The 72,089-nt window shown below is 38.5% G+C and overlaps 1 protein-coding gene and 1 pseudogene across 1 annotated transcript; both read left to right on the top strand.

Annotated features, from left to right (window-relative positions):
* The first annotated feature begins 36,502 nt into the window (after positions 1 to 36,502).
* On the top strand, positions 36,503 to 39,954 carry LOC128511931 (GTPase IMAP family member 9-like; annotated as a pseudogene).
* An 11,054-nt stretch (positions 39,955 to 51,008) lies between these two features.
* On the top strand, positions 51,009 to 52,290 carry LOC128511930 (uncharacterized). The gene is made up of 5 exons (XM_053484978.1): positions 51,009 to 51,059; positions 51,166 to 51,288; positions 51,397 to 51,541; positions 51,756 to 51,791; positions 52,025 to 52,290. Exons 1-5 carry the CDS (start codon positions 51,009 to 51,011, stop codon positions 52,288 to 52,290), a joined length of 621 nt encoding a protein of 206 aa, XP_053340953.1.
* Positions 52,291 to 72,089: the final 19,799 nt, after the last annotated feature.

The following is a 72,089-nucleotide window of genomic DNA, read 5'->3' as shown; positions in this document are numbered from 1 at the left end:
CAGTCCGCCCCTGCACTGGACCATTAAAGTGGAGATTCATTTTTAAAAACACTAAATACTACATTTACATTAAATTTAGGCATTTGGCAGACGCTCTTATCCAGAGCGACTTACATTTTTTTTTTTTTATCTCATTACACATCTGAGCAGTTGAGGGCCTTGCTCAAGGGCCCAACAGTGGCAACTTGGTGGTTGTGGGTTTGAATCTGGGATCTTCCGAACCATAGTCCAATGCCTTAACCACTGAGCTACCCCTGAGCTACTGAGCTACTAGTATAAAAATATAACACAAACAAAAACGTAAATAAAAAAGTGAACTAAACATATATTGGGTCATATTTGTAAAACAAAGAAACAAGAAACAGTGTAAAGTTAGTATGATTCTGAAACTGTGCTATAACTCCACCTGGCACAGTTTCATCCCAGTGGAACAATCTGACTACATGTGCAGTGCCATGGAAAAGTATTTGCCCCTTTCTGATTTTTTTTCTTTGCATATTTGTCACACTTGTACAGTATGGGTGGAATTTCACCTAAACACTTTATGAGGAAAAGACAAATAAATTGGCCTTTTTGTTTGTGAGATATCATGAACATTTCACAGGGGTATCATCATGATGCAGTGTAAGATACACCACTCATCAGTGTATAAGATACACCACTCATCAGTGTAAGCTGTAAGTGCAGCGGGTCAGTGATGATGAACCAGTGCCTGCTGATGATGACCAACACCAACCCCCTGATCTACCAGAGCCAAGTAAATAGAATCACAATCAAACTGAGCAGGTAAACTGGAATAAAATCAGTAGCAGCATTAACTCGTACTAGTAATTATTATAATAGTCAATATTAATTCAAAATAATGTTTCTCACTTTAATTTCAAATTAATATTGACTACCATAATAATTAAAATAAGTAACTAGTTTACTAGCGTGAGCTAATGCTGCTATTGATTTTATTTCAGCTTACCAGTTCAGTTTTATTGCCATTCCTTTTAAAATATTGTCTTTATAGATTTATATGTTGTTTGTCTTGATGTTCTTTCCCTTGTTTTTCTTTGTTTTACTAATATGACCCAATATATGTTCAGTGATACTTCAAATAATATGTTTATAATAAAGCATTGATTTCTGTATTGTGTTATATTTTTATACTAGTTACTGGTGTTAAAAATCTATCTCTACATTAATGAGCCAATGTATTATGGTGTGGGCTGCTGTGGGCCAGGAAGTCCAGGGACACTTTTTGGTCCCAGTCCGCCCCTGTTTCTACCACAAAGTAAAATTAGTTCATGTAAGAATAACTAATACTGACAGATACGGGTGTTATGGAAGCCGAACCATCGGGATTCCGTGGACAATTAAATTTTTATTATATTTTATTTTATTTTACTACCCGCTAATGTATCGGAGTGGCTGTCTGATGCGACGTCTTCGTATCAGTGTTCATGATTTCCTTATATTGATATGTGAGAGATTCCTGATACTCCCAGAAAATATTAATAATAGTGTTTTAAGCTTTTACACGCTCTTCTCAATGTGCAACAGAAGCGAAACTCACTGAAGCCTATATTCAGCATGATTTTTCTGGTATTACATGTGTAAAAAAAAAAAAAATTTGAATAAATGGAATATATTTTAAATATATATTTTTAAAAATGTATCATACTGAATAAACAAAGAGGAATGGTTGCAGTTGGTAGCAATAATACACTGGACTATAAATGCAATTTGTTTTACGTGTGTAACTTCTATAGCAAAAAAGTTATTGAATTTTGTTTATTTTATTGTTATTCTTTAGTACACAAAATTAACTGTTTCAAAGTGTAATTGTCTTCATACATAACTTTATAATTAAAATCATTTGTTAAATGATTTTAAAAAATTTAATAACAAAAAACTGACTCTTATTTATCAAATTATCCGTGTTTTATTGGCACAACAAGTGTCAATGTGTAATCATTTATATGAAAATGTATATTAAAATAATAATGAAGCAATTAAACAAACAAATTATCCAAACTATAGCCTCACATTGCAATATGTTTAATATGCTGCGAGGTATTCTTCTGTAACTTTGGTTGAATCTTACTCTGTTGTCTTGGTCAAGCACTTTTTAGATGGTCCCTTAGTGACTCATTCGCTATAAAGCGCATTTATTAATCCTTTTTTTTTTTTTTTTTTTTTCTTATGTCAAATTTCTATTGTCCCTTAGACATCAATAGCGAGAATAGCAACTGAATAGGAAACCGTAATAGAGATCATCAAGCAAATTTAATATCACACACAGATACCCCGAGTAAATACAAAATGCACTTTTTCAATGATGATTTCATTTATTAAGATAGAGATTTAACCCTAAACATGTTCATACTGTAGCGTTTTTACGCCGGAAGGAATGCTGGAGAGACGAGTGAGCTTATTTGCTACCCAATGCAATGGCTGAGAGTACTTTATTTAGCACACAGCATGTAAGGCATGAGCAGCACCTTCACTCAGGAGCCTATATCCAATTCAGCACTAGCTTAAACTGGAGCACATTTCACACGTCACACACCTCCTCACACACAACAGGGCCGAAGCCACTGACCAAAACACCTTTCCCCATCATGGTGAATACACCCACATTCCCGCAAGGCATGCTGGTCGTCAGCCGCCGCCCCGCCCACGCCACACTGCCCCCACCCGAGCTGTGACCGTCCCTGGTCACCATGACGAACTTTGTATTGGAGGCGTGGAGGCGGTCGGCGCTGGCGGTGGGAACGCCGGCGTCCTTTGGCAGGTGAGGGATGAACGCGAACGTAGTCCTGAGGCGGTCCGGCCTTCACAGAGTTCGATGTCTCCCCGGCGTGCGGCTGAGGCGCAAGACGGTCCCGGTGGGGCAAAACTCGTGCCCGCCCTGCCAACCGCACCCGGTAGATGACATCGGAGAGCCGAGCTGGCTGTGAGTGTCCACGCCCATTCGCCCCATAGGTGCCCCCACTCAAAAGTCTTGCAGCGGTGCCCGCGAGCGCTGGGTGGGGCCCTTCTGCCTGGCGATGAGCGGTTCACAGTTCCACAACCCGTGGGAAACAGTGGAGCCGGTGTCCACGAGCGCCCGCAGTAAGACGCCGTCCAGCACACAGTCGATGTAAAGCCCCGCGGGGCTCCCCAACCGTCCACCCGGCGCTAGTTTAGCGGCTGCTAAACCTCAGGCCTGAGAACGTTGAAGCGGTAGTCCGGCTGTCCCTCAGGCCTGAGAAGGTTGCAGTGGTAGTCCGGCGGTCCCTGGCCTCGGCGTCGTCGCGGAATCTCGGAAGCGGTGTCGAGGCCTAGCCGCGACGGGTAGCCCTGTCCCCGGTGGTCACCTACCAAGCGCCACTGAGCTGCGGGCGGTCGCTCGGCTCTTTCGCCGTGATGTGCCGCCATTATGGGCTCAGCGCGCTCGACCTCGCGCAGCGCCTCCTTACAGTCACCCGCGCCGTCGCCTCGCCGCGAAACGTCGGAGAGCTGCTCGTTGCCTAGGTGCGACGGGTAGCCCTGTCCCCGGCTAGGTTCACGAACCGAGCGCCACTGAGCTGCGGGCGGTCGCTCGGCTCTTCCGCCGCGATGTGCCGCCGATATGGGCTCAGCGCGCTCGGCCTCGCGCAGCGGCAGGTCGCTTTGCCGGCTAGCGGCGCACGGAGCTGTATCTTGCTCCGGCGCAGCGCCAGCCTCCGCCCCGAGATCCAGCGCCAGCCTCCGCCCCGAGATCCAGCGCCGGGATTTTCTGCTTCCCACTCCGCGTTGGTGGACGTGGTGTGCTCGCGCTAGCTCCGCCAGGAAAGCGCTTCTTCTGCGCGAGTAGTCGCTCCGCTACTCGGCGGCCCGCTTGGATTTTTAGAAGGTCCTCCTTTGTGTGCTCGAACCCGTTATTCTCCATCCCACTTCTGACACCAATGTAGCGTTTTTACACCCCCTCAAACACAACAGGGCCGAAGTCACTAACCCAAACACCTTTCCCCATCATGGTGAATACACCGACATCCCCGCAAGGCATGCTGGTCGTCAGCCGCCGCCCCGCCCACGCCACAATACGTTCAAATTCAAATTAAATTCAAATTTCAAATTCAAATCAAATTCAAATTTTATTTGTCACGTACACAGTCATACACGTTCATGTTCTACTTAGAACATGAATATATAAACATACACTCAGCAAAAAAAGAAACGTCCTCTGACTTTCAACTGTTTTTACTTTCAGTAAACTGAATGTGTAAATATTTGTATGAACACTAAAAGAGTCAACACCATAAGACATAAACTAAAAATGTTTCCCAATGTGTCCCTGAATGAAGGGAGGCTCAAAATCAAAAGTACCAGTCAGTATCTGGTGTGGCCACCAGCTGCTTGAAGTACTGCAGTGCATCTCCTCCTCATGGACTGCCTATTGGGGACAGTCTGAGCACTGATGGAGGGATTGTGTGTTCCTGGTGTGACTCGGGCAGTTGTTGTGGCCATCCTGTACCTGTCACGCAGGTGTGATATTCGGATGTACCGATCCTGTGCAGGTGTTGTTACACGTGGTCTTCCACTGCGAGGATGTTCAGCTGTCCTTTCTGTCTCCCTGCAGCATGCCTAATGCACGTTCACACAGATGAGCAGGGACAGCGTTTCTTTTTTTTACTGAGTATATATCTATGTATTTAAAGAAGCAAGTGTTTAAATACACAAGCGCCATCTAGTGGAAATTAAATAAATCTTTGTGTCAGCAAACACAAGTCTGATACCTGAGGGAAGTTATTCACATCATAACAGAAGCAGGGTGGAAACACTATCAGACGAGGACAATTCTATCCATCTGGATGTGTTTCCCTTCAAATGATGAACATAATTAAAAGGATAAAACTGAGCTAATTCACTTGTGGTGTGAAAACAAATCAGTAGCAACAATCTGATAGGTGTGGAAACCTCTTTACTTAGAGAATATAAGAAAAACAGTATCGGACAGTATCTAAATAAAAAAAAACATATGTGCCATAATAGAGACTCATCAGATACAGTTCCTACAATAATAATAATAATAATAATAATAATAATTATAATAATAATGCGAGATAGTTTGCATTTAATGCCATGATATCAGCTCGCTAGGTTACAAAATCACATCTGAATAAACCCAAACTGAGCATAAAATTAATCAATATACAATTAAAATATCCTATGGAAAAGTACCAAAGAAAACGATTCTATTTGTAAAATATATATATATAATGTGTAGAATGTGGAAGCTCAGTGGTACGCGCATAACCTCTGTCGGGCAAGCCTTGCTCTGAATGCGCGCGCACTGCGCCGTTTTACCAGGGGTGGGGAAACTCATCTCAATGGGGGAACCAACTTCGACACAACACCTGCAAGCAGGGTTTCTGAAGAATTTAGCTCCAGCAGGATTTAATGGGAGAAGATCTAAAATAGATTAATTTGTAATCGGTTCTCTGTGTTTTTTTGTATGTTTATTTCTTGATGAACAGAAGATAGAATCTCGAATCTTTGGCGAATGATAAAAGGATAAAAGGAAGCGCCTGTCTGTTCCTCATCGGCGGCGGAGTCAGGTAGGCACGCGCTGCTCGCGGTTTTCATGTTTCTTAAAAAAAAAAAAAAAAATACGATCGCGTTTAAATTAAAACCTTAAATGTACAAAATTTACAACCGTCCCGTAATTTGAAACTAAACCCAAGTAAAAAGAAGTATGCTAAGTATATTAAGCCAAAGTATACTAAAGTGTATAAGTGTACTTGCTCCAGACTTGCTATTTTGGAACAACTAATTTTGGACTAAGTGCATTCAATTAGTTATAATCAAATTGTACAAAAGCACAATTTTAAGTGTATTAGGTTTATGGCACTTTATGCCATTTATACACTTAAAACATAAGGGCTGTGCGTGTACTAACGTACATACCTGACAGTAATTACTAAAATGAAAGTATATATTTAATGTATTATAAGTACATTACAGCTATTTTTACTGTGTTACAAATACATGATTAATATACTATGAGTATATTCTTGTTGCAGCAGTAGCATGCTGTTATACTTTTGGTAAATTCCAAATACTAACAAAAGTACACTTTGTGGTTAATACAAGTATTCCTAACAGGTGTTCCGGGAAATTCAGTTTCCCTACGTTTCCCCGGTCGCGCGCATTGCGTGCGCAAATTCGAATCATGACGTCACTCGCTACCAAACGCTGAGAAGGTGAACGAGGATTTTAACAGTTTTTCTCTCGTTTTAAAGTGTTTTTACGAACTTTGTGAATTAAACAGATAACCTATACAAAATAATGGAGTGTCTTTTCGCTATTTTTTATATTTGAAGATAATTCAGACGTTTTAAGCCGCTGCAAAAGGCTGGTTTGCTGGACCAGTACTGACGACACGACTACTTTTATTACACGTACATTAGCTGTGTGATGATAGATGTGATACTGATTTATTCTAAATATATTTAAGGTTATACTTTGTAATTTATTATACTCGAGGGTAGCGTGTCTACTCGTGATAACCACCATACTCATTTTTTACCCACTCAAACATCCAGTTCTATGGTGTACAAGCACACAGGTACAGCAATTATAGGACACCAAACTCATAGTTAATTATCCTATTCACATCTATTCATCCTATTCCCTGGGCATCAGAAAAAATCGGTTTCCCTCCTCCTACTGGCTGTGGAAGTATCAGGGATGCCTGAAATTGCCTCAGAGACATGTATACATGGGGCAGAGGAAACACAATGCACAGAATGTTTTTTTTAAACACTGTCTTTTCAATTAAAGTATGGGTAACATTTTTTCCTGGCCATCAGGAAAATCGGTTTCCCTCCTCCTACTGGCTGAAGAAGTATCATGGATGTCTGAAATTGCCTCAAAGACATGTATACATGGGGCACAGGTAAGACAATGCACAAAATATAAAAAAAAAAACACTGTCTTTCAATTGAAGTATGGGAAACACTTTTTTTTCCTGATCATCAGGAAAATCGGTTTTCCCCTCCCTACTAGCTGTGGAAGTATCAGGGATGTCTGAAATTGCCTCAAAGACATGTATACATGGGCCACAGGTAAGACAATATGCACAAAATGTTTAAAAAACACTGTCTTTCAATTTAGGTATGGGAAACATATTTTTTTGGGCATCAGAAAAATCGGTTTCCCTCCTCCTACTGGCTGTGGAAGTATCAGGGATGTCTGAAATTGCCTTAGAGACATGTGTGCTTAGGTAATACAGTGAGATGATGTTTTTTAAACGGGCGGGCAGGCAGGCAGGCAGGCAGGCAGGTAGGTAGGTAGGTAGTAGGTGTGAATAAGATGAATAACTATGAGTGTGGTGTCCTATAATTGCTGTACCTGTGTGTTTGATATGTACACCATAGAACTGGATGTTTGAGTGGGTAAAAAATGAGTATGGTGGTTATCACAAGTAGACACGCTACCCTTGAGTATAATAAATTACAAAGTATAACCTTTAATATATTTAGAATAAATCAGTATCACATCTATCATCACACAGCTAATGTACTAAAAGTAGTCGTGATGTCAGTACTTGCCCAGCAAACCAGTCTTTTGCAGCGGCTTAAAACGTCTGAATTATCTTCAAATATACAAAAAAATAGCGAAAAGACACTCGATTATTTTGTGTAGGTTATCTGTTTAATTCACAAAGCTCGTAAAAAAACACTTTAAAACGAGAGAAAAACTGTTAAAATCCTCGTTCGCCTTCTCAGGGTTTGGTAGCGATTGACGTCATGATTCGAATCTGCGCGCGACCGGGGAAACGTAGGGAAACTGAATTTCCCGGAACACCCGGAGCAGCCGAAAGACATACATACAAACAACATAATATAGTACACACAATCTTCTATAATACTGTATTGCAAATTTGTTACCAGTACACTAAAGGTGTTTAGAATCATTTATGCTGAATGCATTTTCTACACTATGTTTTTGAAACACATTACATCAGTTATTATGAGGCAGATAAATACAAATGAATAGGTATATTTAAATTTAAATGAAAATATACTGAGACTACCTTATATAAAAAAAATTGTATTTTAATATATACTTTCTGTATATTGTTATAATGATTTTTGAGCATTTTTTTTTTAATATGCCAAAAATTGAAAAACAAAGTTTAAATAAGTGTGCTTTAAAAAACTACACTCATCTTTTAGTTAAAGTATGTTTTCCTATAAAATATGTTTTGGAAAGTGTACAGTACTATAATATTTTTTTCTTTTGAAGTATGTTTAAAGTTTAAAAAGCATGATGTTCGTATACCTTTTATATGTTATCTGATGGTACAACTTTTTTGTTAGTATATTTGCAATGTACAATCAAAGGTTTGAATATATTTTTTTCACTAAGGCGTCCATCACTTCCTTGCATGCTGCTTTCTCTTTCTTTGACGCAGGCTTACTGTATGTTGGCGTTTCGTTGTCTCCGCCTTTGTCTTTTCTTCTTGAGCTTGTCTTTGGCCCTAATACCAGAGCGACTTTCTATCTACCTTGTGCAACCTAATTAAGTCACATGCCGGTTTTTTGACGTTACACTCTGTCCACAGGTCAAAGGGATGCTTCTCTGATTTATGCTGGTTTAGCCTGCCATATAGCATTCCTCTGTATTGTGTTATGTTATGTAACACAATGCATCATTTCATTGCATGCTGCTTTCTTTTTCCTTGACGCAGGCTTATGTTGACATTTTTTTGTCTTTGCCTTTTCTCCTTGAGCTTGGCTTTGGCCCTAATACCAGAGCGACTTTCTATCTACCTGGTGCTACCTAATGAAATCACATGCCGGTTTCCCTGCGTTACACTCTGTCCCCAGGTCATAGGGAGACTGTTCTGATTCATCCAGCATATGTCTGTTTTGTGTTTTAGCCCACTATACAGTATAGCATTTCTCTGTATTGTGTTATGTTATATAATTAAATTTTAATTCAAATTTAATTTGTCACATACACAGTCATACACAGTACGTATGCAGTGAAATATGCAGTGAAATGCTTAGATGACTGCCCGTGACCTTAAAATAAAAGAATAGAAAAATAGAAAGTAAATTTAACTAAGAAGGAATAAAATATCTGTATAGTACAAAATATACAATATAAGAAAAATATATGAAATATATAAGAAAAATAAGAGAGACAGCTGTACAATATAGAAAATATATAATTTATGGAATTTTTTGTGTGGGAATGAAGTTGAATTTAAATAGAAATGCCCAGGGGGTGTGCAAATATGCCTGAAAGTATTATAATTCACATATTTAAAGTGACTATGTGCATCAGGGAAACAGAATGTTCAGGGGGTGTGCAAATATGCCTGAAAAATACATATTTAAAGTCATTTATAAGCGTAAGTAACTAATGTTTACGAATGTGCAGTGCCCACTAGTGTCAATGAATGTCCAGAGTGAGTGCAAGAAACATATGTGTGGATGTGCAAAAGGGATCAGTACTGTGTGGTGTACTGATTAAGAGACCGTATCGCCTGCGGGAAGAAGTCTCTCTGTGTTGGTCTTCAGGAAGCGGAATCGCTTTCCTGACCTCAACAGAGAGAACAGTTCATTGCTGGGATGGCTGTCTGTAGTCTGTCAAGCGTCTGAGGTGAAAGAGACGCTGCGGGGCCTTTTCCACCACGGTGTCGATGTGACAGAACTATGTCAGGTCCTGCATGATGTGGACACAGAGGTATCTGAAGCTGTCCACTCTCTCCACTGGGCTTTTGTTGAAGACGGGAGTCTGGTAGTTCGTCTCCTGCTTTGTACTAAAGTCCACTATCAACTCCTTTGTCTTGCTGACGTTTAGAAGAAGGCTGTTCCTCTGGCACCAGTTCTCCAGATTTTCAATCTCCTCCAGGTAGACCGTCTCATCGTTGTCAGTGATCAGGCCCACCACGACGGTTTCATCAGCAAACTTGATGATGGTGTGAAGTTGGTAGAGGCTACGCAGTTGTCCGTGTACAATGAGTACAGCAGGGGGCTAAGAACACAACCCTGGGGGCTCTAGTGTTAAGAGTGAGGGAGGCTGAGACATGTCCGCCCATCTTTACTGCCTGTGGTCTACCAGTCAGGAAATTAAAGATCCACTGACGCAGAGATGAGCTGAGTCCTAGGTGCTCCAGCTTGGTGGTGAGTGTGGAGGGAATTATGGTAATTTAAAAAAAACATTTTAACATGATTCCCCCTTCTAGTGTCCAGGTGAGTGAGCAATGTATAGAGGATATGAGAGATAGCGTCATCTGTAGAGCGGTTTGAATGGTAAGCAAACTGTAATGGGTCCAGTGTGTCAGGTAGTGAGGAGATGATGAAGTCGCTGAGCAGCCGTTCAAAGCACTTCATCACTACTGAGGTGAGGGCTACAGGACGATAGTCATTGAGAGAAGCAGGATGGGGTTTTTTTGGAACAGGAACAATGATAGAACAAGACTTTTTGAAGCATGTGGGTATCATCAACTGAGATAGGTAACCTTGTAGAGGTTAAAAATCTCTGTAAACACAGGTGCTAGCTGGTCTGCTCAGACTCTGAGGACTCGCGTTTCCGGTGCTGGCAGTGTTTTCCTGTCTCCAGCTGTTAACGCCGCTAGCATTAGCATTACTAGCATCTTTAGCGGAAGCCTCGAAGCGAGCATAGAAGGTGTTCAGCTTATCTGCCAGAGTCACGTCTGCGTTCGTCATACCAGATGTTGGTGCTTTATAGTCTGTTATTGTCCTTATTCCTTGCCACAGGCTCTTAGAGTCACTCTGTTGGAGCTGTGACTCTAGTTTCCTCCTGAAGCGCTGCTTCGCCTCCTTCACCGCTTTCTGCACGTTGTATGACGCAGCCTTGTACAAGTCCATGTCACTTGACGTAAGTCCCGCGTTATAGGCAGCGGTGCGACATCTCAAAGAGTCTTGGATGGTTTTATGAACGCACAGCTTCTGTTTGGGAAACGTTTTGATGGGCGAAGCTTACCAGTATCGGGTCCTTCCATTTGGTCTAGCTCACCCCGCACATTAGACGACTGGCTGATTCTGGCTTAGTCTCAGGAACTAGCACTTCGACATTGGGATGTCGTCCTAGCTCATCTCCGTTCCTTAGGATTGAGATTCAACGCCATAAAAGCTTTCTCTTTTCTGCTCAGAACCGCCAGGGCAGACTGTGCATGCGGCGCTTGAATAAGCTAGCGCACAGGACGAGTTCCTGTCCCTCAAGGCGATTTACATTCCACGATTTACAAGGCACATGGGCTTATGCCCTCAAGGTAAGGGTATTTGAACTTATGCCCTCAACGTAAGGGTATTTGAAAGTTGTGTATGGCGAAACATGTAGACCCAGTTCACTGCCGAATTGTTTCAGTACTGGAGCTCTGCAAGAAGAGCCAGGCTTATGCCCTAGTACCCTCAGAATGTACGTAGCCGCTAGTTTGGCTTGTCATGTTCTGACTGATGGGGTCTGAGTGATACCTTCCAAACCACTAGAGTCAGTGCCTGTCTGGCTTCTGACCCTCAAGATGTTTTTTCTTCTAGTTACTTCTTTTAACACTAGAAGTGCTGAGCACCGGTCATTTTGACCGCAATGGGGGAAAAAAAAATACTTCACACTCAATCAAAATCCAGAACCCTTCTTTCATGACTTTTCCTACATCTGTGAGCTTAATCACCCTGCATGCTTACATTTTTAAAATCGCACTAGTAAAAGCCAGTATAAAGCCATTTTGCTTTTATTTACGTGAAATTGCTGACAGCTGCGCGGCGGTCATGCCGTTTTCTGCTTTTTCCAACCTGCGATTCTCATTTCTCTCAGCAGATGGCGCAAGGGATCGCACATACTATCTATGCGTCATTCAGTGTGTATATGTAACTATCCCAGGTTTCATTCTATATATACAGTTATGTATATATATTCCCCTGTGAATAATTCATTCGCCATTCATTCCCGCATTGATAATCAGCGATATTTTATAAGGAGATTTAGGGATTTAGCTACACTTAATTTTATAACGTTTTGGGAAAATTCATTAGTTCATTCATTCTCTTGCGTTTGAATAAATCAGATCAGATCTACCACAGCAGATAATAAACTATGCTATGTCATAACCGAAGCAAACACAATGATTATGCCTCGTTTCGTTCGGTGTTGCTATTAGTTTTATTGAAACAAAAACTAATACCATTATAAAATATATATTGTATTGATACGTTTATAAATTATCGAAAATGATTTGATTCATTTACAAGATGTACGGAGATTTATTTTATTTATTTTTTTATTTTTTTTTACAGATTAAAAGCCTATATAATACTAAGGGTTTCTAAATTAAGTTGAAATGTAAATTATTGTGTCCTATTTATATGATGTCCTCGAAATGATCATAATAAATATATAAATACATTTTCAAGTTCACTGTTTTCACACTCCAGACTGATTATTTTTCATTCCCTTTTCCGCTAAAGTGAAGATCTGTTGTTCACTAGTTCCCTACAGCGCTACAGTTTGCTACTCTGTGCAGTTGTGTGTGCACGGAGAGTTTGTGTATGTACGCGAGTCTCATAGGTGTGTACGGAGAGTTTGTGTATGTATGTGTGCACATCTCATAGGTATGTAGTTTATTTACAGTAATTCATAAAAAAAAAATGTCTACTTTATAAACAGCTTAGTATACTGTGCCCCTGCTGCCTTTTCCGTTTTCTGCTGCGCACATAGCTTCTTTACCTCCTTCTTATTGTCACATTCATGCACTGTTTATATAGAATATGTGCATTAATTGCCGCCAGGTCTAGGAGGTTGTAAAACACAGCCACAGGCCAGCGCCGAGTGCCTCTCTTTACTCTCTTTACTGAATACAGCCGCGCCATTTCATCCATAACATCAACGCCAACTTTAGTGCTGTTGTAGTAGGAAATTGTTTTAGGCCATTTGTTTCTTTTCGCCATTATCAGTTGCAACTGCCTTGTGTATTGTGCTCAGAACGCATACCTTTTTCTTTCGTTTTGCCTGGTAAATCGTGAGCCTTATATTTTTTCCTTTCCCCAGGAAAGGCTCTACAATACGCATTACAACAGTGTCTGATAACCGCTGACCAGCCGCCCTACTGTCGTCTTTCCCTAAATAGGAAATTGCGTTCAACATGTATTTTGTTTCAACATCAGCAGCCACCCAGAACTTGATACCAAACTTATTTGGTTTATTGGCCATGTACTGCGTGAAATGGCAGCGCGTTTTAGTAGGGAACCACCAACCGCACCCCCGCGCTTAGCACTCTGTTCACATGCAAGGTTTCGGTCAACAACTGGCACTTCCAGCAGACCTCATTGTCCTGTTGTCTAGAGAATGAAGCCTATTGAACTTGGTCATTTTTAAACGCTTTTACTGTATGTAAATAAATAAATAGCTTGAATGGAGACACAAAATTCCTTAACGACCATAATTGTAACATATATGTACATATCAGAAATAAAAATACTTATGTTTTAATTTAATCCAATGAACACAAAAATATGACAAAATAGTTAAATTCAATTCAATTTTATTTGTATAGCGCTTTTAGCAATTTTCATTGCCGCAAAGCAGCTTTACATAGTCAAAAATAGTCATCTTTAAGCTTTTATATTTTATTGATCAGATGATTTGTTTTCTTTTTGGGGCATTAGATTTCAGTGTGTCCACGCTGTAAGGTGTAAATGTGTAAATTTAACTAAGGTAAATGAAGCATGTCTTAAAACATAATGCAATAATGCAGATCAAACATAATACACCTGTTCATAAATAAAAAGGAACATTTAGACCTTAATGCAAAGTATATTTCACTTAAATACACAGATTAAAACGAGGAAAGAATGGTGATGTGGACAAATGGAAGCAGGAAGAAAACAGAGACATCAGTTTGGGTTATTTTACAAAATCTGAATATATTCAGTAAATGTATCAATTATGCTCAAAGTATCAAATCCAACCATGAAGCCTGATCTAATTGGTACCATCTAACATTTTATTTTCTATTTATTTTATGTTTTGCTGGCGAAATACATTTTATGCAGAGACGTCAGCTTGGTCTTTGTTATTTTGTTTCAAAACCCCCAATACAGCCAATTACCCCATCAGCGAAACCGTTTTTTATAACTTCACATCTGTTGTGAATGAAAGGTGAGAAGAGGGGTTACAGTAACTGGGGGTCTGCGGGTGTTCGACTTGGAGTGCGCTGTTGCGTTGTATTCAGCGAATAGACTATATATTTGTGTGTTGCATTTCAGGGGGACTGTGTCTGCAGTTTTATCGATAAATCTGCTCATATCTGCTCGCGCGTTTATTAGCCTTTTAATCAACAGCACTCACTTTTACTTTGCAAAAGGCAGTGTTTATTGTTTACTGTATATTTAAAGTGCATACACAAACTCATCATGAAAGATCTTTTTTTTTTTTACCTGAAAAACAAACTACTCATGCACACACACATAAAACACTTGCATACACATAGCCTATATGAAACAGTCACACATACATATATACTACTAACTGCTCAAACAACTACATATAAAATGCGCAGTAAACACAAACTCTCCGTACACACATACCTATGAGACCCGCACACATACACACCCACCAGTGGCGGCCGGCCCATAGGGGCGCTGGAGCACCGCAGAAAATACCGCGAGATTTACGTTTTTTTTTTTTTGAGGCGCAAGTCAATCAGAGGTCAATCAGAGTAATGATGGCGAACTTAACGAGCAAAGAGCAGTTTCCACCAAATTCGGTGAGATCCTTATTAATATACCCGTTTTAGACTGTTGTGTTAAATTGCATTTTTAAAACTGTTTTTCTTTGTGTGAACCACTTTGAGATGCAACTTTGCTTGAAAGGTGATCCAGCTGATCATACCCTTTGATGTTGATTATTGTATTTGATACTCTCTTAAGCATGCATGGCGTATTATACAATGGAAATTTGTTCATTTACTTTATCTGTGAAACTGGTGATTTTGAGGAGGAGATTAAATCATTACTGTTAATTGTAATCATCGTCTGACTGTTGATTTTAATTCTTATATTGGACTAAGCAAAGAAATATTTTGTCACATCAGCCCCACCAGGAAAAATTTTCACCAGTCGCCACTGACACGCACCTCTCCGTGCACACACAACTGCACAGAGTAGCGACCTGTAAATAAATAAAACAAAATAAAATATTCTTAATCCAGATTTTATCAATCAACAACATACGTTTAACCTAAAGTAAGACTTGTCACACTGTAACTAGAATATCTACAAAACTGAGGTTCTATAGGCTTCTACTATAGTGGATTCTAAGAAATTGAAAAATATTATATATATATATATATATATATATACAGTGGTGTGAAAAACTATTTGCCCCCTTCCTGATTTCTTATTCTTTTGCATGTTTGTCACACAAAATGTTTCTGATTATCAAACACATTTAACTATTAGTCAAAGATAACACAAGTAAACACAAAATGCAGTTTTTAAATGATGGTTTTTATTATTTAGGGAGCAAAAACAATCCAAACCTACATGGCCCTGTGTGAAAAAGTAATTGCCCCCTGAACCTAATAACTGGTTGGGCCACCCTTAGCAGCAATAACTGCAATCAAGCGTTTGCGATAACTTGCAACAAGTCTTTTACAGCGCTCTGGAGGAATTTTGGCCCACTCATCTTTGCAGAATTGTTGTAATTCAGCTTTATTTGAGGGTTTTCTAGCATGAACCGCCTTTTTAAGGTCATGCCACAACATCTCAATAGGATTTAGATCAGGACTTTGACTGGGCCACTCCAAAGTCTTCATTTTGTTTTTCTTTAGCCATTCAGAGGTGGATTTGCTGGTGTATTTTGGGTTATTGTCCTGCTGCAGCACCCAAGACGAACAGATGGACGGAAATTCTCTTTCAGAATTTTTTGGTAGACAGTAGAATTCATGGTTCCATCTATCACAGCAAGCCTTCCAGGTCCTGAAGCAGCAAAACAACCCCAGACCATCACACTACCACCACCATATTTTACTGTTGGTATGATGTTCTTTTTCTGAAATGCTGTGTTACTTTTACGCCAGATGTAACGGGACACGCACCTTCCAAAAATTTCAACTTTTGTCTTGTCGGTCCACAAGGTATTTTCCCAAAAGACTTGGCAATCATTGAGATGTTTTTTAGCAAAATTGAGACGAACCTTAATGTTCTTTTTGCTTAAAAGTGGTTTGCGCCTTGGAAATCTGCCATGCAGGCTGCTTTTGCGGAGTCGTGAACACTGACCTTAATTGGGGCAAGTGAGGCCTGCAGTTCTGTAGATGTGGGGGTGTCTTTTGTGATGGGGTCTTTTGTGGTCTCTCGGATGAGTTGTCTCTGCGCTCTTGGGGTAATTTTGGTCGGCCGGCCACTCCTGGGAAGGTTCACCACTGTTCCATGTTTTTGCCATTTGTGGATAATGGCTCTCACTGTGGTTCGCTGGAGTCCCAAAGCTTTAGAAATGGCTTTATAACCTTTACCAGACTGATAGATCTCAATTACTTTTATTCTCATTTGTTCCTGAATTTCTGGTCTACTTCTCTGTGTCAGGTAGCTCCTTGTAGCAAGTCATTTCTTGATTGAAACAGGTGTGGCAGGAATCAGGCCTGGGGGTGACTACAGAAATTAAACTCAGGTGTGATAAACCACAGTTAAGTTATTTTTTAACAAGGGGGGCAATCACTTTTTCACACAGGGCCATGTAGATTTGGAGTTTTTTTTTCTCCCTTAATAACGTAAACCTTCATTTAAAAACTGCATTTTGTCTTCAATTATGTTATCTTTGACTAATAGTTAACAGTTTTTGATGATCAGAAACATTTAAGTGTGACATGCAAAAGAATAAGAAATCAGGAAGGGGGCAAATAGTTTTTCACACCACTGTATGTATATATATATATATATATATATATATATATATATATATATATATATAGTTTGTGAGTATATTAACATGTGCAGACATTTATTTGAGGAGGTGCTGCATATTTATACATTTGGAATCTGCATCTACATTTTCTGTTGCATGTATAGAATTAGTTTCAGCTGAAACTCATGATCAATGGTGTTAGGGTACTTATGTAGTGATAATTAGTTTTAGCCAAATCACTAAAAATAACAATGGACTATGGAAGGTGTTACTCATTTATTTATCACTAACTGCACGGACGTGGACTCATCACTGTGCTTGTTGTAACTGAAAAAAAAAAAAAACGCTGTAACTGCTTCAAAGTCTTTCCACTCCGTGACCGCTGAAATTCGACACCACACTACGTTAGGCTACGTCTTGACTCATTTGCATACCGACGATGATTGGATGTTTACCGAGAGATCAGGGGAGGTGTGTGTGTGTGTGTGTGTGTGTGTGTGTGTGTGTGCGCGCATACTTCTTGTACTGTTATAAAAATTCTAAATGTAAACAAACAAAATACAGCTTTTTTCTTAGAGGTAAACGGAAAATTGAAGTTGTTCAGCTGTTTAGTGTCACTATGCAGATGTTACACTCAGTGTAGTTACTGAAATCACTTCCACATTTCCCTCGCTTTTATTACATGATTCTTATGTGAGCATAAACAGTGAAACACTTCGCAGGTTTATAATACACCGCGGCCAAGTGAACCACGTTCCCGCCGATTAGGCGCATGGTCCGTTGCCTAGCAACACTGAACGAAACGAGGCATAATTATGGTGTTTGCTTCGGTTATGACATAGCATAGTTTATTATCTGCTGTGGTAGATCTGATTTATTTAAATTCAATATTGATTTAGCGATAATTTCACGGAAGCAATTTCAGAACTAAATCGCTGCTCCTGCTCCATCCGAGAAATTCAGAAGCTTCAAATAGAATGACCAACTAATAAAAATGTTTTGTTTTAAACCATTCCATTGTTGCCCTGACTTTATGTTTAGGGTCGTTGTCCTGCTGGAAGGTGAACCTCCACCCCAGTCTCAAGTCTTTTACAGACTCCAAGAGGTTTTCTTCCAAGATTGCCCTGTATTTGGCTCCATCCATCTTCCCATCAACTCTGACCAGCTTCCCTGTCCCTGCTGAAGAGAAGCACCCCCAGAGCATGATGCTGCCACCACCATATTTGACAGTGGGGATGGTGTGTTCAGAGTGATGTGCAGTGTTAGTTTTCCGCCACACATAGCGTTTTGCATTTTGGCCAAAAAGTTTCATTTTGGTCTCATCTGACCAGAGGACCTTTCTCCACATGTTTGCTGTGTCCCCCACATGGCTTGTGGCAAACTGCAAATGGGACTTCTTATGGTTTTCTGTTAACAATGGCTTTCTTCTTGCCACTCTTCCATAAAAGCCAACTTTGTGCAGTGCACGACTAATAGTTGTCCTATAGACAGATTCCCTTACCTGGGCTGTAGATCTCTGCAGCTCGTCCAGAGTCACCATGGGCCTCTTGGCTGCATTTCTGATCAGCGCTCTCCTTGTTCGGCCTGTGAGTTTAGGTGAACGGCCTTGTCTTGGTAGGTTTACAGTTGTGCCATTCTCCTTTCATTTCTGAATGATTGCTTGAACAGTGCTCCGTGGGATGTTCAAGGCTTTAGAAATCTTTTTGTAGCCTAAGCCTGCTTTAAATTTCTTAATAACTTTATCCCTGACCTGTCTGGTGTGTTCTTTGGACTTCATGGTGTTGTTGCTTCCAATATTCTCTTAGACAACCTCTGAGGCCGTCACAGAGCAGTTGTATTTGTACTGACATTAGATTACACACAGGTGCACTCTATTTAGTCATTAGGACTCATCAGGCAATGTCTATGGGCAACTGACTGCACTCAGACCAAAGGGGGCTAAATAATTACGCACACCCCACTTTTCAGTTATTTATTTGTAAAAAATGTTTGGAATCATGTATGATTTTTGTTCCACTTCTCACGTGTACACCACTTTGCATTGGTCTTACATGTGAAATTCCAATAAAATTGATTCATGTTTGTGGCTGTAATGTGACAAAATGTGGAAAAGTTCAAGGGGCCGAATACTTTTGCAAGCCACTGTAAGTAGGTGACACTGGCGCAGCGCTTTTAGTGTTAAGAGAATTGGAGACCTGCAGGCTTCCCATCCTGCCTAGACTTTTCCCCTCAGAGCTATTCTGCATCCTCACCCAGTTTTTCTCAAAGCCTTTTGTCCTCCGCCTTTTACAGCTCCTGAGCAGGAAAGGTTTCCCTTACAGATGTGGCCATTAAGAATGCGCGTGTTTTTCCGCGAGATGCCGCAATTTGGTGCGCGGCATGCCGCGACTTGCCGCAAGCAACATTCGGGAATTTAAATAAATGTTTGTGTTTCACTGAATATCCGCCAAATGGCGCATGGAAGGACTTTATCTAAAAGCTGGACCAAGTACAGCAAAGCATTGTGTATAATTGCAATATATAACAATATTGTTTCCAATGCTGAAGCAAACATGAATTTTATTTTGTTTTACAATAGACCTTTCATAATGAACGTGTGTATATGTGCTTCATATTATTTTTATAATGATAAAATGAGATGCCCAAATTCGTGCTTTAAATGTTTCTTATATAGTTTTTGTAATGTCTTAACAGGGACAAAACAATGAAAGACATGGCAATGCCTCGGTTTAAAAGGTATTGAAATTAATTTAATTTCCTGATAGTAGGCTATCTGATGGTGTTAACTATGCGAATGTCATGATTCGTGAATACGCCAACATATCTTATTTAAAACGTAAGAATGTGTCGACATCATCAGAAGACATGAATGAATAATATATATATATATATATATATATATATATATATATATATATACACACTCAGCAAAAAAAGAAGAAATGTCCCTTTTTTAGGACTGTGTTTTTCAACAATAATGTAAAAATCCAAATAACTTTACAGATCTTCATTGTAAAGGGTTTAAACAATGTTTTCCATGCATGGTTAATTAACCATAATCAATTAATTAACATGCACCTGTGGAATGGTCATTAAGACCTTAAGAGCTTACAGAAAGTAGGCATTTAAGGTCACAGTTCTAAAAACGCAGAACACTAAAGAGACTTGTCTACAGACTGTAAAAAACACCCAAAGAAAGATGCCCAGGGTCCCTGCTCATCTGCGTGAACGTGCATTAGGCATGCTGCAGGGAGGCATGAGGACCGCTGATGTGGCTAGGGCAATACATCGCCATGTCCGCACCGTGAGACGCCTAAAACGGCGCTACAGGGAGACAGGAAGGACAGCTGATCATCCTCGCAGTGGAAGACCACGTGTAACAACACCTGAACAGGATGGGTACATCCGAATATCACACCTGCGTGACAGGTACAGGATGGCCACAACAACTGCCCGAGTCACACCAGGAACACACAATCCCTCCATCAGTGCTCAGACTGTCCGCAATAGGCAGTCCATGAGGAGGAGATGCACTGCAGTACTTCAAGCAGCTGGTGGCCACACCAGATACTGACTGGTACAGATCTGGCCTTTAAAAACGCACGTTTTCGGAAAAGGGATCCCACGACTTGCTGCGGCTGCGCACGGCAAGCTGTGAAAATGCCCTTCAATACCTGTAGGGGGCAGTCGTGTTTCAGTCTAAAGTATTGTGTGTCTACTGAAGCCGAAAAATGTTATGTCTCTTAGGCGCCCATTGACAGCAAGCGACAGAGCTCATAAACGTGTCGAGCTTGAACTGATATGTATTTATTCTTCATTTTCATTCAGAATTATTATTATTAGTAGTAGTAGTTCTCCGAATTTTTAATTATTATTATTATTATTGTATGTGTGTGCAAAAGGACTACAAAGATGTATAATATGTTAGCCCATAACAGTATTGTTTTACTGTTTTTTTGCGCTTAAAACGTAGATGGGCAGTGGTGGCTCAGTGGTAGGCCTGTGTTCGATTCCCAGCCAGTGCTCAAAATGCCGGTGTTATGCGCTAAAATACCACGATATAGCCATTACATTATCAAGTTATGCTTCAGTACTAAATGCATGTTAGCAATTGAGAATTTTTTTTCTTAAGCTATGAAACACATTAGCACTTTCCTCACAGTTGCTGTAATTTAATGATTATCATTAGCAAAAAGTATAAAACAAAGGATTCACATTTATTACATTTTCACCCAGAGCGGGATTCGAACCAGGGTCTGGACGATTTTATAGGATATACGGATATTATACGGATATTATTTAAGCAAAGCCACACCACGTGGAAAGCGGCAAAAATGCTTCAATTTCATTGGCTGTCACTGAGTGTCAGCTATTCACGACTGGCCCCCGCGGAACACAGAATTCCCGGGCTTTGACTGCGCTTTCTCCATTCGTTATTACAGGGGCGGACTGGGACCAAAAAGTGGCCCTGGACTTCCTGGCCCACAGCAGCCCACACCATAATACATTGGCTCATTAATGTAGAGATACATTTTTAACACCAGTTACTAGTATAAAAATATAACACAATACAGAAATCAATGCTATTTAAACATGTTATTTGAAGTATCACTGAACATATATTGGGTCAAAGAAACGAAAAAAAAGAACATCAAGTCAAACAACATATAAATCTATAGAGACAATATTTTGAAAGGAATGGCAATAAAACTGAACAGGTAAGCTGAAATAAAATCAGTAGCAGCAGTAGCTCACACTAGTAAACTAGTTACTTATTTTAATTATTATGGTAGTCAATATTAATACGAAATAATGCTGAGAAACATTATTTCAATTAATATTGACCACCATAATAATTACTATCACAAGTTAATGCTGCTACTAATTTTATTCTGTTTGATTGCCATTCTTTTTACTTGGCTCTGGTAGATGAGGGGAGACGTGTTGGTCATCATCAGCATGTATTATGATGTGGGATGTGGTGCGCTGCTGGATCCAGCCTCACTGTCCCTGATATACCTGTTATAGGCAGAATCTGTTCATTTGAAGCATTTCACAGCATTTACCTCTAAAGCTTTTTTTTATTTTCGCGTAACCTTTTCTTCTTCCTCCTTTTCATTCATGGAAATTATTATTAATTTTCTCAGAAAATTCGCTGCATCGAGAAAGGATCAATATCTAAAAATTGCCTACGTGTGTGGACAAAGAATACAAAAGTGTATAATCTTTAATAAAGTTAATCTATTACAATGTTGTTTTCAATGCTGAAGCAAACATGATTACTAGTGTATAATCTTTAATAAAGTTAATCTATTACAATGTTGTTTTCAATGCTGAAGCAAACATGATTTTGTTTTAGTCTATTCATTGAATACCACGCGATAGCGCGCTCCGAGGTGAAGCGCACCCACAGTAACTGTAATCCCCATCTCACCTTTACAACAGGTGTAAAGTCATCAAACTGGTTTCGCTGTTTGGGGAATTTACAGAATTGGGGGTTTTAAAACAAATTAACAAGACCGAACAGACTTCAGACAAGGGGTTTGGTTGGTTAGAAGTGGCGCTGACGGGGGGGCGGGAGGGAGTTTCGCCCTATAGCAATTCAGTGTAGAACCGCCACTGCCTATTTTCCACCCCATCACGTACTTCCCTGATCTCGGACTAAACTCCGTGCTTTGCTTTTATAATGTGGAGCAAGCCCGAGATCATATTAACGTACATTCATCATTCAAAGTTATTTATATCAGTGTATAGTAAGTGTGATTTGAAAAGTGCTATAACTCCACCTGCTACAGTTTCAGCCCAGTGGAACAATCTGACTACATGTGAAGTGCCATGAAAAAGTATTTGCCCCTTCCTATTTTTTTTCTTCGCATATTTGTCACACTTGTATAGGTGGAATTTCACCTAAACACTTTAGGTGAGAACGTATAGGTTAATATGTATAGGTGAGAACAGCTGATTCACACTTGGGGAGAGTTCATAATTTGCATTTGAATGTTGTCTGGCATTGTAAGCACACGCAGTGACACTTAAAGAACAATAGTAAAAACAGTAGTAAAATTTACTGTAAACCAACAAACCCCGAGTATTTTATAGCGCGGATTGGAAGCCTTTAGCAAGGAGAGCTCTCCTTCACTATTCGTGCTTAATTCCGCAGCCCCGCTTCTTCGCATATCTGAGGGAGAGGCCGCCTAACTAGTGAGCAAGGAGCGATATTGATTTGGGCGCATGCCGTGACAGGCTGAAAAAAAACTATTGTCCTCAAAAATGTAACAGATGAGCTAAAACTATATAATAAAACTATATAAGACTACATGGCCTTTATAAGACTTAACTTTTATTTAAGCGCACTCACAATAACGAAAAAACGTTGTGATTTTGTAAATGTTTGAAAGCAAATAAGGTGCGCTGTTCTGTATTGTTTTTGGTGAACTTGAGCGCGTCAGAAAATGAACGCAAACGTTTTTTTAAATGGTCAGAGTCAGTCTGCTTGCTGTTTTTCCGCCGCGTTCATAATCATTAGTCTACTTCTGCCGGTGCGCTCTGGAAAACTTCATGCATGCGGCTGAGCGCTGATTAAAACTATGGAGTAAATGAAAGAGGAGAATCACGATGCCGAATCGAAGTCCTGAGCCCAAACCTCATTTAAATTAAATTAACAAATATTACAAGTAAAAAAACAAAAGCCCACGTTTAGAAACCGTTTATAAATTCTTTCCGACATGAGTTGGCCCGGTGTTATGCGCAGAGCGCCGGGAGATTTCCTGAAGCTCCTAAATCACTGGGGTATTTTTTCTAAATAGATGCTATCTTTAATAACTGATGGGGGTTTTGAGCTGTATACACACGCAGTTTTGAGGGGTTTAAAACGAATTAAAAAGCCCGAGCAGACCTACATGAAAGGTGAGAAGTGAGTAACTGAGCGCGCTGTCGCGGTGTATATACTGTACAACACGCGTTTATCAACCTTTTGATAAAAACGCTGCCTTTTGTAAAGTGAAAGTACTTTACAAAAGACAAAGTCGCGGCACGCCGCGCGCTAAATTGCGGAATCTCGTGGGAAAACACGAGCAGTCTTAATGGCCACATCTGTACTTTTGATTTTGAGCCTCCCTTCATTGTGAAACATTTTTAGTTTATGTCTTATGGTGTTGACTCTTTTAGTGTTCATACAAATATTTACACATTAAGTTTACTGAAAGTAAAAACAGTTGAAAGTCAGAGGACGTTTCTTTTTTTGCTGAGTATATATATATATATATATATATATATATATATATATCATTTTATCATAATAAGTAAATATTCTGCTGTTTGTGTCCAGCATTAAATATTAATTTTATCCATTATTTGACCACGCCTGGAATTTGATTGTGAATTTATGACTGAAATAAAGCTGTTCGTCGCCGTGCTGCTAGTACTCTTACTTTACAAAACTCAGCGTTTTGATCAAAAGGCTGATAAACACGTGTTGTAAAGTATATACAACGCGACAGCGTGCTCAGTTACTGTAATCCCTCTTCTCACCTTTGATGTAAGTATGAAGTTATCAAACCGGTTTCGCGGATGGGGGAATTGGCAGAATGAAGTGGTTTAAAACAATTTAACAAGACAGAGCAGATGTCTCTGCCTAAAATGTATTTCGCCAGCTATAGAATAAGTAGAAATACAATGTTTATTGGTACCAATCAAATCAGACTTCATAATTATTTTGAGTGTAATTTACTGAATATATTATGTTTTTATGTGTATACAGTATGTGTTTGTATGCGAATATATTATATAAATATGTTTGTGCGCCTGGTGTTTGTTAAAGTATTTGTGGTTATGTATGTAACGATGCGCTCATGCGAGGGGCAGAGCCGCACATAAACTGTTCTGAACAGGCCAAGTCAGAATACCGCGACACTACATGTGATCATTCGGTCACACCGGTAAAAAGTGTCAGGGCCAAAGACAACGCGCGCTAAAGAATACACAGGCAAAGCCCAAGCCTCTGTCTGTCTAAGACACGGACGAGAAACAGAGGGAGAGCGACACGCATCAGTTTAGTGCGCGCTCTCGGGTTAAAGTGCACAAAGCAGGTCAGGACGCTGGGTTGCCGCATGATGATTGGAGGGGCTGTTTAAAGGGCGGAACCCCTTTTTTGATTGACAGGATGTCTTAAGTATACATGATTCCTCTGAGGACTTGACAGTTCGATAGTTCAGGACTGGAACTTTATACAAGTCTACCTGAGTTTTCAATAACTAACTGGACTCCATATTAACATCAATTAACATCAACTGTTGAACTGCCTGCCAACTAACACACAGTATGAATGCAGATCAATTCCTGCTCTCTGTTTTACCCAGATGAGGATGGGTTCCCTGTTGAGTCTGGTTCCTCTCAAGGTTTCTTCCTATTACCATCTCAGGGAGTTTTTTCTTGCCACTGTCGCCCTCAGCTTGCTCACCAGGGACTATCTGACCATTTTGATTCATACACATTCAAATTCCATACAAACTTAAATAATTCTTTTGATTGTATAAAGCTGCTTTGGGACAATGGCAATTGTTAAAAGCGCTATACAAATAAAATTGAGTTGAATTGAATAGAACTGCTGCACTCTGTATTGTTAGCTGGTGATATAAACCATTTTTGTTTGTACAAATCATTCTTTAAATAATAAAAAAAACATATTATAGCGTTCTTGACTTTGCTCCTTGTTTCAGCATTGTAAAGTTAGTTCGTTCATATAATTAAAGTAGCTTGTGAAAGGGTAAACTAGCCAGCTAGCAAGCTGTGCATAATGGCAGACACAGACGGTGCTTTTGGCAAAACCATTTAGTAGTCTTCCTTACGAGGAGAGACTTAGAATTAAACGGCAGGGCAGACCAATGCCCAAGATTGATAACAGGTCTTTTCAGCTCTCCTGGTACGACAGGGTCACAGACCACTTTCTGAAAAAGGAACGGCTCTTATCATCAGTAAAGCATCTCGTGGTGCGGATCTCCACACCGCACTCCGTAACAATATAATTAGGAGAAAAATGTAAATTAAGGATGTCTTGAAACATATTGCAGTAACTCTTTATTCATTGGAACATGGTAAAGGTGGTAATGTTTTGTACATTCCTTTATTCGTCCTTTCTGTTTGTGTTTAGGTTTCACTGTTTTCCATATACATACAACTTTGGACAACAATGTTCTGGAAGCGATATTAAATAAGGAAAATACACAATTTTGTTTCAATACAGTTTTATTGAATATAGAATATTTTTATGTTTTGCTGGCGAAATACATTTTAGGCAGGGACGTCTGCTCGGTCTTGTTGTTCTGTGAATTCCCCTATCAGTGAAACCAGTTTGATAACTTCACACCTATCATGAATGAAAGGTGAGAAGAGGCATTACAGTAACTGGTTTCTGTGTGTGCGCTTGATCACCTCGGAGTGCACTGTCGCGTTGTATTCAGAGAATAGACTAAAAAAAATCATGTTTGCTTCAGCATTGGAAACAACATTGTATTAGAATAACTTTATTAAAGATTATTCACTTTTGTATTCTTTGTATTCGTCTTTTAGCACACACGCGCGGGCATCTTTAAATTTGAACAGAAAATAATAGTGGGCTGGTAGAAACGTTATTTTTCCTATAACTTAAACGGCTGAATGAAGTTAAATATACACAATAAATTAATAATTGCGTTTGCTTTACATTTGAGCACTCATTGACCTTTTCCATTTATATACTACCATATCATATATTTGTGTCTAATACTGTTTTATTTATATTTTACAACATTAAATGCAGTTTGTAATTTACCTGCAATTGTACTTTTAAAATGTAACATGTATCTACAGTTGTCACAACCCGCCAAACAATGCCTACACCACAGACAAGCCTGGCTCCTTACCGTCCATACTCCAGTCCGCGTCTTACCTTTCGCTGATCTCAGTCAGCGCTCCGAGCACACCTGTTGCTCGTTTACTCTGATCTGTTTCTTTATTTTAGTCACTCGGAAAGTTCGGCTCGCTGCCAGATTATTGTGCCATCCTTGCCAATATTCCCGCGTTTATTTTGCCAAGTGTTTTCCGTGCTATCGACCTCGTCTTGCTCAGCGATTTAGATTATCTGCATGTGTTATACCGGTTTCTGACTACCGCATTGTTTATCGACCACGAGAACGGCTCAGCGATTTGGATTATCTGTGTGTGTGTGTGTTATACCGGCTTCTGACTTTTGCATTGTTCATCGACCACGAAAACTGCTCAGCGCTTTGGATTATCGTGTGTGTGTGGATCTATTACACGTTTTTGGATTACGGTATTTGGAATCTGTTGCACATTCCGGATCACGGTGCTTGTGGATCTACTGCACACTTTGGACTGCAAACCTTCATCCTCTGCATCATCTGGAACTCCTCTCCTTCCCAACAAGAACTGTAAGTGCACACTATTATTGTTCTCTGCTCTTGGGTCCTTCCTTTCTCTTTCTGCCGCTATACCACGGCGCGTGACAGTATAATCTGGCCAACTATGGATCCAGCAGAGCTTGCTCACCTAAGATCTGCATTAGAAAACCAGGGAGCTCTTCGTGGCACGCATCAGCAAGATATTAAGCACGTCACTGAAACCCTCAGAACCGTCACTGATACTCTCGCCTCATTAATGGTCCAGATTCAGCAGAAGCAAGCCTTACAAACCCCAGTTCCAGTCGTCCCTGCTCCCATTGCTACTCCAATCTCACTCCATGAACCACGCCTTCCTGCCCCACCTACTTATGATGGTGGCCCTAACACCTGCCGCTCTTTCTTAGCTCAGTGTTCTCTCGTTCTCAAATTACAAGCCTCTTCATTTGCCACCGAATGGTCCAAGGTGGCATACATCATAACGCTCCTTTCTGGAAAAGCGAGAGAATGGGCGACGGCAGTATGGGATGCACAAGACGCCTGCTGTTTGAACTTCAGGTTGTTTACTAAAGAAATGAAGAAGGTCTTTGATCGCTCTTCTACTGGACACCAGGCAGCAGGCCAGATTCTAAATCTCCGCCAAGGATCTTGTTCTGTTTTTAATTATGCCATTGAGTTTCGCACCCTGGCAGCCTTATGCGGCTGGGATGATCAAGCCTTGTTCGATGCCTTTCTTCATGGACTCTTGGATCCAATAAAGGATGAGCTATCCGCACTTGCTTCTACTGCGGTCAGTCTGGTCACCTATTACGGACCTGTCCGCTAAAAGGCAAGGCCCCTCATTGATGCTGGGAGCAAGGGGGGGCCCAAGCCATGTGAGATTCCCAGATCGCCGTTCTTGCTTCCCGGTATCCCTAATTCATGATAAGCAGCTCCACGCCACCCATGCCCTCATAGATTCCGGAGCAGACCAGAACCTGATCTGTCTATCCATGGTCGACCTTCTTAAGATTCCATCTTGACCCTTGGGCCGCCCATTTTCTGTTCAAGCCCTGGATGGAAGCAACCTAGCTCCAATAACCCATCAAACCGCTCCAATCATTCTCCAGTTTTCTGGGAACCATTCCGAAACAATCTCGTTCTTCATTGTCAAGCACTCTCATGCATCTGTCGTTCTGGGCCTACCCAGGCTAGCTCTACATAACCCACATATTAACTGGGCCAGGAGAAGAGACTTGGACTGGAGCACATCATGCCTGTCGTCCTGCCTCCGTGCAGCTCCTGTGAAGACCCCGGCCACCCTTTCTAAGGAAGAGTTTCCCAACCTGTCTAATGTCCCAGCTATCGTTGAGCATGACCTCAAGCTAGTCTTTAGCAAGTCGCATGCAACCTCGCTTCCTCCTCACCGACCATATGACTGCGCAATCAATCTTGTTCCTGGCTCCACCCCACCCAAGGGACGACTCTATTCCCTCTGCTGCCCTGAGAGAGAAGCCATGGATCAGTATATCTCCGAGTCTCTCTCTGCTGGGATAATCCGCCCCTCCTCCTCTCCTGCGGGCGCCGGTTTCTTCTTTGTGGAGAAGAAGGACAAGTCCCTCAGACCCTGTATAGATTATAGGGGACTGAATGACATCACAATCAAGAATCACTACCCTCTGCCTCTTATGACCTCTGCCTTCGAATTGCTGCAAGATGCCCGATTCTTTACAAAGCTGGACCTAAGAAATGCCTATCACCTGGTCAGGATCAGTGAAGGGGACGAGTGGAAAACGGCCTTCAACACTCCAACCGGCTATTATGAGTACCTCGTGGTCCCATTTGGATTAACCAACACGCCCGCCGTCTTTCAGGCATTAGTTAATGATGTCTTGAGGGATTTTCTGAATGCCTTTGTTTTTGTTTATCTTGATGACATCCTCATTTTCTCTCGTTCCCTTAGAGAACACAAGTTTTATGTATGTCAGGTGCTGCAAAGACTCCTGGAGAACAAACTTTACGTCAAGGCGGAAAAATGTGAATTTCACCGTGATTCCACATCTTTCCTGGGGTTCGTGATCTCTCCTTCAGGCGTCCAAATGGACCCATCCAAACTCGAGGCAGTCATAAATTGGCCAGTACCCTCCTCAAGACCGGCGCTTCAGAACCCCCAGGCTGACAAAGCCTTTTTTGATCTCAAGCGCCGTTTCACTTCGGCCCCCATCCTTGCATTCCCTGACCCCTCCCTCCAATTTGTGGTGGAGGTCGATGCATCAGAGACTGGGGTTGGGGCTGTCCTTTCGCAAAGGTCCCACAAGGACAATAAACTCCATCCTTGCTCCTTCTTCTCTCGTCGACTCTCTCAGACTGAACGCAACTATGGCGTTGGAGACCGTGAATTGCTGGCTGTGAAACTTGCCCTGGAGGAATGGCGGCACTGGTTGGAGGGATCTAAACACCCTTTCCTTGTCTGGACTGATCATAGGAACCTCGAGTACTTGAGGTCAGCCAAGAGACTCAATTCACGTCAGGCTCGCTGGTTCAACTTCACGCTCTCGTACCGCCCAGGGTCCAAGAATGCCAAGCTGCCTTGTGGCTACGGCTCGTCTTGAGGTGAAGAATCAGGTACTACAAACCCTTGAGCATGAACCTGGCCCCAGCAATGTCCCACAGGATAGACTTTTTGTCCCTGCTACCACACGCTCCTCTGTGCTAGAATGGGGCCACAGCTCCAGACTGGCATGTCACCCGGGGACCACTCGAACCTTGTCTCTTATACATCAACGCTTCTGGTGGCCAACCATCAAGGATGATGTTAAAAGGTTCGTAGCATCTTGCGACACATGCGCCCAGAATAAGACCACCAATCCCCCCGAGGGGTTTTTGAGACCCCTTCCATTTCCACGCCGGCCTTGGTCACACATCTCGCTCGATTTTGTCACTGTACTTCCCCCGTCAGAAGGAAACACATGTATTCTAACAGTGGGCGATCGCTTCTCCAAGTCTGCACACTTTATCCCGCTGGCCAAGCTCCCGTCTGCCAAGCAAACAGCAGAACTTTTAACCCTTAGGAGTCTGAGGGTGTTTTGGAGCTCTGAAGAGATTCTGACGTGTCCTAACATTTGTGTATTTTTCAGTTACTTATAAACATATAAATGTCTAAAGTCTGATATCATTTTATTTAGCACAAACTGAGCAACAATAATATATGAGCAGCATGTATGTACAAGTTTGTATATTGGAGAAAAAAAATGTTATGCGTGATTTTTGAAAACAACAAAAAAACAACTCACTGAAATAAGACCACAAAACACATTCATGACATTTGTGCACAAGACTTTTGTGACCTGGATCTTATAATGTAGAGGTTTTACTTCAAAATGATGTGACAATCACCTTCCTTACTCATTTACAGAAAACAATACATTCATTTAAATTTTCTAAGACACTATTTGTTTAGAAAGGCAGTATGCGAGGAGGCGTGAATGATCATGAATAATGCTGTAATTCACACCAGAGAAGACAAAGAACCGCATAATGAGCTGTATAATTACCCCTTTCAGTCAGGTATGTGAAAAGTGTTACACAGAGGAAAGTGTTACAAGAAAATAATTAGACAGAAACATATTACTTTGTTTGTGGTTTATTTAGAATAACTTAAGATTCACTTGCAAAAATTCCATAAACAGTTCAAAATAAATAAAAAGTGCAAACAACATTCATGGTAAAATGGTGCAAACCTGATGTGGTGTCCTGATGTGAGGTGCTGGTGAAGGCAAGGGTGATGCAGACACATTCCTAAAAATAAATAAAATAAAAAAGTTAGCCTATACTGTTCATAGTAAATGGATGTGCAATTAATAGGTATGGACGCTTAATAGGTATGAAGTGTATACATTTTGTGCCCCTCTGTGTCTGTTGATGGACAATAGACTAGACAAGTCTAGTGCATCTCAAACATTTACACCTGAGACATTAGCAAACACCATCCACCTGACATGCTTTACACACATATTTAACACATTCTAAACAGGTATTTGTAAATACAAGCTTAACAAAAGGCATAATGAACATTTACACCACAGAAATATTCATAAACATTCATAAATTCATTATGTCTCTTAGCTACATAAGGCAGTATTTTAGCCAACTGGAACTAGCTTGTTTGTGCTAAATAACATTACCGATAGCAGTGTTATAAGCTAACCAAAACGGATACAAATATATATTAGCAACCATAATCTAAAGCTATCCAAAACGAGGTGAAATACATTAGAACATTTATAAACATCTGTAAACTCCATAAGACATTAGCTTAGCCACCGGGAAATAACATGTTTGCTCCATAAGGCAGCCTGTTAGCAGTGTTATCTACATGCTACACTGAACTATATAAATGGTATTAAGAGCCAATGTGTCACACAAGCTGACAAGAGCTAGCTGAAGTGAGGGAAATATTTACTAATATTAGTTTAATATTATCAGAATAGGAGTTATATAAAACTTAATAACTTACCCAGTGTCATAGCAGCTTGCTTCAATGTCCTCTGCTGGATCTGTTCTCTCCTCAAAATGCCCCCGTTCGCCACCACACAGTCTTCTCCTGAGGTAAATGTAAACTCCTCCTCACTGCCCAAAATCATCTGAAGAGCTTCCTTGGCTGTACAGCGCGTGCCATCTTTCAAACGTGCAGAAAACTCACTGAATCTGTGTGTTTTCAAGCCGGTCTGTGTGTGTTTTCGTGCCGTTGCTCGGGGGGCGTGGCCTCGTATGTAGATTACCCTGTGACTGTTTTCCGTGTGAATGGCGTGTGGGCGTGTCCTGCCGCGGGTCATTAGCAGATAATGAAGTGCGACAGAAATTCAGTGGCTCTCCATAGTTTTATACGGATTACATAAACTGAGAATATTTGTTTTCAATGTAAATTGCATCATTTAAAAGTAGACCCTTTCCCGGGGCTTTCTATAGATATATTTCTCATGTCTGTGTGTGCAGTATTCGCGGAGTTTCAGTTCATTTTAGTGACGTGTTTCAAAAAGATTTTCGCGGAGACTGAGACGGCTGAAAGCGCACCCTGTTTATTTTCTTTATTTTACAAAAGCACATTGTTTTGTGGATATTGTGAGTATACATGAAAAAAAGTAGACCCTTTACAGATTCAAATGATGTACTACACTAATGTGTATGATTAATCATGATGGAGCATTTTAAACTCTTTTCACGGTTACCAGAAAAAAATGCACTTTTTTCGCCGGCGGCAAGTCAGACTCCTAAGGGTTAATACTTCATGTATTCCGACTTCATGGCCTCCCAGTGGACATAGTGTCTGACCGGGGTCCCCAGTGACAACAGTATAAGCAAATTTAACTACTTCAGCAGTGAATAAGAAATTTGGTCGGTCTGGCTTTTAGATAAAGTTCTTATTTTATATAATTTTATTATTTAATCAATTATCTTATTATAAATATGATTCTTATCCTCTATATTCTTGTCGAAATATAGTCCTTCAGAGCAAGCACTGTGTCAGGATTCTGCGAAATCTCTTCTCACTTTCATTCACGATAGGTGTGAATTTATCAAACTGTGTGCGCTGTTGGCAAATACTGTAGGGGGTTTTAGATGAATTAAGAAGAGAGCGGACGTCTCTACCTAAACTAGATAAAAAAAAACAAAAATAAATATGGTTAATGATAGCAATTCAATCAGACTTAATAGTTGGATTTTATACCTTTCTTTTTATTGATTGTATGGACAGTCGTGCTATGCTTTCTCTGTTATTTATCTCTGTATATTTTGAAATTATGACTTTAATAAATCGGCTTATATCGGAGCGCGCTGGCGTGTTGGAAAAGCCAGCGTTTATCTAGCGAATAGCATATATATTTGTGTTTCTTGTTTTTCTGGGGGGGAGGGGGGGGGGTAGTCTGCATTTTTATCGATAAATCACCTTTTGATCAAAACGCTGCATTTTGTTAAGTAAGAGTGCGAGCCGCGGGTTTATGCACATGTGCGCGTCTCATACTGTACTGTAGGTGTGTATGCACAGAGAGTTTGTGTTTGTGTTTGTGATGTTATCTTCTCCTTCAAACATGCTTCCAACCAACCAACCCTGGGCTCCAAACTCCGAAGTCCATGTGTCATAGCCGATAACTGCTCCTTTGATCTGCTGGTGCGAGTTGAGGCCCATGCACCAATCACTAACCATTAAAATGTTGGATTTTAATTAAAATGGCACTTAATATATAATATATATATATATATATATATATATTCTTGTTTGATTAAATTCTTAATTTAATTATTAAAATCATTGTGTTCGCCCATGGGTTTACTGCATAAACAGCAGAACAAAAGGTAGGAAACTGAAACATTTCTTTTTCCGTCTTTTGCATTGAGTTTTATCATGCAGCACTTTTAGTATTTATAGCAAAAGCAACTTAACAGTGTGATTAAAGTACCCGACATAACACAGAATTTTGACCCTGCATAAACAACCCAACGATGTCTTTTACAGAAACCCAGCATTTTTACTACGACTAACAAATGGAGTAAGTGCAGTCAAAGCCCGGGGATTCTGCGTGCTGTCGTGTTGTATTTAGCGAGTAGCCCATATATTTTTGTGTTTGTTTCATTTCATGTCTGTAGTTTTATCGATAAATCTGCTCATATCTGCCTTTTGCTCAAAAAGCCGCACGTGCAACTCACTTTCACTTTGTACAAAGCAGTGTTTATTGTTTAGTGTATATTCAAAGCGCATAAACACAATAAAACAATATTGTTTTAGGCTAACATATCATACATCTTTGTATTATTAGTTGTACTTCATCTTTTTGCACACGCGTGGGTGCATTACAATAACAATAAGAATAATAACAATAATAATAAATTCGGAGCAATACTACTACTACTAATAATAACAATGAATGGAGAAAGCGTAGTTAAAGAAGTATCATCATTGAAGGAGAAGAAAATAAAGAATAAAAACATTAGTATTTACAGTTTAACCTCGACACGTTTATGAGCTCTGTTGCTTGCTGTCAATGGCCGCCTAAGAGAAAGAACACATTTTCGGATTCAGTAGACACAGAATACTTCAGACTGAAACACGACTGCCCCCTACAGGTAAGGAAGGGCATTTTTACAGCTTGCCGCGGGATCCGTTTTCTCTAAACGTGCGTTTTTAATGGCCAGATCTGTACTCCCTGGAAGCAGTGTTCCTCTGCAGCAAGTGTGTGATGCGGCAGGTTGGTCCTCTCCACACACATTTGTGAGATTATATAGTCTGCATGTTCATGCTACTCCGGGCTTACGGGTCCTCGAGTCAGCCTTCCAGAGCTAGCTCTAAGACCTCCTTGGCCTTTGTGCGTACACGCTACATTGTGTACAGGCGGCATTGGTATTCTCGTTCTCATAGCGTTTTCACGCAGCATCGAGTGTAGCTTTTGAAAGGGATTGTCTCAGGTTACTTTGCTGTAACCCTGTTCTCTGAAAAAGCGGGAACGAGATGCTGCGCTCCAATGCCGCACTGCTTGCGTGACTGGACATCCTTTTAGACAAAATTGATCTGAGGAATGTTTCCGGTTCACGACGTCACCTGGGTTATATATGCCAAGATTTGGCGTGTTTGATACACACATGCTTTACACATGCTATAGATGTTCCTATAGTGTTTCACGCAACATCTCGTTCCCGCTTTTTCAGGGAACAGGGTTACAGCAAAGTAACTGGAGTTGACTGGACGTTGGCGTGCTGGATGATAGGCAGAGATGTGCGGTTTGCACGGGTGTGCACGGGCGTCACAGTGTGCACGGGCTCTCAGCCTGTTCCTGATGCTGACTCGTTTTCCTCAGGGGCCGCTGCTTTCCGTTGCGTCCTTTGTTTTCCCTCAGGATCTCACTTGGCCAGCTTGGATTCGGAGTTAAAACTCCGAATTATGAGTACATTGTAAGCCAATAGAAATAAGAGTATCTCTATCGCATTTAATGCACTCAGTGCTGATTAATTAGCTGGTTTAAAGTTACTGAAAGTTAACTTTAAAGACAAAAACAAAGTAAAATAGTTTGGAGTTTGTGACGGCAGCTGACCTCACCGGCGCCATCTTGGAGACATATAACATAACATGACACAACATGACATAACATATAACATAACATGACATAACATATGACATGACATGACAACAACATATAACATAACATATATCAATGTTACATGTTTGTTTTACCACTAAATATTTTCAGTATATACAGTGGTCAAAGTCAAATGTTTGTTAGTTTTATTACAGATGTTAAAGAGACAGAGAAGTAGTCAAAGATGGCCTGCAGTTAAATTTCTGGTACGTTTTTGGATTGTAATTGGGCATATAATTTATTTATTTATTTTTGCCATTTTTTTTTTTTTTTTTTTTTTACAAATTTAAGGGGTGCTGATTGATAAGTTGACAGGCTGAGCATAGCGGTAGTATGTTATACTCAGTGGCAGAGTTTAAAGGCTGCCGAAGATCAGAAACCACTGCAGTAGTCAACCGAAGTAATCTACAGCAAGGAAGGTCAAACATATATCATCTAACATGATATAAAAAATTGTCTAAGCAAGTCAAGACGCCAAGACTTTGCAAATTGGTTTGATATTTATGTGGATGTATTGCAAAAACATCATATCATGCCATGGGGAAGGTAAGGCTTCTCTTGTGACAGTTAAGCCACTGTTGGAGGAGAATCCACTATACAGAAGTGGCTGTATCTTTTCTCTTGAAGAATTTGTAGTCACTAAGTATTCATCTTAAAACAATTTAAATACCTTATGATGACCATATAAATAATGTTTATACAACAGGAAACCATTTTTTTTAATTCAGATCACCTGCATTGGGCAATAAAGTGGCAGACTTTAGCTGATACAATTTCTTTTTTAAATAGCAGCTTTATATTTATTTATTTATTTATTTATTTATTATTATTATTTTTTATATTTCATATGCCCCTGCCCTTGCATCATGAAGGAAAGAAATATTAATAACTTTACATCTAACGTAATGTACCGTTATATCTATTGAAATCACCACATTGTTCAACATGAAGTATTGTGTGAACCATGCTGGAATATATTAATGTTAAATATTGCAAATGCCCGTTCCAGTTTTAACTGTGAACAAGATTAACAGTAATGCTAAATAAATTAATATGATAATTTAATGAATGTCTTTTTTTTTTGAGTGTCAACTTTTTATGATTGCAGGGGGCATGGACCTTCTCTCAGAAGTAAGGATTGTGCTGCTGGGCGGTAGGACTGCAGGGAAAAGTACAGCTGGAAACACCATCCTGGGAAAAGAGGACTTTGACTTACGAGGAAGTACACAGTGTGTTAAAAGACAGGAAGAAATAGCTGGGAGAAAGATCACTGTGGTTGAAGCTCCAGGATGGCAGAGGAATAAAGCTATAAAGCAGGTGCTTAGGCAGGAGATTGTGCTTAGTGTGTCCATGTGTCCTCCAGGTCCACACGCTGTACTGCTGGTTATGCGGTTGGACTGCAGTTCATTAGACAGTGAAAAAGACATGTTAAAAGGATGTATGATGCTCCTTACCGAAAGAGTCTGGAGTCACACTATAGTTCTGTTCACCTGTGAGGAATGGCAAAGAGACCAAACCATAGAGGAGTATATAGCATGTCAAGGGAAGGCCCTTCAGTGGCTGATTGAGAAATGTGAAAACAGATATCATGTTTTCAACTATGAAAAAAAAAATGATAACACACAGGTCACAGAACTGCTGGAGAAGATCGAGAGGATGGTGGCAGGAAACAGCGGCTGCCATTTGGAAATAGACCCAAAGATCTTACAAAATGTGGAAAAGAGGAAAAAAGAAGAGGAAAGGAGAGCAACAGTGAGGAGAATAAGAGGATCACATCAGAAAGAATATATTAGAAGTCACATGTGTAAGTCATTTCGTTAAGGCGTTCATATTTCTTTAACAAAAATAAAAGTGTCATTTTTTAATGAATAATTTTTTTTTATTTTACATTTTTTATAAGATAAGATTTTTTATAAGTAAGTAAAAGAAGAACTTTAAATAACATTTAGGTAAGGAGCATTCCTTTCAAGATTAGTGTGGTGTTTGTTTTAATTTTTCTAAGACCTAAGTAAAAAAAAAAAAAAAAAGAAAAGAAGCAGGGAGGCATGGTCGTTAGCCCTGTGGCCTCACCCTCCAGGGTCGAATCATCATATTTCATCATCAAATATCATCATATTTCTATTTTTATTTTTAGTTCTATTTTTTTTTTTTTTTTTCCTAGCACATTTCTATTTTTATTTTTAGTTCTATTTTTCCTAGTTTAATTTAATTTTTATTTAATTTCTATCGTATTTCTTTTATTCATATTTATTTCTTATTTGTAAACTTAATTCTCTTCTAGGGTCAATGGCAGCCGTAAAATGCATTTCACTACATTTCGTACTGTGTATGTTTGTGTATGTGACAAATAAAATTTGAATTTGAATTTGAATTTGAGGGTTCACCTCCCTTCTTATGTCCTTGCGCGGGGAGTATGCTGTCCCTGTGCTGTAGCAGTTTTCCTTTCACAGTCTAAAGATGTGCAGGTTAGGCTAATAAATTTTCCATTTTATTTGTGTGTTCTGTGATGGATGGGCACCATCCAGGGTGTGATCTCCCTTGTTCCCAAATCTCCTTCAGGCCCCGCTGCAACCCTTTACAAGATAAGTAGTATAGAAAATAAAAAAAAGCAAAGAAGGACAATGCAAAAAAATGCCACCCCAAGAGATTTAAAAACTACACAAATCTAAATTGGTTAGGTTTGTTAGCTTGTTTACGATCATCATCAGCTGATATAACTTTTTGTTAAAGTTTTATAAATACTCTGACTCCTCAAACCTTCTCCCAACAATCAAGAGAAATGGGCTCCTCTAAGCAGCTGCGTAGCATTCTGAGAAGGACAATAATTGATGCCCACAATGCAGGAGAAGCCTATAAGAAAAGATAAAAGTAAGTAAAAAATGTAGGAATTGCAGTTAACAGGAACAGTGGGGTCAAGTTGCAGTCTGAAAGACCCAAAAACTTTCATAGATCTGCATATTTATCAAAATCTGATTTAAATAGATTTCAGCAAAATTTGAAGGCAAACATCACACTTTGTATAAAAACAAACACAAAAAGAGAATTGCTTGTACAACAAGAGAGGCTCAAGATGAAAAGAGTCAGGAGGCTCAAGATGAAAGATTTGCATGACCCTCAGAGTCCCCTGACCAAAACATCATCGCAAATCTGTGGGTAGACCTCAGAAGAGCAGTGCATACAGAACAGCCAGGGATACCAGGGAATCTCACAGAACTTGCAGAAAAAATGGACTAAAATTCCCAAACAATAATTAATAGACTCAGACCTGGCTACAAAAAGCACTTACAAGGTGTTCCTAACTGTTGACCATGCAGTGTGACCAACTGTTGGCATGCCACAGTACAGTTATGTTTTATTAATTCAGATACAAATTATTACAAAGACTCATCGTCTTTTTTTCTGTTCTACAGATCTATACCATCTCTCAGAAGTGAGAATTGTGCTGCTGGGTTATAGGAATGCTGGAAAAAGTTCATCAGGAAATACCATCCTGGGCACTGAAAAATTTAGGTTAGACCAATGGGACGAGAGTGTGAAGAGACAAGGATTAAAAGGGGGGGAACCTCACTGTGGTTGAAGCTCCAGGGTGGCAGAGAAATAAAAATTGGAAAAACATCACTACTGGTTTACTTAAAGAGATTGTACTCAGCATGTCCATGTGTCCTCCAGGTCCACACGCTGTACTACTGGTTGTGAGTTTAGACTTCGCCTTTAAAGAAAAACAGAGAAAATCTTTAGTTCATTACCTGAACCTCCTCAATGTGAGTGTCTGGAATCACACTATGGTGCTCTTTACATTTGGAGACTCTTTAGGAGACACAACCATAGAGAGACACATTGAGAGCGAAGGGGAGGCTCTTCAGTGGCTGGTTAAGAAATGTAGAAACAGATATCATGTTTTTAACAACAAAGACAAAAATGACAACACTCAGGTTTTAGAGTTGCTGGAGAAGATAGAAGTGATGGTGGAAGTAAACGAAGGCCACTATCTGAATCTGGACCCAAACTCATTAAGAAAAATTAGAGAGCAGGAGTGGAGGAGACCAGGAAAAAAAACGGTACTAAAACATTCGATTACATGTTATTCATTGATTTATGTATAATTCATATGCGATTTATGAATTTATTTAACGTTGTCATATTAATTTCTTTAAGTATTTCCAGGGATTTAAGCCAAGAATAGAAAATCAAAGTATGGACTTTGGTTTCTTACATCTATTTGATGAAGGTAGGTGGACTGCCCTAAAATAACCCCTAAATGTGAATAAGTGTGTGAATACCGGTGCATGGTGCTATTGATCCCACCCCGAGTTCTTGGTGCCAATTATGTTGTAAAGCACAATGTGTAAATCTTGAAATGCATTAATTAATATTCATATTAAACACAAGACTTTAGAGAGTTAAATTGTGGTATGTTTGCTGTGTTTGGTTCGAGTATTTCTAAAACCACTGATTGCCTGTTTTTGTTGTTTATCATTTGTTTTACAGTTGAAAGTTTCTAGTCAATTCTTGAAGTTCTATATTTTACATTTTCAACACAGACTATGAGCCATATCGATGAGTAACATAACAAATATCAAAATATATTTAGTAAGCCAAGGTCAAAACTAATCTACTTGTGTACAGATCTGGCCTTAAAAAACGCACGTTTTCGGAAAAGGGATCCCACGACTTGCCGCGAGTGCGCGCGGCAAGCTGTGAAAATGCCCTTCAATACCTGTAGGGGGCAGTCGTGTTTCAGTCTAAAGTATTGTGTGTCTACTGAAGCCGAAAAATGTTATGTCTCTTAGGCGCCCATTGACGGCAAGCGACAGAGCTCATAAACGTGTCAAGCTCAAACTGATATGTATTTATTCTTCATTTTCATTCAGAATTATTATTATTATTATTAGTAGTAGTTCTCCAAATTTATTATTATTATTATTATTGTAACGCACCCGCGCGTGTGCAAAAGGACTACAAAGATGTATGACGTTAGCCTATATTTATGCGCTTTAAACGCAGACGGGTACTGGTGGCTCAGTGGTAGGTGATTCGCCCGTCATGCGGGAGACCCGGGTTCGATTCCCAGCCAGTGCTCAAAATTCCGGTGCTATTCGCTAAAATACCACGATATAGCCATTACATTATCAAGTTATGCTTCAGTACTAAATGCATGTTTGCAATTGAGAATTTTTTTTTGCTTAAGCTATGAAACACATTAGCACTCACCTCACAGTTGCTGTAATTTAATGATTATCATAAGCAAAAGTGTAAAACAAAGGATTCACATTTATTACATTTTCACCCAGAGCGGGATTCGAACCAGGGTCTGGACGATTTTATAGGATATACGAATATTATACAGATATTATTTAAGCAACGCCACACCACGTGGAAAGCGGCAAAAATGCTTCAATTTCATTGGCTGTAACTGAGTGTCAGCTATTCACGACTGGCAGAATCCCCGGGCTTTGACTGCGCTTTCTCCATTCGTTATTACAGGGGCGGACTGGGACCAAAAAGTGGCCCTGGACTTCCTGGCCCACAGCAGCCCACACCATAATACATTGGCTCATTAATGTAGAGATACATTTTTAACACCAGTTACTAGTATAAAAATATAACACAATACAGAAATCAATGCTATTTAAACATGTTATTTTAAGTATCACTGAACATATATTGGGTCAAAGAAACAAACAAAAAAAAGAACATCAAGACAAACAACATATAAATCTATAAAGACAATATTTTTTATTTTATTCTTTAATTATTATGGTAGTCAATATTAACACGAAATAATGCTGAGAAACATTATTTCAATTAATATTGACCACCATCATAATAACTAGCACAAGTTAATGCTGCTACTAATTTTATTCTGTTTGATTGCCATTCTTTTTACTTGGCTCTGGTAGATGAGGGGAGACGTGTTGGTCATCATCAGCATGTATTATGATGTGGGATGTGGTGCGCTGCTGGATCCAGCCTCACTGTCCCTGACCTGTTATAGGCAGAATCTGTTCATTTGAAGCATTTCACAGCATTTACCTCTAAAGCTTTTTCTTATTTTCGCGTAACCTTTTCTTCTTCCTCCTTTTCATTCATGTAAATTATTATTAATTTGCTCAGAAAATTCGCTGCATCGAGAAAGGATCAATATCTAAAAATGTAAAGATGCCCACGTGTGTATAATAAGTGTATAATATTTAATAAAGTTAGCCTAATACAATATTGTTTCCAATGCTGAAGCAAACATGATTTTGTTTTAGTCTATTCATTGAATACAACGCGACAGCGCGCTCCGAGGTGAAGCGCACCCACAGTTACTGTAATCCCCCATCTCACCTTTACAACAGGTGTGAAGTCATCAAACCGGTTTCGCTGCTGGGGGAATTCACAGAATTGGGGGTTTTAAAACAAATTAACAAGACCGAGCAGACTTCAGACAGGGGGTTTGGTTGGTTAGAAGTGGCGCTGACGGGGGTGGGGCGGGAGGGAGTCTCGCCCGGGGAGCAATTCAGTGTAGAACCGCCACTGCCTATTTTCCACCACATCACGTACTTCCCTGATCTCGGACTAAACTCCGCGCTTTGCTTTTATAATGTGGAGCAAGCCTGAGATCATATTAACGTAGCATTCATCATTCAAAGTTATTCATATCAGTGTATAGTAAGTGTGATTTGAAAAGTGCTATAACTCCACCTGCTACAGTTTCAGCCCAGTGGAACAATCTGACTACACGTAAAGTGCCATGAAAAAGTATTTGCCCCTTCCTATTTTTTTTCTTTGCATATTTGTCACACTTGTATAGGTGGAATTTTACCTAAACACTTTAGGTGAGAACGTATAGGTTAATATGTATAGGTGAGAACAGCTGATTTACACTTGGGGAGAGTGAATAATTTGCATTTGAATGTTGTCTGGCATTGCAAGCACACGCAGTGACACTAAAAGAACAATAGGATTAATAGGAATAGGAGGCACTAAAGAGGAGGATTTTAATTTAGACTATAAAAAAATTAACCTGCGTCTATTTTTAGGCGTGCCAGCTGCCACTTTTTAGTCTTATAATGCCCACATGACATGCTGGTACAGAGCTGGACATAGCTTATCCATGCCAATTATCCCGGGTTTGCACCCTGCGCTATAAAATACGAGTACGACGGCCATCCGCGGACAGCAGCTCCTGCCTCCGTCCGCTCGCGCTTGCTATTCTATGAAGTCTCTGGGGCGCGTTCCAATTGCCCCGTTTGCATGTCGCACTTCCGCGTTGTGTGTCCTCGTCTCACTCACACCGCGTAGTAAAATCCACTGTAAACCAACAAACCCCGAGTATTTTATAGCGCGGATGAACCCGGGATCTTTAGCAAGGAGAGCTCTTCTTCACTATTCGTGCTTAATTCCGCAGCCCCGCTTCTTCGCATATCTGAAGTAGAGGCCGCCTAACTAGTGAGCGAGAAGCGATATTGATTTGGGCGCACGCCGTGACAGGCTGAAAAAAGCTATTGTCCTCAAAAATGTAACAGATGAGGGAGGACTCTGATTAATGTGCAAAAACTATATAATAAAACTATATAAGACTACATGCCTTTATAAGACTCAACTTTTATTTAAGCGCACTTACAATAACGAAAAAACGTGATTTTATAAATGTTTGAAAGCAAATAAGCTGCGCTGTTCTGTATTGTTTTTGGTGAACTTGAGCGCGTCAGAAAATGAACGCAAACGTTTTTTTAAATGGTCAGAGTCAGTCTGCTTGCTGTTTTCCCGACGCGCTCATAATCATTAGTCTACTTCTGCCGGTCGCTCTGGAAAACTTTATGCATGAGGCTGAGCGCTGATTAAAACTATGGAGTAAATGAAAGAGGAGAATCACGATGCCGAATCGAATCGAAACAAATACTATAAGTAAAAAAAACAATAGCCCACGTTTAGAAACCGTTTAGAAATTCTTTCCGACATGAGTTGGCCCGGTGTTATGCGCAGAACGCCGGGAGATTTCCTGAAGCTCCGAAATCACTGGGGCATTTTTTCTAAATAGATGCTATCTTTAATAACTGATGGAGGTTTTGAGCTGTATACACACGCAGTTTTGAGGGGTTTAAAACGAATTAGTCCGAGCAGACCTACATGAAAGGTGAGAAGTGAGAAACTGCGCGCGCTGTCGCGGTGTATATACTGTACAACACACGTTTATCCACCTTTTGATAAAAACGCTGCCTTTTGTAAAGTGAAAGTACTTTACAAAAGACAAACTGCTTTATTTCAGTCATGAATTCACAATCACATCACATTCCAGCTATTATTTCCAGCCGTGGTTAAATAATGTATGAAATAATTATTAAATGATGGACACAAACAGCAAATATGATGATTATTATAAAAAGCCCGAAAAAGTTTGTGGTCATAAGATAATATTTACTTAATAATATAATATATATAGTTCATTCATGTCTTCTGATGATGTCGACACATTTTTTACGTTTTAAATAAGATATGTTGGCATATTTACGAATCAGGACATTCGCATAGTTAAGACTATCAGATAGCCTACTATCAGGAAATTAAATTAATTTCAACACCATGTAAACCGAGACATTGCCATGTCTTTCACTGTTTTGTCCCTGTTAAAACATTACAAAAAATATACAGTGGTGTGAAAAACTATTTGCCTCCTTCCTGATTTCTTATTCTTTTGCATGTTTGTCACACTTAAATGTTTCTGATCATCAAACACATTTAACTATTAGTCAAAGATAACACAAGTAAACACAAAATGCAGTTTTTAAATGATGGTTTTTATTATTTAGGGAGAAAAAAAATCCAAACTTACATGGCCCTGTGTGAAAAAGTAATTGCCCCCTGAACCTAATAACTGATTGGGCCACCCTTAGCAGCAATAACTGCAATCAAGTGTTTGCGATAACTTGCAACGAGTCTTTTACAGCGCTCTGGAGGAATTTTGGCCCACTCATCTTTGCAGAATTGTTGTAATTCAGCTTTATTTGAGAGTTTTCTAGCATGAACCGCCTTTTTAAGGTCATGCCACAACATCTCAATAGGATTCAGGTCAGGACTTTGACTGGGCCACTCCAAAGTCTTCATTTTGTTTTTCTTCAGCCATTCAGAGGTGGATTTGCTGGTGTGTTTTGGGTCATTGTCCTGCTGCAGCACCCAAGATCGCTTCAGCTTGAGTTGACGAACAGATGGCCGGACATTCTCCTTCAGGATTTTTTGGTAGACAGTAGAATTCATGGTTCCATCTATCACAGCAAGCCTTCCAGGTCCTGAAGCAGCAAAACAACCCCAGACCATCACACTACCACCCCCATATTTTACTGTTGGTATGGTGTTCTTTTTCTGAAATGCTGTGTTACTTTTACGCCAGATGTAACGGGACACGCACCTTCCAAAAAGTTAAACTTTTGTCTCGTCGGTCCACAAGGTATTTTCCCAAAAGTCTTGGCAATCATTGAGATGTTTTTTAGCAAAATTGAGACGAGCCTTGATGTTCTTTTTGCTTAAGTGGTTTGCGCCTTGGAAATCTGCCATGCAGGCCATTTTTGCCCAGTCTCTTTCTTTTGGTGGAGTCGTGAACACTGACCTTAATTGAGGCAAGTGAGGCCTGCAGTTCTTTAGTTGTTGTCCTGGGGTCTTTTGTGGCCTCTCGGATGAGTTGTCTCTGCGCTCTTGGGGTAATTTTGGTCGGCTGGCCACTCCTGGGAAGGTTCACCACTGTTCCATGTTTTTGCCATTTGTGGATAATGGCTCTCACTGTGGTTCCCTGGAGTCCCAAGGCTTTGGAAATGGCTTTATAACCTTTACCAGCCTGATAGATCTCAATTACTTTTGTTCTCATTTTTTTCTGAATTTCTTTGGATCTTGGCATAATGTCTAGCTTTTGAGGTGCTTTTGGTCTACTTCTCTGTGTCAGGTAGCTCCTATTTAAGTGATTTTTTGATTGAAACAGGTGTGGCAGTAATCAGGCCTGGGGGTGACTACAGAAATTGAACTTTTAACTGTGATAAACCACAGTTAAGTTATTTTTTAACAAGGGGGGGCAATTACTTTTTCACACAGGGCCATGTAGATTTGGAGCTTTTTTTCTCCCTTAATAACATAATCTTCATTTAAAAACTGCATTTTGTGTTCAATTATGTTATCTTTGACTAATAGTTAACGGTTTTTGATGAGCAGAAACATTTAAGTGTGACAAACATGCAAAAGAATAAGAAATCAGGAAGGGGGCAAATAGTTTTTCACACCACTGTATAAGAAACTTATTAAGAATTTTAAAGCACGAATTTGGGCATCTCATTTCATCATTATGAAAATAATATGAAGCACATATACACACATTTATCATGAAAGATCTGTTGTAAAGCAAAATAAAATTCATGTTTGCTTCAGCATTGGGAACAATATTGTTTTAGACTAAGTAATTATACACAATTCTTCGTTGTGCAGTACTTGGTCCGGCGTTTAAATAAAGTCCTTCCATGCGCCATCTGGCGGATATTCAGTGAAGCACAACACATTTATTTAAATTCCCGAATGTTGCTTACGGCAAGTAGCGGCACGCCGCGCGCTAAATTGAGGCATCCCGCGGGAAAACACGCGCAGTCTTAATGACCACATCTGTATAAAGCAACTGTATTTGACTTAATTCACACATGAATGCTGATTTTCAATAAGTTACTTATTTATCCTTTTGGACCTACAGCATTGTCCTTTTTTCCTGTTCACAAAGGTTTCAGCAACCCCAGTGAGAATGTGTATACAGTGGAACCTCGGATTATGAGGATAATTCCTTCCAGAAGCAGCTCGTATTCCGAAACGCTTCTTAACCAAGGTAATTTTGCCAAAAGAAATAATAGAAACTCAAATTATTCGTTCTACAGCCCATAAAATAAATACATAAAAATAATTAACACAAAATATAAAGTAAAAATAAATTAAATTAACCTGCACTTTACCTTTAAAAAAAAGTAAAAATAAATTCAGACAAATAAGTGTTTCCGTTTGTGCGCGCAGGCGCTGTTTGTGTGTTTGTGTGTGTGTGTGTGTGAGGCTAGAGTAAGTAGAGACTCTTGCTTTCAGCCCCTCCTGTCTTCCCCTTCACACCTTACACAGTAAAACTTTCTCCTCTCACACACATTAACAAAAGGACTGTTGTTAGCTTCTCCGCTTTATTTTAATGTTGGTCGCGACATTGTATCAACCCGTTATTTCATGCTCGTGTAATAATGAGATGGACAAACTGGTCGATGCCCGTTCTTTTATTTGCTGCGTTGTCGGGCTATAGTACAAACCTTCGGGTGGATCCTGCACTTAAATCCAAAAAAAAAAACTACTAAAGAACAAAACTCAGGCTCTACAGTATTTCCTAGCTTACATCTCGCATTCGCGTTTACACACACCGGACTGCATTACCCACAATGCTTCTCCCGCGTTGGACTACATTTCCGTAAACAGCTGTCATAAATCAACCTCTCTGTCCCGCAACACTGTTTTGTCGGGAAAAATTAGCAAGGAACATCGCTAATGACACTCGTGTGAGCGCTTTATTACAGAATCACTGCTGTAAAGTAAAACAAACAAACAAATAAACCGCAATTTACCTTTGAAAAGAATCGAGACAGAGCAGAGTTTCTGTGTAAGGCAGAGTGTGTGTGTGCGCACATAATTTGACAATTTGCCGGTTCACACACACTCTCTCGCCTTAATGCAAGACACACACACATTAAGGCGAGAGAGTGTGTGTGAACCAGCACAGTGTCAAATTACGCACAAACACACACATAGTGATAAGCTGAGGAAGAAAATAGATTTTTACCCTCTGTATTTAGAATTTCTTTTGCTTTACTCAAACACACGTGTGTTATAAGAAACAGTACATGCGCTGTACACGCGCTTACAAACACAAAATAAAATATGTTATACACACACACACACACGTGGTCACAGTGTTATAGTAAACAGTACACGGATGTTGATTATACCAGTGAGAGACGAGCACTAAGACCCAGCAGGGGACACGATTATGTACAATTCTGCAGCACAAGAGGGAGAAAAAACGTTGGCTCAGTTGTGATCACGTGACGCTCGGCGTCAAAACAAGAAGCGCATGATACATGATACTCAGTGCTCATAAACCAAGACAATGCTCGTTTTTTAAGGCTTTTCCATCTTGTGTTAATGGTATGTGGCCAATGTATGTTTTCCAATGGTGTTTCCAAATGTTTGAGAAGGGCCTCCGTTGGAATCAGAGTATAGAGTTTGTTGTAGTGGTCAACATGCTAGGTCAACTTAGCTATGTTTATCTATAACCCAGAACCAATCTTTCATAGTTTGAATCCAGAAATATAGCTGTGTCATCAGGTAAGACAAATTCCATAGACATGATAACCTGGTGATTCAGTACATTCAGGCCATCAGCTGACTTCATTTTATTGCCGCATAACTATGCTAAGTCTAGAGCTGAGCGACTGGAGCAACCCCAGATCATAACACTGCCTCCAGAGACTTGTACAGTGGACAATATGCATGATGGGTACATCGTTTTATGCACTTCCCTTTTTACCCTGGAAAGACCCTATTCTGACCCTATTCCAGAGTAATGGGCGTGTCAGGGTAAAAAGGGAAGCGCATGAAGCGATGCACCCATCATGCGCTTCCCTTTTTACCCTGACACGCCCATCACTCTGGAATAGGGTCAGTCTGGACTCACCAGGTCACATGAACCTACAATCTTTATGCTCTGTACCAAACTGAAGCCTTTTCATTAACAAGTGGTTTTCCTACAGACACACAGCTGTTTAGTATGTTACTGTATGTTTTTATCACATTGTGTGTATGTAAATGCTTTTACTTTCACTATCAAACATATCTATGTTTTTTACAGTAGATTATTTTTAGTTTAAGTGATGTCTATTTATATTTTTCTTCCACAAAGTTGATGGTTCAGCACTATCTTTACAGGTTTTGATTAATTTCAGTAATTCAAACCTCCTTAGTCGCGTTCTTTGCTTGATGCAACCCAATAATAAATAGCAACGGTATTTTAAATGGCAGTGTATTTCTCAGGTACTTTTGGTTATATTTATTGCTGAGGTAGATTAAATGGATACATGAATATTTAGATAATAAATAGCAGCACAGACCCTAGGGGGAATCCCTGAAGTTAAAGTTTAGGTAGTAAGGATGGTACTCACCAGAGACCATCTGATATGATATTATCACAATAACTATTTTTAAATACAACTTCTAATCTAAAAAATCTTATAATTCAATATTCAGTATTCCCGATTCAATACAATGCTGTGCTGCCTGCCAGTGTGTAAATAATTTAGAGTTCACCATCTGTAGGATTATAGAGGAATGACAATGTTTTATCACCTCAAATGCAAATGTATAAATTAAATTTTAATATATATTTAATATTTTATATATATTAAAAATAAATACATATTTTTTATTGATTTTGGAATCATTAATGGCCAAAGGGGAAGAATTTTTTTTTCTTTTAATTAAGCTTATGCAACGTCATCTGGAGGACAACAGTGTCAAAACTCAAAAATTAATTTAAAAATATAAAGCCATTAATGATTCTGCAGTCTGAAGTTTTCCCATTACTGGGCACATTGTTTAAATGATAATTTGTATCATAATTTGTGCTCCTCATCCTCTGTATGAGGAGCCAATCTTTGGCCACTAGTACCACTGGACTGTGATCAGTTAGGCCTTGCTAGGATTGTTATAGGCTGGGAATTAAAACAGCACAGCATATAAATAACAGTGCAAGCTGGAAAAAATTCTTCCTGAAAAAAAAAAAAAAAAATTTATCAATATGTTTGTCTGATGCCAGTTTTGCCTTTGAAAGGTTCCTCTTGGAGTCCTTCCACCTTTAAAACACATGTAAGTAGGCGGATCTCTGCTCAATTGCCATTAATTTGAATGTGTGTGTGTGCATGGTGCGTTGTGATGGCCTGACTTCTCATTTATACTCCCTTTGCATGCTGTGACTGATTGATTAATGTGTTTTATTTATTCTTCAAACACGAAAGTTTAATTGAACATAGTGAGAATAAAAAAGGGCTAAATTTTATTTACATGTTTGCATGTTGAAGTGTTTGAAAGTTTGAAAAATAAGTTGAAAACCAACTTAAAATCATACAGGCCTAAACTTCACTATGTAGAAATGTAATGTTTAATTCAACAGTTATATATATATATATATATATATATATATATATATATATATATATATATACACACACACACAGTCTCCACAGCACTCAGCAGACACTGAACTACCGCTTTTCAAGTTCACTGCAAACTGTTCTTTGGATGAGCACGGAGATAAATACAGGTAAATAAAGATGAATAGACATCCTATTGAATTTCACAATGTGAATTGTAATTTATATGTTATAGGTTTTTGTTTAGGGCACAAATACAATGTCAAAATATTTATATAAAAATCTGAAGAAGCTGAATGTTGTAGTAATCACACAGCTATTGATTTTTCTTTTGTCTGTATTAATGCACTTAAATAATGTATAACACTATCCTTACTACCACACTGAGGCTTAGTTGATGGCATTCAAACTAAACCTTGTTAAATGTATACTTTAATTTGTCAATTTCTGTATTTAAACAAAATTTGATTGCTGAATTATTATAGATGATACATTTATCCTGAGTTTTTGGTTCTTCAGGATTCTCTGGCTTCCTGCTGGTCAGTTCATGTGCAAGTTCTCCAACCTTGTGTTTGAGATGGAAGGGGAAGTAAAAGTGCTGTATGGAATAGCGTCCTGGAATCGTTGTCACTTGGATGCATTAGGACAGAAGCAGCCTGCAGGACCTCTGTACAGTATTAAATGTCTTGAAGGTTCAATCCATCTCCTGCACCTTCCACACTGTGAGACCCGTGAGTTTACTTTTTTTTTTTTTCATTTTAGAGTTCAATTTAAAGATACATTATTATTAGGTGCAACTTAATAAAAAAATTAAAGTTGCATTTTCTAGCAATTTCAAAACAACCTAAAGTGTGGATCCATAAGCCTTTGGCCATTGAACCCATTTAAGGGCTCTAAGAATTGCTACAGTTTGCCCACAAAGACAAATTTCTTGCACATACAAACATTTTTATACAGCAAAGGTGAAAAGTTCCAAGAACAGGCAATGCTATTTTAAAGTACAATATATATTACTGTGTTAATAAAAAAAAATATTCAGAAAGTGAATACAACAGTATCTTGTAAAATGGTGACTTCATCAGTAAATGTATATTATTGTTTGTGATTTGTCTTTATTCACCATTAACAGTTGAAGTAGTTAAGGGCTAGAGAGAGAGAGAGAGAGAGAGTACCTTGTTAATCCCAAATGGAAATTCTAAATGTATACCAAAATTGTATTATAAAATATATATTATGTTACAGGTGAAGACTTGGCCAAATTGACTGTGGCACACGTGACCGGTGATAATGTGGAGATTATTCAGCCACTAAAAGTAACAAACACACACGTGATCATAGATATTCAGCGTCTCTCCCTTTTTAGTATCATAAAAGAATGGCTATTCCAAGCACATCCCATCAAAGCACAAGTTCTTCTGTTTTATCAAAGAGGAATGACTAAACTTAACATCCATCTGGTGCCAGGGAATGTCCCAGTTGAGGAGGTAATTTGGTTTAAAGCATGCTTATTATGTTTAACAATATATCTCGGTCTTCTTTATTCCTAATAGGATTATTTTAAGGTGTATATATTTTTTTTATGTCTTGCAGGTACAGAAAAGACAGGAGTGCAACACGTACATTATGACAAGCTCCAAATGTATTCTGACTCCTGGTGAAATATACAGACCGTGCTGTAAAACTACTGAGTGTGATTGTATATCCCAACCAGAGGTAAATTAAAGCCACTTACGTCGTTATACAAAAGGCTTATTATCACCTTTGTTACTTTAGAAACATGGTTGACTTTTAGAATAATCTCTCCATTATCTTTTTCATTAGCATGAGACTTTTGATTGTGACTTTGGCCCCAACTTTCACCCTACATATGAGGTGATCTTGAGTGAAGAGGTTAAAAAAGTCACATTAAGTCTTTTGGATGAAAAGGGCGAGGAGGTGTGGATGCCTCGTGTGGTCTTTCTGACAGGTTAGCACATTTATCAGTGGCTGGTATCAGTGGAGTGGCAGAGTTAAGTCTTTTATACACTCGTTTATTCATTCAGTTATTAATTCAGTGCATACAATTGATTTAAATAATAAAAGCAGGGGTTTGATCAAATTTTCAGAAACTTTAGATCTGGTCCATATTATTGACAATAGTTTAAAACCATCACGTCTTGCTTTCTGTTTTGCCACATCAGGTACAAAGAGAACCTCACTCACATTAGATTCTACAGGTATGACTGTCTTTTAATCATATATTTTTTTCTTTAACAGGAACACTTTAAATGAGGCTTTGTCTTTTAAATATTTATATAAAATGATTAATATGAAACCCATTTAAATATATTTTTTATTTCTGTTAAATATAATATTTTAATACAAATGTAATCCTGTTGCAGGAAACAAATGATGCTTTGTACAATGTAAGATTAATGTTTGCAGTCATTTAATGATCTCTGCATTTTAGGTGCTGATTTTGTGGATAAACACAGTGAAAAGCTCATTCAGAGAGTTTCAGCGGTAATGGAGATTGCAGACCATCTAAAAGCCAGGGATTTTATTACTAATGAAATGTACAGTAACATTCAGGTAAAGGCAACACCTCAAGAGAAAATGAGAACCCTGTACACATGTCTCGACTCAGGAGGAACATCTGTGAAAACAGAATTTTATAAAATCCTCAGGGAGAAAGAGCGTTTCCTAGTGGATGATCTGGAGTCTGGATTTCAGTGAATCAGGCACACCTTTGTAAATACAGTTTGTATTGTAACTTTTTATTGTGAAATTTTGTATATTTTTATTATTGTGTTTTAAACTGTAATTATGAGTCTCTACAGTCTAACAGCATCATTAATACATTTAATTGTAGCATTTAAGAATTCTATTTAAATCCCTAGAGTGCAAGTGTAATAATTATAGCTATAAATGTACGCATTTTATTTTATTGCCTTAGCTATAAATAGTGAATTTGGAAGAAATTCAGTTAAATTTCTTTATTATTGTAGATGTAAAAACTCTTCCTTTATGCTATACTATGTTCCTGTTTTCTACTTTTGTTTTAAAGAACACTTTTATGTCTTGGATATGCATCTTATTTTTTAAATTGCCAACCTTTATGCCTTTTTATCATCAATGGGGAAAGTTTACCCTGGGAATAAAAAAAAGCATTGGCAGTCTGTAGTCCAATTGCAAGCAGACTGAATACTGGTCTTTGATGCATTATTGGACCTTGTAACAAGGTTATGGTTGTCTGCAAGTTCATCTGTTTCATTTGAGTTTTGTAAACCCAAAGGGCACTGTTATGTCTAGGGATGGGTCCGTACAGTGTAAGAATGGATCTACATTGGTGTTATAACAGTAGAAGGAATGAGACAAAAGTGTTAGCTTAGGAACCAGTGAGATTGTATTGCTGACAAAAATATACACGTGAACAAAAGATATACATACAAATATGGACATATTTTTTTTTTTATCTGTTTTTAAAATAACTGACTTGCCTACAAAAACAAACAAAAAATAAAAATAAAAATACAAATACCTTTCCTGCCTTCCTAAACCAAAAACAGTGATTATGAAATGAAACGGCAGCCACGCGCCTACTTCCGGTGCGTGCACAATTATATACAGTGAGCAGTGGCGGCTGCTTTAAGACTACAAGGGAACCTCCGCTTCCTCTACTATGTCAAAAAAATAAATGCTCATATATGCACTGTCGTATTTATATTGGTTTTAATAAAAGTGCGCTAGAACACGTTCAACTTTATGACTAGCTCGTTCAGAATCAGGTATTTATTGTAGATAGTTTGATGCGATTTTCTTGTCATACATTTCCATGCAGCACAGCGCGTTAAAGCCTCCTGAAGCCCAGCTTCACTGGAGCTCTATGGGCAGCACAGAGGAGCTTTTTTCACTGCAGAAAAGCTGGACGGTAATTGGGGAAATGCACCAAAATCGTCACTTCCAGGGAAGCTCAGCTTCTCTGGGAGTGAATGGAGCAGTGGGCGGGCCAGGACACTGGGCTGCTGCATGATGATTGGAGGAGCTGTTTAAAGGGCGGAACCCCTTTTTTGATTGACAGCATGTCATAAGTATACATCAGCGCTACAAAGATTCGAGTTCAGTCCCATGCGGATTTGCAGGTAAAGAGGTATGACGAACTGCTGCACTCTGTATTGTTTGCTGGTGATATAAACCATTTTTGTTTATACAGTACAAATTCATACAAATTAATCTTTAAATAAAAAAAAACATATTATAGCGTTCTTGATTTTGCTCCTTGTTTCAGCATTGTAAAGTTAGTTCGTTTATATAATTAAAGAACTCATGGAAGGGGAAACTAGCCAGCTAGCAAGCTGTGCATAATGGCAGACAGTGCTAATATTGTTGACCTGCTTTTGGCAAAACTATTTAGTAGTCTTCCTTACGAGGAGAGAGAAATATGAGCTTCTCCTGTTTCAAAAGCTAGCAGCCGCCACTAACAGTGAGGTTATATACACTGAGATTATTATCTTAATTATATAACTGTACAGTGAGAGACAATCAACCAAACCAAAAGACAAAACAAGAATTGAAGGCAATCAGAGGGAAAAAGTCAAAACTAGAATACACAGAAGATCAGAATGTCACAGTTTCAATCATAATATCTCTCGTCTCCACACATCCAACGCCTCGCCTACATTTCTTCCTCTTCACGTGGCTCTCTCAGATTTATGTATGGTCACAGATTGATGATGTCACTCTTAGGGCGGAAACAACCATGTGGATGGTGAGGAAAACGCGAAGTGGAGTTTCAGCAACACACACACACACACACACACACACCAGGGCACAACAACAAATATGTCCCAATATATTGCAGGTCTTAATTGCTCACAATAAGACTTTGTTTAGTGCCTTTTTTTGTAGAGAAACCTGTAAACATGTAACACTACAATACAGTGACAACTAAAATGACTGTATTTGAAGGTAAGTGTATATTCACATTTGCTCTACAGCCGCAAAATGTCTATAAGGTTGGTCCTGTCATTGACTATGTGGCTGTTTGAAAGGGCTTTTACTGTATAATGCCAAAAAAAGGTGAAAAAGTTAATTTTCAGATAGGATCATATACTGTAACACTATTTTTTTTTTTATTACTTAATGTTTCTTAGCTCCCGATCCACACTTGATTTTTGTAGGTATGCATACACTTATATTTTTTTCATCAGATAAAAGAAACACATTTGCTAAATACAATTTCATGCCCTTTTATGTAGCATTTGTAACTTCTTTTAAATTCTTAAATTCTTAAATTTAATAAAATCTTTCAGTGGTCTTAATTGTCATTCAGATAAAACTTTAGATTTTACATGAAAAGACAAACCTGAAAAATTTTATTTTGCTAAAATGCAAAATTGTAAAGATATTGCAACATGAATTTGCATTGTTTTCTGTATTATATATATATATATAAAAGTTAAGTTAATCTGCATTTGCTCAGAACTCAAGACACTGCATTTTTCCACTAAAATACCTTTACATAATCCCTGACAATTTTTATTAGGTGCACACATTAAATAAGCAATAATCTTGTTAATTTTAATGTTAAAATGTTATGTAATTTTAATGTAAAAACTTTTAAAACCTCGTGAAATTTTTTAACAAGCAGAAGACGAAGCAGATTGAACCAACTTGTATGACTGAGGGTAAGAATAAAATTAGTTGGTCAAATAGTTGTATTTGGCCCAGGAGTTGTTATGAAATCAACCCACAATACTGGATCTGTTTATAATGTTTATTAATGTACAACATAATATATAATCTGACTCTCAGGTCAGAGCCTAACTTGAGTGGGTGTAATGAATGGGCTCCCATCTCTAGGATCACACAGCGTTATTAGACAGGGAACTATAACTAAGAAAACGGTGAATCATTTAATCATTTCATTTGGCTAACACATAAATGTCTTTGGCTTATGTATAATATAATTAAAATTATTTATAGGATTTTTTAAATAGCTGTTTTATATTGTTGCAGTAACGTGAAACAATACAAAATAGAATACAATGGTCATTAATTACAGAAAGAAAAAAAATACAGAATCTAAAATTTAGTTGAAAGGAAAATAAAATACAAATGAAAACAAAAAAAAATGGGTTATACTGATATAAGTATAAATAATAAATATAAAATATAAATAATAGAGAAGTGGGATTTAGTTCTTTAAATGCATCCATAGTACTGTATCTTCTACCTTCCATTTCAATTATATCTACTCAATTATTTTACTTATTTTCACTTTGCATTAACTTTTGATTTTCATTACATTTACTTAATTTTGTACATCATTGTACTAAATATAGTTATTCAGGTCTACTTCATTTTTTTTTACTGACTTGTACTCAACTCATGAAGTATATTTTACATGATTTTTATATTTTTTATATTTACCCAATATTTTTAAGTTTAAAAATGTTTCACCAAAAAAAATTAAGTACAGCACAGTTTTATTTTTTAGAGTGCATTTATCAGTGGCTGGTATCAGTGGCCGCAACCCTGAATGCAGGATAAAGCGTAATATAAAAGATGAGTGAGTGAGTAAGTGGTATCAGTGGAGGGGCAGAGTTAAGACTTTTATACTCTCGTTTATTCACTCAGTTATTCAGTGAGTGCATACCATTGATTTGATTTAAGCAGTGGTTTAACCTAATTTTCAGAAACTTTAAATCTGCGTCTATATTAATGACAATAGTTTTAACTTCTGTTTTGTCACATCAGGTACAATGAGAACCTCACTTACATTAGATTCTACAAGTATGGCTGTTAATTATTATTATTATTACAATGGAACCTCGGATTACGAGCATAATTCGTTCCGGACGCAACGTATTTCAAAACACTCGTAAACCAAATTTAATTTTCCCATAAGAAATAATGGAAGCTCAAATTATTTGTTCTAATAAATACATAATAATAATTAATACAAAATATTAAGTTAAAATAAAACAAATTAATCTGCACTTTACATTAAAAAATTAATAATAATAGACCCGGGCAGATTAGTGTTTCCATTTTTAACGAAATGACTGTTTTGTCTGAAAAATTTGCATGAACACATTGTGTGAACACATACAAATGGAATCACTGCTGTAAAGTAAAAAAAAATGAACCGCACTTTACCTTTGAAAAAAGTTTCTGTGTAGAGCAGAGTGTCTGCGTGTGTAATTTGATACTGTGCCAGTTCACACACACACTCCCTCTCTCTTTCGCCTTCAGCGTGTGTGTGTGTTTGTGTTGGTTTTTGTGGTTTACAAGAACCTTTGACCTGAATACGCACCAGCATTATAAGGACATTTGGGTTTATGAGGACAGGGGTCATGTCCTTATAAGTCTGGCAATGTAGAAGCCATTATCTAAATCCAGGAAGTGATTCTGTCGCTTTTTGGGGCTATGTTCTTATAGACCACAAAAATGTGAAAAAATACTACACACTGTGTATTCTCTAACCCACAGATGCGCGCCTGTAGCCAGGTTTTCTTTTTATAAAGTCGTTTAATCACATTATCAAATTAAATGGAATTTAGAAACAACAAAATAAGAGTCACCCAAATCAAAGAAAGAATCAAGACAAACAAACCCTATTACTAAATCCTGATCTAACTAACACAATACATACAAAATAAACCCGAAATCTTCAGCGCATGCAATGCTCTAACTAACTTCCTGAACATAAGAAAACAAAAGTACAGGGGTGGTGCAACACTCAACCTAAGCTAACAATTAACTAACTTAATAATAAAAGCACTAACATGCTTCCTAACAATGGGGTTGAGCTTGCCATGTAGTAGGCTAAACCAAACTCCAACACACTTTGTGTAAACACACACAGTTCAACAGAGCTCTAAAGAAATATCCAATCACACAACCAAGCCATAAACAATATTATGAAACAATTCACAACTGAATGTCACTAAAGTCAGACATGCACAGTTGAACTAATTAAAGCACATGGTACGCTGGCAAGGCGCGCACACTACACTCTGAATGCAGGGCCTCATATACTTGCCGCACACCACTGATTGGCAGAGCATCATGATGGTAATGATGATTGACAGCTCAGTGAGCCAGAAACCTCTGACCCAAGTGTGGGGAATGAGCACCAAAGGCAAAAGAGCAAGAGGGCAGAAGAAATAATAAACACACAATACACACAAACATACGTGGAACGTACTGTAACACAGCCTACTGATTTTGATAAGGAAGATTTCCTATTGGAATACAGAGGGGATCTCATAAACAAAGAAGAATGTGAGCGGAGGCAAAGAATATATGATGCCCTCAAAGTATACATGTTTAAATTTCGATTCAATGGCAAATTCCTTTGGTACGTGCAAATATTATTTTATACATGTGGGGGGGGGGAATGTGGCAGTTGTTATTTGCATGGTTATTTAGCACTAATGATCACGACCCGTGTTCACCAAGCGTCTCAGGGTCGGAAATCGCTCCTACTGTAAGTGGGCAAAAATTTCATAATGACGCTATTTTGTCCTTTTTTCAGGAGTAGGGAGGGATAAGAGCTATTCATCAAGATTCTTGATTGGGCCAGGGGTAGCTCAGTGGTTAAGGCTTTGGACTACGGTTCAGAAGATCCCAGGTTCAAACCCATGGAGAAACACAATTGCAGCTCAAACTGTGAGCTGAATAGCGATATCCAATATTGAGCATGTCTGTGATGTAAGTTAATTGACTTTTGATAAATTCAATATATAAGTCTGCATATACAGTCTGCATATACAGTAGTATAGTCACTTCTGTGTGAAAGGTAGTAACGAAATAAGATTGCTGAGTCGGCAGATCACATGAAATAGCACAAAATATTTTTGTTTGCTTGCTTTATGCCCATAAATATTTAAAACCTTCACAACTCCGTTTTTAGATGATGTCATTTAAGAATTCACCGACACCAGAACAACAAGATACAGCAGATAAAAAGACATCCAAAAAGGTGATGTAAAAAAGAGTAAAGTGTCATCCTTACGATTACAGTTACTCCTACAAATGTGTGCACTGTTTATTATATCTGTGCACAGTGTGAACATTGTAGCATTTTTTTTTCTGAATATGCAAACTTTGATTTCATCTTTTGGATACATTGTTTGATATTCTGCTGGATACATTTTTCTCTTATTTCTTAGTGTCAGATAAGCAAGTTGCCATCAGACAGTGCTGCCTGTGAAGAACTGATTGTAGTAACAGATGAGGTAAATTAGAGTTATTCTGCATTCGAGTAAAGTCGTATTTGTGAGAACTGTGTTAACATACAAATTTAGTGCAGTGTTTTACCTTTCTGTAGCTGCATATAACTTGATAATTGTTTTGTAGACTCCTAGTGAGGTTCAGCATTCTACCCATGAGTTAAACACTACATCTCAGTCAGAAGTCAGAGCTGAAGTGGAAGTATCAGTGGTAATAGAGTTAAGTTTCTGTGCCCATGCTAAAGGACTGGAAAAGGTTGTTCAGAAGATCTAATTCTTATTTAATATTCAAATCCATTGCCTGTAGTAGAAAATTATTTCAGGTTACCCTTGATATGGCCCAATTGTCCTCAGAGAAGCAGAATTATGTCGAGAAGAACGATGGGGAGAAGTTAATATTTAAATTACATGATTAAAAAAAATGATTACTTGTAGTCTTTACCTATTGATCTAATACCTGGTTGTTTTTTATTCTTAATATTTCGACTGATCACATAAAATCGCATAGAAAAAAATGTTTGCTTGCTTTATGCCTGTAAATATTTTAAACCTTCACAACTCTGTTTTAAGATGACATCATCTAAGAATTCACCGACACCAGAACATCAAGATACAGCAGATAAAAATGCATCCAAGAAGTTGACGTAAGAATGACACTTCACTCTTTTTTTTACGACTACAGTTACTCTTGACAGTTAGTCAAGTTCTTCCACACCAAACGCGCTGATCCATGTCTTTATGGACCTTGCTTTGTGCCCTCGTGCACAGTCATGTTGGAACAGGAAGGGGCATCCCCAACTGGTCCCCAAAAGTTGAGGGGATGAAATTGTCTCAAATGTCTTGCTATGCTGGAGCATTCAAAGTTTTTCACTGGAAATAAGGGGCTGAAACTCCTGAAAAACAACCTCACACTAGTTACAACATGAATACACATTAGTGCACAAAGCTACGGTCCATAAAGACATACAGAACATCAGAACATCAACAGATGCCTTTAAAAAGCTCTATACCTCAGTGAGGTGATTTCACACACTGCCTTAGTTACACTAATTGAGGCTAAATTTAACAAACCATCAACACTATCATTCACCCAAGATGTACAGTGTCGTCATTTCCTTGAGAAGACTGCACATATGGCGTTTGAGAAACTCAAAGAAACATCACCTCAGGTCTACACTGATCTAGCCAAACAACACTTGCAAGAATTATTGTTTTTAATCATAGACATGCTGGCGAGGTGTAAAAAATGCTGCAGGTTTTAGGAAAGGGACAGTACTGCTCTTCATAATGTTTTCCTGGGCCTTAGCAAATTTTAACAAAAACTCTGCAGTCATTTTAGTCCGTGTTTGATGATGTGTACATGTTAAACACATTTTGACATTTTTCATGTCACTTTTACTTTAAGATGAGATCAGTGTGAAGCCAGTGGACCTGAAGCTAAAGATAATGTTCCTGCTGGTGCCTCTAATCATGTTGGTATGGAAACTCATCTTTGTTATGTACAAGGTGACACATAATAAGGGGAATTTTTGAAATGCGTATTGGTAGCCATTAGCAGGTGGTAGCACTGCGGGTTAGTGACATTTAGCAAGTAAACACTTCGCCATTTTAGTAATCATGGATCAGTGGAACGGGCAACAGCGTGCGTTAGCCATGAAAATGTTTTATAAAAACAATGATAGTTCGAAAGCTGCGCAGAGGAAGTTTCGATGTTTTTATAATTTAGGATGTCATGGTGTCGTTCCGTCGAAACGCGATAAAAAATGAGAAAGTGCATATTTTCTTACTCTGGAGTGGACAAGCTGTTACAAATAAATATATTTTTAGATCTCCTCCTGTTACAGCCTGCTGGAGCTAAATCTTTCAGAAATTTATCTTTGTGTGTTTTAATTTTAAAATCTTCAATCTGAACATCAAGGAGAGCATCAAAAGCTATGAATTATGAGAAAAAACAGAATATGCACTGTGTAAACAAATGAGTGTATCATTCCCACACAATCCTGAGAGAGAGAGATAGAGAGGTATTATACTGTGGGGTATGTAAAATACATTACAACAAATGTGGAACTGTATTTTGTTGATTCTTTCCATTGTCACTTTCTTAACACCAGTGAGAGATTCAAGTAGGAAATAAAATCTGCTGTATAAAATCTGCTCACTTTGTAAGAAATCCTAATCAATTCCTTTTAAATGATGGACCAAATGTTTTATACTGCTGAGCATATATTTAAACAAAACTAAACTAAATACATTATGAACATTTACACCACAGCTGGTATTCATTGGCTACATAAAGAAGTATTTTAGCCACAGGGAGCTAACATGTTTGTGCTAAATAACATTATAGATAGCAGTGTCGTAAGCTAACCAAAAGTGAGGCAAATATATATTAACTACAGTAAGCTAAAGCTATCCCAAATGGGCTCAAAAACATTTGAATATTTACATCACAGCTGTTTTTACGGACATCTGTTAGCTACGTAAGGCGCTACCTTTGCCGTGTGTTAAGCTACTGTACACAAGGCAGCATGTTAGCATGATAAGTAGTGTTTTCTACATGCTAACCTAAACTATTTAAGTAAAATTGAAAGACAATGTTTCACTGGGAAAACTAGAAGAAAAAAAAATCATTATTAAAGTATTAGTTTTATGTCATTAGAATAAGAAATATATACTCACCTAAAGCATTATTAGGAACACCTGTTCAATTTCTCATTAATGCAATTATCTAATTAATCAACCACATGGCAGTTGCTTCAATGCATTTAGGGGTGTGATCCTGGTTAAGACAATCTCCTGAACTCCAAACTGAATGTCAGAATGGGAAAAAAAAGGTGATTTGAGCAATTTTGAGCGTGGCATGGTTGTTGGTGCCAGACAGGCCGGTCTAAGTATTTCACAATCTACTTGGATTTTCACGCACAACCATATTTACAAAGAATAGTGTGAAAAGGGAAAAACATCTAGTATGCGGCAGTCCTGTGGGCGAAAATGCCTTGTTGATGCTAGAGGTCAGAGGAGAATGGGCCGACTGATTCAAGCTAATAGAAGAGCAACTTTGACCGAAATAACCAATCGTTACAACCGAGGTATGCAGCTAAGCATTTGTGAAGCCACAACACGCACAACCTTGAGGCGGATGGGCTACAACAGCAGAAGACCCCACCGGGTACCACTCATCTCCACTACAAATAGGAAAAAGAGGCTACAATTTGCACGAGCTCACAAAAATTGGACAGTTAAAGACTGGAAAAATGTTGCCTGGTCTGATGAGTCTCGATTTTTGTTGAGACATTCAAATGGTAGAGTCAGAATTTGGCATAAACAGAATGAGAACATGGATCCATCATGCCTTGTTACCACTGTGCAGGCTGGTGGTGGTGGTGGTGTAATGGTGTGAGGGATGTTTTCTTGGCACACTTTAGGCCCCTTAGTGCCAATTGGGCATCGTTTAAATGCCACGGGCAACCTGAGCATTGTTTCTGACCATGTCTATCCCTTTATGACCACCATGTACCCATCCTCTGATGGCTACTTCTAGCAGGATAATGCACCATGTCACAAAGCTCGAATCATTTTAAATTGGTTTCTTGAACATGACAATGAGTTCACTGTACTAAAATGGCCCCCACAGTCACCAGATCTCCATCTTCGTGCCCTGGATGTGCATCCCACAAATCTCCATCAACTGCAAGATGCTATCCTATCAATATGGGCCAACATTTCTAAAGAATTCTTTCAGCACCTTGTTGAATCAATGCTACGTAGAATTAAGGCAGTTCTGAAGGTGAAAGGGGATCAAACACCGTATTAGTATGGTGTTCCTAATAATCCTTTAGGTGAGTGTATAAGACTATAGTTTACTCATCGTAACAGCTTGCTTGAGTATCCTTTCACTCTTCAAAACACACCCATTCGCCATTAATGTCTCAGTGTTATTCCGAGGGAAAGCTAAACTCCTCCCACTGTCCAGAACATTCTATACAACGTGTGCCATCTTTCACACGCGCAGGAAACTCGCTGAATCTGAGTGTCGGGTGTGTGGCCTTATACAGGTATGTAGATTTCCCAAACTGTTGCCCCTGTGAACAAGGGATAACTGCAGGCTGGAGCAATAGACGTGCCGAAAGGTAGGGGGCGTGCCGAAAGGTTTCTCATTGATGAAAGGAGCTTCTGTGTGGCCAATCAGCGTGCCGAAAGGTAGGGGGCATGTCAAAAGGGTTCTGTTCTAAACCAATCAGCGTTATACTTTTTCATTTTTAACTCATTCACCCATAACATGTACTATATTACGGTTACTACTTGCAATTTAAAGTGAATCGCTTACTTTTGTGTATTTGGGTACATTTAATAGGAGGGTTGCTCTGACCATTTCTCCTGCACATTGGACCGAGTTGTCCTGCAAAGACCTTCCAGTAAGTTTTTGAATCATTGCGTGTTGTACTGGCATATAGTTTAATTACAATTTATTTATTGATTTATTGCTTGCTTGCAAACACTACCCAGGGCATTCCAATGCAGGGTTCCTCCAATAACTGTGGCGTCTTTGTGCTCATGGTGAGTTTATACGACAATTTATACCAGTTCTGTTGTATGTGTATATATATAATTTAAAGCGTCTAAACGGTGTTTGACTTTGAGTATGGCCTCTACATTCCACTGGGGGTGGAGTTTTTAGGTGTGTCTATACATCTATGCTGAACACTTTTTTGCAAGCCAGTATAAAAGCTAAATTTTTTATATTATAATAATGTTTGTTTGTTTTTTTAAACAGGCTAATATGCCAAGCATAAGGAAATGGTGGTGTGCACTCTTACTTGAACGCTTAGGGTAAATTTTAGGTCTTATATAAACTTAGAGATGACATTTAGCACTTTGTAAATTTTCCTTTTTATTTTTTTTTTTAAGGCCTCCTTCAAAAGAAAGAAGGCACAAAAAAGTTGAAGGCTCTGCTTGGTCAAAAGCACATCAAGGCTCAGTGGAAAGTAAACATCTTAACAAACAATTTATAATATAAAACATGGTATAATGTAAAAATCTATTAAAAAACATGGAAATTATAATTGGATTACTTTGTATAGATGTACAATTTTTGTTTTACACAATGTTGCAAATATGCATGTATTTTCACAACTACTTTTAATCATTTTAACATATTTTAATTGTATTTAAAAACCTTTATATAATTGTAAATCTATTAGTACAGATTACTAATTGTTATGTACTTTTTAACATGGTTTTGGTTTGTTTGTCTGTTTTTGTTCTTCAGCCATGGGCCCAACAAAAAACCTTGCTGATGTATGATTGAATATTGTGAAGTATTTACACTACACTTAACACTACCTAGTTTTTCTGTAATTTCGCATTTATTTATTTTTTTCATTTATTCAGCTAGCATCGGAGCTGCTACAACAAGTTCTTCTTGATTTTGTCTATGAAGAAGGAGATGGAGCCTTTCTCTCACGGTCACAAGTGTGCAGAAAGTTTTATGACATTGTAAACCAGCAGGCTTTTCGAAGAAAAGCTCACCTTGCCTGGCTGGACAGTATGTTTATTTATTACTTTAATGAAATAATGTTTTTAAATATTCAGAACATTTATTCTGAATATTTGAAAAGAAATATTCTGCACTTCTTTAAAGATTCTTTTTGTTTCTATATATATATATATATATATATATATATATATTTTTTTTTTTATATATAATATATATATATATATTTATATAATATATATATATATATATATATATATATATTTTTGCTGTTTAATTTTTTTCCCTCCTTTTTGTTTCCCCCTCTTGTGTAGGTATCGTTGACTGGAAGTCTGTCTGTCCTGAAGTGAGGAAAAAATACAGAGTGGAGTTTAGGCTCACCAGGTGTGCTAGGTGTGGATGCATCTAAAAAAAAACAAATAAAAACAGTTGTATACTGGTATACTGTGGCATTGGACGGAAGGGAGTGTTCACAGCATTTTATTCTGACAAAGTTTGACCGATTCTGTTCTATGGACCGCTACTACAGCATGAATGAATGAGCAGATTGGGTGGAGGGGTTATTTTTTTTTTTTTAAACTTGTGGAGACAAGCTCTTAAACAGAACAGCTAAATAAATGTTTTATTGGCTAAAATTGTGTCTGTTTACCAAATTAGTGCCACTTCAAAGGTTACTAAACTGTACCCCTCCTCCTCCTTATTGTGGTGTTTTATGAACCATATTTGTCTTTATCAAGCAATGTGTTTTTAGTTTTCATGCACTTTTAGTAAAACTACAGAAAAACAACTGTCATTTCAAAACATTCCAAATGACTAATTCCTTAACTTTTTTTGGTCTTGTTTAACCAAAGCAAAGTTAATAGTATTCCAAAAATATAAAAATTACATAAAAAATCTTATAAACAGCTTGTGGTACTATATTCTTTTAAATATTTGTAATTTGCTTTTAATTATGAGTTTAATATAGTTAAGGCTAGAAGGAATACAGCTCGAGCTCTGTTGGGCAGGCGCACATCAATCTAACGTTATTTTTCTCTCACTGTACAACAATAAAACTTTTTGTATTACAGAAAGGATTAGTTTTAGACGTGAAAATTTATACAATAGGTATAACAATTCATTTCATTGTTAGTTTCCGGTCGGAGCTATACATCTCTTCTAGCCACGACCATGACTCAAACGCGCAAGGATGACGTCAGTAACCTGTGGCAACGCAGTAGAATGTTTAGTAAGGAATATTTGTAATATCGATATTTTACAGGAAAAGAATGGAATTTTAATATGGAGGATTATGTTGGCTGCATTACTTACACGCATTAGAAAAAACAATAGCGTTTAATATTAGCCTTTGTGTGAAACAGGCAACTTGCGCAACCAATTATAAAGACCTTTCGACACGCCCATTACTCTGATCTGCAGCTACCCCTGTCTCCCTGTGAACAGCGTGTCCTTTCTCATGGGGCGTGGTCTTGTATTGTACAGTAGATTACCCGTATTGTTTTTCCTGTGAATACCGTGTGGGCGTGTCCTGTCTAAGGTCATTTCAGAAAGATATTGGAAGAGACTGAGAAGGCTGAAGGTGTTTATTTTCTTTATTTTATTAAAGCACAATGTTTTGTTGACATTGTGAGTGTACATAAATCAAACTGGACTGTTTACAGATGACGGAGCATTTTAAATTCTCCCACCCGTGGCACAGCCGACTCCTGTTGTGTGGGAGGGAGGTTATGAGCAGTTACGTACCAGATTACGTCACAGAAAAGGCAGCGTTTTTTTTTTTTAGAACAAATATAGCGGGCCTTTTTTTTTTTCGAGGTGGGCGTGGCTACACGCGTCACCCAACAGAGCCAATTAAGTCAGCGCTTTTCCCTCGAGGTGGGCATGGCTATACGCGGCACTCAGCAGAGCCAATCAACGCAATAGTTTTTTCCGTGCATGCACAGGATATGTGTAAGACGAAGACCTAAAAACTGCAACAATCGTCAACAAACAAACGAAAGCGGGACACGGCATGACTTACTATAAAATAATGGTATGTACACTATGATAACTGAACCTTGCTCTATACATTTATCTAAATGTTGAGTAAGAGGAAAGTTATAAGTAGTTATGTGCCAGATGCTGATCAACACCTCGCCTATTGCACGAGTTAGGGACTGTCTGTGAAGGACTGTCCAACTGAAATACGGAAAATATCAATATTGTAAATAAATGCCTTTACTGTATGCATGGTGGTATATTATGACTTTACATAATATTATTACTCATATTATCAGCATATTTATTAATAATAATAATAATAATAAATTTTATTTAATTTAATGGCTTCCAGGCCATGTGACCCAGTGGCTCAAAATCTATTCTAAAATCTGCCTTGCAGAGGGCACAACATTTTTTCATCAAATACTGTATGATCCCTTCAAGAATATTTATTAATAATATTTTTTGATTTTTTTTATTATTTACTTTCAACAGCCTTAAGGTCATGTGACCTATTAGCATTATATCACATTCCATATTCTTAAATTTTTTTTTAATGGATTCATCTTTTCGCATATCTCTGCCACAAATCAGAATCTTGAGCCTGGAGCGCGAATATCCAGTGTCCAACTTCAAACCAACCATTTACCAGTCAACAGCTGGTACTTATGCCAGTATAATATCATATCATATTACATTAAAGATTTTGTCTGATGAGCATGCGCTCTCAGGTAAAGTAAAAAAATAAATAAAAAAGAATTAAGAGACTAGCCTATTAAAGGGATAACCTTATCATGAGCAGATGAGTGTGTTTATTTTCAGTTTTCAAAGCTCTGTACTGTCTCAAGGATTTGGGGGAGATTTTCCTTTTATTTTTCAATTAATAAACCCCATACATTTACAGTTGCTAAACCCCTGCCACGTAACAAAACTATTTATTAAAATGCATTATTATTCAAAAATAAATAGCCATTAAGTTCACTGTAATTTCTTTTTTAAAATTATTTTGTTAGAAACAAAAGATTTATCTAATGTTTTCAAATGTTATGACTGAACAGTTAATTATACAATAAAAATATATAAACGCGGAGCTCAGTGCATGGAAGTGAAATTGGATAAATAATGTTCTGAGGATGAGGACAGGCAGGACTACAGGTGCACACACATGAATACACATCTTATTGACTTTCACAAAACTTTTTTTTCACTTTTTGTTTGTTCCACAAATATAATACGTTATATATGTATGCTAACATATTATATAGCTATCACTTTAAAGCTCAATAGATTTTCAACAAAACCGAATTAAATGTGTGATTTGTGCATGTACTGTATGAGTTCAGACAAATTGACTGCTTAAGTATTATAGGTGACATGTCACCAATCACAAGTTTCTGCTTCTTCAGGATTCTCCAGCTTCCTGCTGGTCAGTTCATTTGCGAGTTCTCCAACCTTGTGTTTAAAATGGAAGGGGGTGTGAAAGTGCTGTACATAATAGCGTCCTGGAACTGTTGGATCAGGACAAACGCAGCCTGCGGGACCTCTGTACAGTATTAAATGTCTTGAAGGTTCAATCCATTTCCTGCACCTTCCACACTGTGAGGCCCTTAAGGTGCCTTTTTGAATTTATGTATTTATGTATTATTAGATGAAACTGAACAAAAAAGTCAAATTGCCTTTTGCCAAATTTTGCCTTTTCAAAGTGACACATCTTAAAAGTTAATTTTTTTCCCCTTGCAGGTACAAAAAAGACAGGAGCGCAACACGTACATTATGACAAGCTCCAAATGTAATCTGACCACTGGTAAAATATACAGACTCTCCTTTCACATCTTTTATTAGCATGAGACTTTTGATTGTGACTATGACCCCAACTATCATCCAACATTTGAGGTCACATTAAGTCTTTTGGATGAAAAAGGCAAAGTGGTGTGGAGGTCTCACGTGGTCTTACTAACAGGTAAGCACATTTATCAGTGGCTGGTATTAGTGAAGTGAAATGAAGTATTTTATACAATCATTTATTTACTCAGTTATTCATTTAGTGCATATAATTGATTTGATTAAAAAAAATAAAAGTGATTGATTAAATTTTTAGAAACTGTAAATCTTGGTCTATATTAATAAAAAAATTGTTTCAAACTATCTTATCTCGTGTTCTGTTTTGTCACATCAGGTACAGCGAGAGCCTCACTCACATTCTACAGGTGTTATGCGTCTTTTAATTTTGTTTATTTCTTTTTTACAGAAACACTTTAATTGATGCTTTGTTTATTAAATATTTATATAAAACACTTAATGTTTTTTTTATTTATATATATATATATATATATATATATATATTCTTTTTATTAAATATTTTAATACAAATGTAATCCTGTTGTAGCAGACCAATGATGCTTTGTACAATGTAAGATTAATGTTTGCAGTCATTTGATTATCTGCATTTTAGGTGCTGACTTTGTGGATAAACACAGTGAAAAGCTCAGTCAGAGACGTCTCTGTAATAGAGACTGTCTAATAGCGAAGGAAATGTTAAGTGATGAAATGTACAGCAACATTCGGGAAAAGACAACACCTTAAAAGAGAACCAGAGAACTTTACAAATGTCTCGATTTAGGAAGAATAATTGTGAAAGCAGAAATTTTATAAAATCCTCCGGGAGAAAGAGCCGTACATAGTGGACGATCTGGAGTCTGAATCATGCATCAAGTTTAGTAAAAATATTAATTTTGTAAATAAATAAATGTATGCATTGTGGTATATGACTTTGCATCATCACTCTAAATATTTAGTAATAAATAAAAAGTAATATCTTTTATTTAAAAAAATTTTTGTTTGTAGAACCGTAAAGCCTTTTTTTTTTCTTAAAAATCATAAAAGATTAATCTAGTGTTTTCAAATGTTTGACTGAACAGTTAATTATAGTTAGACTTTCACAAAACAAGTTTTAATTTTTGAAAAAAAATTCAGATTGCTGAATTATTATACAGTGGTTAATCAATCGGACTGTAGGTCCTACCGTCGCCGCGCTCGGCGGTACCGTTTGGCTTTGTGCGTTTGCTGGCTTTTACCGTTGAGTGGCGCTATATAACTACAGACTGACGCCTCATGCCTTAGTTCATTCTCTGCTGGATTAATGAGACACGGAGTTTTAGAACTGCACGTAGTAGCGGATAAAATCAAGTAAAACATTGTAGTTAAACAAATTTATAATCACAGAACTAAAATGACGATACAAATGTAGAATTTAAATTAAATTAAATCTTATTAGGATCAAATTTAAACAAAATAAATGTTAACACAGTGAGTCTTTAAATTTTATCACGTGTAATTAGAAAAGACGCGTGTAGGGTTTTGTGTCGTCTTATATCTTGTGTTCATTAAATTTATAGTAGATTTATTAACTAAAATAAATGACCATAAAAATTATAACATTGTCAGGACGTTCTACTGCGTCAGCTGATGTTGATCATTCAGCCCCGCTTGTGTTTGTGCGTTATTATAAGAATGAAATGCAGTAGACTGTTATGATCTGTAACGGATTCGACCCATGTTGCACGGGCGGCACCATAAAGCACGGACACGAGGAGAGGTCTTACGGGAAAAGGGTAATTTATTTAGGCAAAATGGGGAAGGAAAGTGTTGAAGGAGGGAGAATGGAAAGAATGGGATAAAGGTTGTGCATGTGCAGTTCCGGGGGCTGTGCCACACTGGCATGCGGGCACACAGCTGACGATAAGTGTTGGTGCGAGTGGCAGAACTGAGCACGCGGAGGCAGCGCTCCTGCACGCTCCCTCGTGACGGCGCTTCTCCCGCTGTCGATGGCCGGCGCGAGTTCTCGCTGACGCAAAAACCTAACCACACTTTTCCTCTTCGGCAGCGGGGCTGCGAGGGCGGGCACGGTGCGGGAGTGAAGATGCCGCGGGAGCTCGCGCAGCTCTTTCTCGCGCTGTCCTCAGCGCGGAGATCAAAGGGCGGAATTCTAATGTCCTTGTTTAAAGTCCCCGGGGCGCGTCACATCTCCCCACTGACATGCTTCTTTCATATTCTCCATTACATCACGTACTTCCCAGACCTCAGACAAACCTCCGCGCCTTGCTTTTATAATGCGGAGCAAGCCCGAGATCATATTAACGTTAATTATCGCCAGCCGGCACAAATAGGCGGCTCCCGTCCCTTTGCTGCCTATTTAGGGAGCCTACGGAGTGAGGGAGTAGTTATAGTAGATTTGGGCGTACACCCATCACACGCGCACGCCGTGGCAGATCATCATAATTGTCCTAAACTTGTATTTCATAAGGTTTTCCGAGCGGTGGTACAGCGCAACGGGGGTCATTATTTACTATTAAACATTAAACGAATTTACAAAACTTAATGCGTGCGATTAAGCGCTGATTCTACGTAGGAAAGTAAAGAAGAGGATCCTGATGCTCAACATTCCGGAGACCAAACCCCATTTAAATTAAATTAACAAATATTGCATGTAAATAACAATAGCCCACGTTTAAAACAGCATTTTATTTAGATTATAAAAAAATAATCCTGCATCTGTTTTAGGTGTTCCAGCTGCCACTGTTCTAGAATTTAAATTAAATCAAATCTTATTAGGATCAAATTTAAGCACAATAAATGTTAACACAGTGAGCCTTTTGATTCTATCACTTGTAATTAGAAAAAAAGCGTGTATGGATTTGTGTCATCTTATTTCTTGTGTTCTTTAAATTTATAGTAGATTTATTAACTGAAATAAATTACCATAAAATTAAAACAGTGTTAGGACGTTCTACTGCGTCAGCAGATGTCGGTCTTTCAGCCCCGCTTGTGTTTTTGCGTTATTATAAGAATGAAATGCAGTAGACTGTTATGATTTGTAACGGGTTCGACCCATGTTACTCAAACAACTCAGTTCAGGTGTAAGTAAATGTCTGTGCTGTTTGGGGGAGGGACGTGCTAATGATTTGGTCGGCTCTGTGTGTGTGTGTGTGAGAGAGAGGGGGGTGTCGCGGTGGTTGATTATTCAGTGAAACAAAGGCTCAGCTGAAAAATGTTAGGCACATCAGTCACTTAACCCCCAATAAAAGGTATTTGAGTGTTATGATAGTTGTAATATAACAGATGCGCACTGAATACTAAACCAGGCACGGAGATTAATGAACCAAGATAGCCCCCATACCCGTTTAAAAAATAAATAAATAAATAAATACCAAATAATATTATTGTGTATAGACTGATTAAAAACAATGCAATTTATGCTATCATAAGGAAAATAACAAGTTCTTCCATTCCAATGATTAAAAAAGGTAACAATGTCAACTTTAGAATCTAGAATCCAGGAGATTAAAATTACACAAATTGAAATCACTGAAAGTCTCCAGAAGAGCCTCAGATTCAAGTGGTTTTTAAAGTGTGGAGAGGTCCATTACAGTTTCTCTGAATGTATAGGTGAGAACAGCCGATTCACACCTGGGGAGGGTGAATCATTTGTATTTGAATGTTGTCTGGCATTGTAAAGCACTATAGTGACACTAAAAGAACAACCCAGGATTAATAGGAATTCTTATACTGCATAAACATTATTTAGCACAAAAAAATTCCTCGCGCTCGGGAAAACTATGCGTGCGGTTGAGCGCTGGTTAGACTATAGGAAATTAAATCGGAGGGTTTTTATTTAGACTATTAAAAAATAACCTGCGTCTATTTTTAGGCGTGCCAGCTGCCACTTTTTAGTTAGAAGTTTTCAATACAAAGCTTATAATGCCCACATGACATGACGGAATAAGGCACGGCTGGTGATGATTGGGGTTTGTTGGGTTACAGTG

The sequence above is a fragment of the Clarias gariepinus genome, chromosome 24 (assembly GCF_024256425.1).
Source record: "Clarias gariepinus isolate MV-2021 ecotype Netherlands chromosome 24, CGAR_prim_01v2, whole genome shotgun sequence".
Taxonomy (NCBI): domain Eukaryota; kingdom Metazoa; phylum Chordata; class Actinopteri; order Siluriformes; family Clariidae; genus Clarias; species Clarias gariepinus.
Note: the sequence above shows the minus strand (reverse complement) of the source record. Positions and strands in the feature narration are given on the sequence as shown.

What these genes read in the sequence shown, in the direction of transcription:
- LOC128511930 (XM_053484978.1), top strand. Translation starts at nt 51,009, where the DNA reads ATGACTAAACTTAACATCCATCTGGTGCCAGGGAATGTCCCAGTTGAG. An exon ending in GGAATGTCCCAGTTGAGGAG is followed by an intron (nt 51,060 to 51,165) that starts GTAATTTGGTTT and finishes TATGTCTTGCAG; the next exon opens with GTACAGAAAAGACAGGAGTG. An exon ending in ATTGTATATCCCAACCAGAG is followed by an intron (nt 51,289 to 51,396) that starts GTAAATTAAAGC and finishes CTTTTTCATTAG; the next exon opens with CATGAGACTTTTGATTGTGA.